The sequence below is a fragment of the Lactuca virosa genome, chromosome 5 (genome assembly GCF_052849685.1).
Source record: "Lactuca virosa cultivar CGN04683 chromosome 5, Lactuca_virosa_CGN04683_v6, whole genome shotgun sequence".
In the NCBI taxonomy this organism is placed as follows: domain Eukaryota; kingdom Viridiplantae; phylum Streptophyta; class Magnoliopsida; order Asterales; family Asteraceae; genus Lactuca; species Lactuca virosa.
The window spans coordinates 73535064-73607152 of record NC_136430.1 but is presented as its reverse complement, the minus strand read 5'-3'; positions in this window follow the sequence as shown (position 1 = coordinate 73607152).

The following is a 72089-nucleotide window of genomic DNA, read 5'->3' as shown; positions in this document are numbered from 1 at the left end:
CTTTTGGATTTTCTTAACTTATGATTTTAATTAAGGTTTTAAAAAAACTTTTAATGAAGAGACTCTTGGACATCCATAAGTTGAGGACAAGTTATGGAGTCCATAAAACTAATTATGATGAAAAGACTCTTCAACTTGTGTAACCTATGGTTTTTAATGGACTTTAAAAGAAAACCTTTTGGTAATCCATAACTTGAGGACAAATTATGGATTCCATTAAAACACATCAAGATCAAGAATTAACTAACCAACACTTTGCAAATATATCCTATGATCTAATAAAACTCATAAGTTCATGAACAACCATATCAACAATTTTAAGAATCATATGAACACATACAAAACTTAAAATTTTGATAATAGCCTTTGAAATTGGATTAGCATAATCATTACAATATCAAAAACAGGTTTGATAAGTCCAAAATAGTTTAGTGTAATGATTCTAGTCTAATTCCAACTTAAAAACTCGAAAAACTGCACTCTGGGCTGCCTACTCGTCAAGTGCATGAACCTACTCGACGAGTAAGATGAAGATATGCATGGACTCGTCAAGTCTCCCCATGGACTCGGCGATTCCAGTATCCAGACAACAATGTTTTTCGATTTTTCAACAGTTTGCATCAAGTATTCAAGAAAACAAGCCTAGGCTCTGATACCACTGATGAGTATTGAGTATTCTAACACTCCTATGGTGTACATGCAACCCTATGAACCTTGGATCTATGTTTTCTCTAAAATACATGCAAATAAGAATTTCCAAGGTTTACATCCTAACCAACATGGCATGGGGAACTTAAATCATAAAAGTACTAGTAGAATGACATACCTTTTAGTAGTGGTTGATTGCTTGAAGTTTGAGAGCCTAGCACCAATACTGTGGATGCCTCAAATGGAAATCACAAATCACCACAAACTTTGGAAAACTCTTGAGAGAATAATGCACACTCTTGAAATTGGCCACCACTCTTGTTCACACACCACTAGTGCCAAATGAAGTGACAAAGACTCCTTTATATAGTGGGGAGGATTAGGGTTACATCCATGTAAACCCTAATACCCATGACTCTTCCTTTCCAAGGATCCATGGGTTAAAAGCTCCATGGACTATCCATGGACACCCATGCATGCCAAGCCCATACTAAATAAGCATTAGCCCACACTATATAAATACAAGATGTGACATCCCCTAATTTCTCGGCCAGAAAAGACCGATTTAATTTATGCTTTTAAAATAAAGTCAAAGAAATCCTTTTAAAAGATGTTGCGGAATTGGTCCCCAAAACAAAACATGATAAAAGTTTATCAAATACTTCTTTAAAGAAATATATATTTTCATTTCATATCAAAAACTCGGGATGTCATGTTCCGATACAGATCAAAAGCATAAACAAGACATTATAAGCCTTTCAACAGTTATTTACAACTACTGGCCTATAATCTAAAAATCTCTCATCATCATCTGATTATGCTCGTGGTCCACTACATGTAATATAAAAAGCTGAGTGGGTCAGGCTTGGGAGCCTGGTGAGCATATAGGGTTTTCAACCCACAATAATAATAAACTTACTAAATTCATTAATCAACAATAACCCTGATTACCCATTCCCGTTATCCTCACTTTACGTAACTAAACACCTATCACAAGGGACCTAGCATCAGGATTATCATCAGGGTGGACACTACTGCTAAGGGGACTCCTCAGCCATACATGTCCTAAAGGCAACCATGAGGGGGATGGAGTACACCAATGAACATATAGTTCACCAACACCTACAGGTTGCGAACCTGCTAGCGTTCCACTGGACTGTCTAGAAAGGTCCGTGGTCGTCATCTATACTCCGCTAGACGACTACAACGACAACAACAACATCAAGGCCTCTCATCATTTTAACACACATCGACTATTTCGTCTACGCATGTTTTACCCAACATATTTGTGGATAAAATACATATACAGTTTAAAACTAGTATAAAACATCCATTCAACAGTCACCTCAAATAAACAATTAATATAATTACACATAGCACACATTTTATAGAAAATACTTCATATCTATGTGTAAGGTGAAAGTGACTACACACTCACATGATTTAATGATAATCGGGCAGCACTTCGTTTCCTAAAACAATCGTTTCTAATAAAACCGGGAGTTTTATTGAGAAACCGGGCTCTGCGAGGGTTAGGCTTCAAAACCGAAAAGATAAATTTTTCCGGGTCTTCGGGCACTTCGGGACGTATTTTGGGTGTTTGGTATAATACCGGGGCTTTGGGGGAAGTTGGAATGGAAGAAATATGGTTTTAGGGGTGTAAAATGGCAATTTTCCAAATTATCCCCGGGAGGTCTCGCACGCTTTCATTTAGAATTCGTTTAGAATTCGTCGACTTTTTTTCCAAACCGGGCTCTGCGAGGGTTAGGCTCCGGTTTGACGTTCTTTATATGCACGCGTTGGTAAAATTACGCTCTACAACTTTCATTTAGAATTCGTCGGCTAATTTTGACTTTAATTTTAATATTATTATTTTTAATGGACCGGGACAGGAAATCCGTTAAAAATTCATCACTTCTTCATCCGACGTCCATTTTCGTCAGTCTTTTTACCGTTGTACTACTATTGACGAGACCTTCGATTCTCGTTTAGGTTGTGTCGGCTAAAAATCACTCGATCTAAAATTCGAGTTTTTAGTTGTCTACTGTTAAGTTGAAACTTAGAAAAATCATAACTTCCTCATACGAAGTCAGATTTGGGCGTTATTTTTATACATACTCTTGGTTTAACGAACACTACGACTTTCATTTAGATCACCAAGGCTAAAAAGTATTTTATCAAAAACTCACTTTTTACGTCATTCGGCACCGTGCCGATTTTGTCGCGGAACTTCGACAGGTCATAACATGTTCGTTATAAGTCGGATTTCGGTATTCTTTATATATCCGGAATCCTTGTCACGATCACTACAATTTTCTTAATAGATATCAACTTTATCTAATATTTATTTTCGACGCTCATTTTCATTCTTAATTAATTAAATCCTAATAATTAAGCATAAAACACATAATTCACATAATAATCACATAATTCCTCTTCATTTCTTCAAAATGAGTTACAAAGGTTAACCTAGACTATTACCTCAATATTAAAGCCTAGCCTAGAAACACGGGCGTTACAATTCTCTCCCTCTTAGGATGATTTCGTCACCAGAATCACACATCAGCAAACAAATGCGGGTAGCGACTCATCATGTCACTGTCCGTTTCCCAGGTGAGATTTGGCCCATTCGTATGTTTCCATCGCACAAGCACTAAATCGACCATCTTGCGTCGCAACTTCTTAGTCTTACGGTCAACGATTGCCTCCGGTTCTTCAATTAACATGTTGTTTTCATCCAACCTTAATTTAGAAATTGGAATTATGTTGGGCACGTCTCCTGTGAACTTTCTCAAATAACACACATGAAAGGTATTATGAATACCCTCTAGTTCTTCTGGTAATTCTAGCTTGTAAGCTTGATTCCCGATCCTCTGAAGAACTTTAAACGGTCCAATAAACCTCGGACTCAATTTTCCCCTCTTACCAAATCTTATAAGTCCCATCCACGGCGAGACTTTAAGTAAAACCGAATCTCCAACTTCGAATGATATCGATTGTCTTCTCTTGTCAGCATAACTCTTTTGACGATCTTGAGCAGCTCACATCCTTTCCCTAATGAGTTTCAACTTTTGAGCTGTCTGATGGACTATTTCAGGCCCCATAAACTGCTTTTCCCCAGCTTTCAGCCAACATGACGGCATTCGGCACTTTTCTCCATACAAAGCTAGGTAAGGTGCCATCTTGATGCTTGAGTGGAAACTATTATTATAGGAAAATTCTACCAGAGGTAAATGTTCATCCCAGTTACCTTGGAATTCCAGGGTACATGCTCTCAGCATATCCTCCAACGTTTGAATTGTTCGTTCGCTCTGACCATCGGTTTGCAGATGGTAAGTTGTACTCAAACGCAACTTGGTACCCAATTCCTCTTGTAGACTCCTCCAAAACCTTGAGGTAAAACGGCTATCACGATCTGATACAATCATTAACGGAACACCATGAAGCCTCACAATTTCCTTCACGTAAGAATTCACAAGTTTATCCATAGACCATTTCTCGTTGCCTGCTATGAAATGCGCACTCTTAGTGAAGCGATCAACGACCACCCAAATCATGTCGTGACCGTTCCTTGTTCTGGGCAGTTTAGTCACAAAATCCATGGTGATGTGTTCCCATTTACCCATGGGTACAGGCAAAGGTTCTAAACTCCCATACGGTTTCTGATGTTGTGCCTTAACCCTAGCACATGTTACACACTCGACCACATACTTAGCAACATCGAGCTTCATCGTCGGCCACCAGTAATAGGGTTTTAGATCCCTATATATTTTTGTGCTGCCGGGATGAATCGAGTACATGGCCTTGTGAGCTTCTTCCATCAGAAGATCTCTTATTCCTCCTGTCTTAGGTACCCAAATCCTATCTTGGAATACCTTCAGTCCTTGACCGTTTGTATCAAACACTAACGTTTTTCCCAAACGTTCTTCCTTTCGGTCGTTTTTCTCTAAAGCTTCCTATTGATCTTTCTTTATACTTTCCACAATTCTCAAGACAACTTCAATTCTCAACGATCTTGGCCTTTTCTTTTTAAGGTTTACCTTCCGACTGAGAGCATCAGCAACAACATTTGCTTTACCAGGGTGGTAAAGTATCTCACAGTCGTAGTCCTTGAGTAACTTTAGCCATCGTCGTTGCCTCATGTTCAATTCCTTGTGATTAAAGAGATATTGAAGACTCTTATGATCAGTGAAAAGTTTGCATTTACTACCATAAGGCGAATACTACCGCTGCCAACTCCAGATCATGAGTGGGGTAGTTCTTTTCATGCTATTTCAATTGCCTCGATGCATACACTATCACTTTATCCCTTTGGGTCAGAACACAACCTAACCCAACTCCAGAGGCATTACTATAAACTGCGAAGTCATCAACTCCTTTAGGAAAAGAAAGAATCGGTGCTTCACACAGTTTCTTCTTTAACTTCTCAAAAGCTTCCTTATGCTTCTCATTCCAAGTATAAGTAGCTCCTTTGTGGGTCAAAGCTGTTAATGGAGTAGCAATCGAAGAAAAGCCTTGGATAAACCTTCGGTAATATCCAGCTAATCCTAAAAAGCTTCTAATCTCCGTAGCACTTTTTGGTTGCTCCCACTTCATCACAGCTTCAATCTTCGCTGGGTCAACCATTATCCCTTCTTGGTTAACCACATGACCCAAAAATTAGACTTCTTGAATACAAAACTCACATTTGGAGAACTTTACATACAGCTTCTACTTTCTCAGAACTTCTTGCACTTCACGCAGATGCTTGTCATGCTCCTTCTTGCTTTTTGAATAAATCAAAATATCATCTATGAACACTATCACGCTCCAAAACCGAAATGGCGGAAACGCTCTGGGGTGGACGACGTCATGTATAACATCACAACCAATGTATAATAGCAATTCATAGCAACACAACCATTACATTGAATATATATGAAAAATGTTTACATCAGTTTGAAACTTGTTTGAAATACATCCAAAGTATGTAAAATATAAACATAAGACTCTTATTGCTCCAGCTTCTCAAAAATCCAGCAGGTACCTGTCTACTGATTTCCTAAGAATACAAGCAGTTTGAGAAATATCAGCATAAAGCTGGTGAGTTCATAAGTGATATTTTGTAATGAAAACTTGTTGATGAGTTTGTACGAATGTTGGCATATTTCCAAGAAAATCCGATATTTTCTTTAGTGAGAGTGTAATATTACCATTTTTGTGTAAAACCATGGATGTTCATTTCTGAAAACTGTAGTGATATGTGAAAATACTACTTCATATGACTAGCCAATGCTAATCATGATATGTAGGTATTCCGTACGAAAAATCATGGTATATTCGATTCTGTTTGAAAACCCTGGCTTTAGCCATGTATACGTAGTGTGTTTTATTACTTAAACAAAACCATGTAGTGAAACCCATGGAATCCTCCAGTTGTAGTGTGTAGTAGTTCTATTTAGTAAAATAAAACTGTTGAAGAGTGATGCTTGTAAATCAAAGGTGATTTATACATATTGTGAGTCGTATAACCATACTTGATTTGACTAGAGACCTTTCCAACGTTTTTCAGGCATTGAGTTAAATGACATTTGTCACCCCAGGCATGCCCGCCTAACTATAGCTAGCAGTTCGGGTGCGGGATTGTCAGTCCCGAATAGATCTATTCACAAATCTCACGCTCTCCCTCCAGGAGACTCTTGTTATACTATGATAGGATTTAGCCCTGTACACCTAAGGGTACAGTTTTGAAATAGTGCCTCACGATATCGTACAATCTAATTTACATGTACTGTTGTAGTGTTATACCGTAGTGAAATCCGTATGTATACCGTATGTAGTGACAATTATAGTTATGAAATGCCATGTTCATGTAGTGATGTACACCATAAACTAAATCTGTCATAGTTTATATGTTTAGTAGTGAAAGTTTCTGTACATGTTACGCTTCGAAAATCCCAAACTATAGCTATTATAGTTTGCATGCATAGTGTGAATATCTAGTTCGAAAATCAATGCAATTTTAGTTATAAGTTGTATAACGCCCCTTATGCTCGACACCATACAAAAGAGGTTAAAGTATACGAATTGCATGATTTTTATACTTATTAAAAGCTCTTTGTATTAGTTCACAAAAACATTTATGTTTGGCTTGTATCCCCCCCCCCCTTAAAAACATTTTAAAAATCAGTAAAAGCGTAGGGGTATGAACTCACCTTGAGCGAGTGGTTTGTATGAAGATCGGTACGAGATGTTGAGTGTTAAGTGAAACCTCGAACTCAATTTGGTCCTAATAACATGTAATGACACACATATAGGAGTCAAACGAAGGTATTTCACTACTAGATATGATAGAGAACCACTCTAGGGACTTGGACCCACTTGCACTAAGTGTTAGAACCCTGCAGGATTGAGTGAGGGGAGTGTATGGCCACCTTAATGGTGTGTGCGGCCATGGGTTTGCATCCCAAAGGGGTGTGCGGCTGTACACCATGATGGAAGGTGTCATTGAAGTGTTTTTAAGGTCCTTACTTGCATCCATGAAGTGTTCTAAGTCTATACTCAATTGTAGTGCAAGTTATGGGTCCTAGAAGTGGGTTTGCGTCCCTATGATGAGTGTGTGGTCGCACACAAGGAGTGTGCTGCCGCACAAGGGAGTGTGCTACCTCACACATGAGTGTGCTGCCGCACAAAGGTGTGTGCGACCGTACACAGGGGTGTGTGGTCGTATACCCTACATGTTTGTGTCCAAAATGCCAATTCTAAGGTGTAGCAAGGCTAGGGTCATGTCCAACTCGAATATGGAAGTCAAACTCTCACTTTGGAGGGTATTTTAAGAGTGTGCAGCCACCTTATGGGGGTGTGCGGTCGCACTCACTTCCAACACGAAGAATATGACGAATTGCACATTTAGGCCTTAGCTAGAGTTATCTTTTATGGTTTGCAAGTTAGAGGATGAATTACTCACGTTCTTGAAGCTTTGGAGGGTTCACAGTTGGAGAAACTTGAGAGAATAGTATAGTGTGCTGCCAAGGAGTGAAAATGAATGAAAGGAAAGGGGTCTACCCTTTACATAAGGGTGAGAGTGCTGCCAAAAAGTGAGTGTGTTGCCAAGGGGGGGGGGGGGTTGGTGTGCGGCCGTACGCCCATGTGTACGGTCGTACACTCCTCCTAGAGGTGTGTATGGCCCGGTTTTCTCACCACGTGACTCGCTGACTCATTCCTAACCTCAACCTTGGTCATACTTTATGCTTAGAACACTTAAATGAACCCTTAAACAGTACAAGAAGTTAACAGAAATATAACATTGATTTAATTGACTAAGAGTACAAGGTAGAAATTCCAGGTTGTCACATCATCCCCCCGTTAGAGGGAATTTCGTCCCGAAATTAAAGAATAGAATACAAATCATGAACTCTGAAAGAGATGGGGGTACATCTGTTGCATTGCTTCCTCGCGCTCCCAAGTGAGTTCAGGTCCCCGCTGGGCATTCCAGCGGACCTTCACTATCGGGATGCGACTCTGCTTCGTACGTTTGACTTCCCGGTCCATGATTTCAACAGGTTCTTCCACGAAACGTAGACTTTCGTCTAGCTCGATCTCGTCGAGGGGAATCACAAGTGTCTCATCGGACAGACACTTCTTTAGGTTCGACACGTGGAAGACAGGATGGACGTTGCTGAGTTCTCGGGGTAACTGAAGTTTGTATGCTACGGGACCGATCCTAGCAAGGATCTCGAATGGTCCAATGTATCTTGGGTTTAGCTTTCCATGCTTCCCGAAGCGTATCATGCCTTTCCAGGGTGAGACCTTCAGAAGGACACGGTCACCAACCTGGAATTCCAAGGGTTTTTGTCTCTTATTGGCGTAACTCTTTTGTCTATCTCGTGAGGCTTTCAGTCGTTCCCGGATTTGTACGATCTTCTCGATTGTCTCCCGGATGATTTCAGGACCAGTGAGAGTGCTGTCGGGGACTTGACCCCTGGCTAGCTACGTGTCGCCCACCTCAGCCCAGCACAGAGGGGATCTGCACTTACGGCCATAGAGGGCTTCAAACGGCGCAAGTGTCTACGGAACCAAGTGCATAATATATACCGACCATAAGAGCCTACAACATATCTTCGATCAGAAAGAGCTAAACATGAGACAGAGGCAATGGATAGAGCTACTCAGTGACTACGAGTGTGAAATTCGCTACCATCCCGGCAAGGTCAATGTGGTAGCGGATGCCCTCAGTCGAAAGGAGTATTCAGTGCGTAAGGTGAAGGCACTAACAATGACCATTCATTCCCATTTATCCGTGCAAATCAGAGAGGCTCATCTGGAAGCCTTGAAACCAGAAAACATAGCAGATGAAGCGATGCGGGGAATGGATAAGAACTTAGAGGTCAAGGGAGACGAAGTTTACTATTTCATGAACCGGATCTGGACCCCAAAGTACGGAGGGTACAGGGAGGTTGTCATGAATGAGGCTCACAAGTCTAGATACTCCGTTCACCCAGGTTCAGATAAGATGTATCTGGATCTCAAAAAACTCTATTGGTGTCCAAGCATGAAAGCAGAATTGCTACCTTCGTGGGTAAGTGCTTGACTTGCGCCAAGGTGAAGGTAGAATATCAAAAGCCCTCAGGTTTACTTCAGCAGCCAGAGATACCTGAGTGGAAGTGGGAAAGGATAACAATGGATTTTATCACCAAGTTACCCAGATCTCCGAGTGGGCACGACGCCATCTGGGTAATTGTCGATCGGTTGACAAAATCCGCCCATTTTCTGCCAATCAAATAAAACTTCAAAATGGAGAGACTTACATGGATCTACATTCGAGAGATAGTTCGCCTTCATGGGGTACCTGTATCCATTATATCTGACCGAGATAGCAGGTTTACCTCGAGGTTTTGGCAATCACTACAGAAGGCTCTTGGAACTAAGTTGGATATGAGCACGGCTTATCATCCACAGACAGATGGACAGAGTAAGAGAACAATTCAAACATTGGAAGATATGTTGAAATCCTGTGTCATCGACTTCGGCACGTCATGGGACACTCATCTTCCTTTGGTCGAATTTTCCTACAACAACAGCTACCATACCAGATGAGTGTCCCATGACGTTCCGAAGTCGATGACACGCAGCTAGCCAGGGGTCAAGTCCTCTGGTAGCTGTTGTTGTAGGAAAATTCGAACGAAGGAAGATGAGTGTCCCATGACGTGCCGAAGTCGATGACACAGGCTTTCAACATATCTTCCAATGTTTGAATTGTTCTCTTACTCTATCCATCTGTCTGTGGATGATAAGTCGTTCTCATATCCAACTTAGTTCCATGAGCCTTCTGTAGTGATTGCCAAAACCTCGAGGTAAAGCTGCTATCTCGGTCAGAGATAATGGATACAGGTACCCCATGAAGGCGAACTATCTCTCAAATGTAGATCCGTGTAAGTCTCTCCATTTTGAAGTTTTATTTGATTGGCAAAAAATGGGCGGATTTTGTCAACCGATCGACAATTACCCAGATGGCGTCGTGCCCACTCGGAGATCTGGGTAACTTGGTGATAAAATCCATTGTTATCCTTTCCCACTTCCACTCAGGTATCTCTGGCTGCTGAAGTAAACTTGAGGGCTTTTGATATTCTACCTTCACCATGGCGCAAGTCAAGCACTTACCCACGAAGGTAGTAATTTCTGCTTTCATGCTTGGACACCAATAGTGTTTTTTGAGATCCAGATACATCTTATCTGAACCTGGGTGAACGGAGTATCTAGACTTGTGAGCCTCATTCATGACAACCTCCCTGTACCCGCCGTACTTTGGGGTCTAGATCTGGTTCATGAAATAGTAAACTCCGTCTCCCTTGACCTCTAAGTTCTTATCCATTCCCCGCATCGCTTCATCTGCTATGTTTTCTGGTTTCAAGGCTTCCAGATGAGCCTCTCTGATTTGCACGGATAAATGGAAATGAATGGTCATTGTTAGTGCCTTCACCTTACGCCCTGAATACTCCTTTCGACTGAGGGCATCTGCTACCACATTGACCTTGCCGGGATGGTAGCGAATTTCGCACTCGTAGTCACTGAGTAGCTCTATCCATCGCCTCTGTCTCATGTTTAGCTCTTTCTGATCGAAGATATGTTATAGCCTCTTATGGTCGGTATATACTGTGCACTTGGTTCCGTAGAGATAATGTCTCCAGATCTTTAACGCGAAGACCACTACTCCTAACTCTAGATCGTGAGCTGTATAATTGACTTCCTGTGTTTTCAACTGCCTTGAGGCATAGGAGATAACCTTTCCTTGTTGCATGAGCACACAACCTAGGCCCTGATTGGATGCATCACAATAGCCAACGAAGTCTTCCGTCCCTTCGGGCAGGGACAAGATAGGTGCGCTGCATAGAGCCTGCTTCAATGTTTAAAACGTAGTGTCATGCTTGACTCCCCAACTAAAGGTTACACCTTTCTGTGTCAAGGTAGTTAAAGGCTTAGCGATTCTGGAGAAGTTCTGGATAAAACTACGATAATAGCCCGCGAGACCCAAAAATTGCCGGATTTCTGTGGGTGTCTTTGGTGCAGACCAATTCTCGATCGCTTTGATTTTGGAAGGATCCACGTGTATGCCTTCCTCGCTGACCACATGACTGAGGAAAGTCACCTTCCTGATCCAGAACTCGCACTTTGAGAATTTTGAGTAAAGCTCCTCCGCCCTTAGCGTTTCCAGCACCTGCCTCAAGTGCTGTTTATGATCATTCTCGCTCCGAGATTAGACAAGTATATCATCAATGAACACGATCACAAACTTGTCCAGGAAGGGGCAGCACACCCGATTCATCAGGTCCATGAATACTACCGATGCGTTGGTCAGACCAAAGGGAATTACTACAAACTCGTACTGCCCATAGCGAGTTCGGAATGCTGTCTTGGGCACATCATTCTCGTGAACTCGCAACTGATGGTACCCTGATCTTAGATCTATCTTTGAGAAATAATTGGCTCCCTGAAGTTGGTAAAAGAGATTGTCAATTCTGGGTAAAGGATAACGGTTCTTCATGGTCAGCTTGTTCAGTTCTCGGTAGTCAATGCACATCCGAAAGGATCCATCTTTCTTCTTCACGAATAAGATCGGAGCTCCCCATGGTGAGGAACTCGGCCTTATGAATCCTTTGATGATCAGTTTGTTGAGCTGGGTGGATAACTCTTGCATTTCCGCCGGTGCTAAACGATAAGGAGACTTAGCTACAGGAGTAGCTCCAGGGATTAAGTCGATACGAAACTCGACTTGACGCTCAGGAGGAGTCCCTGGAAGATCTTCGGGGAAGACATCGGGAAAGTTGCAGACTTCGGGGATGCTCTCGAGGTCTTTAACCTTTTGCGTCTCATCAACCACATCAGCTAGAAATGCATGACACTCCTTCCGCAGATACTTCTGGGCTTGGATGCATGATATGATAGAAAGGTTCGAACTGGGTTTATCACCGTAAACCATGAGAGCTTCACCAGAGGGAAGATTGAGATGGATTGCTTTCTTGTAGCAAAGGATATCAGCATGATTGGGGCTCAGCCACTCCATGCCGATTATGACATCAAAGCTTTTTATGGAGACTGGCATAAGATCGATGGGGAAGGAATGGTTGTCTAGGGTAAGAGTACAACCAATGAATACGTCGTTTGTGCTCTCTTTCTTTCCGTTAGCCATCTCAACGGTGAATGTTTCGGTTAATAGTTGGGAATTACATTTAATTAGATGTTTGAATGCATGACTAACAAAACTCCTTTCCGCACCAGAATTGAAAAGAATGCATGCATAAGAGTTGTCAAGGAGGAACGTACCCGTAACAACGGTAGGATCAGCGATCGCTTCCTCCTGGCCCATCGCCAACACCCTTCCTGTATTGCCACCTGTTGTTGCCTTGGGGAAGTTTCTCCTGAAGTGCCCAGCCTCTCCACATCCATAGCAAGCTTGACCAACACCCGCTCCCGGAGCCTGGTGGGTTGGTTGGGCTGGTGCCTTGCAGTATCGAGCTATGTGTCCATTCTTTCCACAGCTGTTGCAATTCAAATCACAGCAGGGTCCGTGATGATGAAAGTTACACTTGTTGCATAGTGGTAGGTTTACAGCATAACCACCAGTAGGAGCTTGAGTGGGTGGAACAGCAGCTGGAGTAGCAGCAGGAGTAGTAGCAGCATGAACTGCCACTGTTTGTTGCTTGTTGGAGGGCTCCTGCGAAGATTGCCCCTTGCTTTTGTTCCAAAACTTCTTCTTCTTTTCTCCACTTTCCTGCTGTGGTTTAGGAGCAGCTGTCACCACATCAAGATCGGCTCCATGATCGATCAGAGTCTGCGCCAGATCCTTGCGCTTTCGAATGTAGTCGGCCTAGCAGCCAAGACATTTCCTTTGGTTGGTTGTGTCAGTCCCCAGATGTACCTCTCAATTTTCTTGCTTTCCGGGGTGGCTAATCCGGGACAGAGAAGAACCAGATCACATAATCTAGTGGTGTAGGCAGCGATGTCGGAACCCTTCATCTTCAAGTTCCAGAGTTCGTGCTCCAACTTTTGCACTTCTCCCCTCGGGCAGTTTTCCGCAAGCATGAGTTCCTTTATTCTTTCCCAACCCATGGAATTAACCGCTGGCAGGGTTTGGGATTTGACTTGACCATTCCGCCAGGTCAAAGCTCTGTCGATGAAGGTGCAGGTGGCGAACTTCACCTTGTTGGCTTCGGAACAGGCGCAAATTTCGAAGATGGATTCGATCTTCTCGAACCATCGAGTCAGAGCGATGACGACTCCATTTCCGTCGAACGACTTGGGTTTTGTGGTCATGAAGTCCATGTAGGAACACTTCTTTTGGTGTCCCTGACTTCCACCTTGTCGTTGAGGGTCGGTTCCACCTCCAGCCCCACCTGTGACAACCCGAAACTTTTATCCTATGCAATCGATCTTTATAGCAATATTAAACTCGATTGTATCATCTTTTAACGCCGTTTAAGAGTTAGTTTAAGTGTTCTAAGCTTGAGTACAGTTGGGAATGAGATTAGGGATGAGTCAACATGTCGTTTAGAAGCAAAATCGGGCCATACACCCTCATGAGAGGTGTGTACGGCCGCACACCCATCCTCCAGCCGCACACTCCCCCTTATATATATAAGGAGACCCCTTTCACTCATTTCTTTGCTTTGGCTGCACTCTATTTTCTCTCACTACATTCTCTCTCTAAAAACTTCATTCAAGAACACTCAAAAGGCCTTAAAAACGTGAACCACTTCATCATTCAGCTTGTTATGTTGGTAAGACACTTGAATCTAAGCCTAAAACTCATAGTGTTCTTCATGTTCTTCATCCTTTGAAGGTGTACGGCCGCACACCTTCATAAGGTGGCCGCACACACCTTAAAACTCTCCAAAGTGAAGAGTTTGGCCTTCCTTTTCTAGTAGGACTTGGTATTAGCACAAGAACACCTCGAAAACACCTCAAAACCGACATTTCGGACACAAACGAGGAGTGTACGGCCGCACACTCCTGTGTACGGCCGCACACACCCTCTGTACGGCCGCACACTCTTGTGTGCAACCGCACACACAGTCTGGCCGCACACCCTGGCCGCACACACATACTGATGGCCGCACACTTCCTTTATTCGATCACTTATGGCTCCGACACTTAGTTCCAAGTATTTCCAAGTCCCTAGGGTGGTTTCCCATCGTATTTTATCATGAAATGCCTTAACCTAATACGTATAATCATTATTATATGTTAATAGGATACACTCGTGTACAAAACATCAGTTGACACTCAGTGCTCGAAACCGATCGTACATCCGAATCCTACGTCAAACTGTGAGTTCATACCCCTATACTTTTCCGAGTTTTTCATGTTTTCAGGGGGGGGGGGGGAATACAAGCAAGAGTACATGGAAACTTGTGCTCAAATATATTATTTTGTTTAAAATAATTACATGTTCAGTATGCTTTCAAACACAGAAAACCGTTTTACCATCCGATTTAGAAATCAACTCGTAGAAACACTTTTCAAAACTAAAGCACGGAACTTATGAATCTTGTCATAAATTGTGATATTTTACAAAGGATTCATACCAACCATAAACAGGGTTTTATGTATTATTACTTGTAAATTTGTTAGTTGAAGGATTGGAGACACGTCCTTGGTAACACTCCACCGGATTCACGAGCGTAGGACTACCCTTATAACCAGAATCTCTTGGAGGGAGAGCGTGACTATTGTGTATAGATCTATACGGGACTGACTATCCCGCACCTCGCTGCTAGCTATAGTCGGACCGTTAGGTCTACGGGTGACAAAGTCATAAAATGATACTGGCCACCGTACGTGCCATATCCAGTTTAATGTATGGTTATGAAACTCGCAACCTAGATAACAAAGATTTACTTTGGTAATAATGAATCTAGTTAACTAACCTCAAAGTAATAACCGATTTGATTACTAGAGGGTATTGATAATACCCTTAGGATCTAGTTCACTACCTACTTATTAGTTCTATTTTTGTAATAAGACTAATACATCTCACGGAGAATAAACAGGGTCTTTCAAGGAAACTACATCTAACGACACAAGTATGGTAGATACTTGTACTTCTCTTTCAGAATCGATAACCAAACATCTTTCATAAGAAAATATGGGATTTTCTTGGGATAACTCAAACTTTCATAAACAGGTGGTTTATCATATAATTAATAGGAAATCAAACACCTTTCATAAGAAAATATGGGATTTTCTTGATAAATACTTTTCAAAGGATCAAAGAAACCTTTCTTTCACCAGAACTAAACATTTATGAACTCACCAGCTATATGCTGATATTTTAAAACTGTTTGTATTCTCAGGACATCAATAGACAGGTACTTTTGCCAACTTTTGGAGAAGATGGAACATCCTGAAGTCACATATTTTGCTTTTGCTATATATATACTGATATGTATAAACCATGTTTTTGAACAATGTAAATATTCTTATTATAATGTAATGGTTGTGTTTACTATGCTTACTATGATACAACTGTTGTGATACTACGCATGACGTCCTCCGCCCCGGAACGTTTCCGCCTTCGGTTTCGGGGTGTGACACCACCGGAATTCACTTGTGCCATCGATGCAGTTACGGCGGCGGTAACCGCTGCTTGTAACATGACAGGATCGAATTGTGGACGTGGCGGTGGCGGGGTGTCGTCGTTTCTTCTGATGGGTCTTCTTCGAGGAGGCATCTTGCTCTAGAAACAACCAGGAAGAAGAGGATGGTAAGTCCTCAAGATATATGAAAGAAAATATATCTCATCCTGATAATAAAAGTGTTCTACCAAGCGATAAGCACAGGAAATTTACTAATGCAAGTAATTATCGCTTAAGAAGAAAGTGGTAACAACACTTGGAATGAATCTATATACGGAATTTGGCTCTAGCTAAAATACTTCTATAGTATTTTATGTTGGATGTTTTTGTTCTTGGTAAGTTTTAGGCTTGCTGTAACACCATAGTCACTCCCAAGCACATGTTAGTCATGTCTCGACTGAATATAGTTGATCAGGCTATATTCAGCTCAGACATGATTACATAACTGCCCAGGTTTAACCGCGGCATCCCAACACCCAAATACTTTTGTGTTGTTCTTCCTATGACTCTGGTTCTGTTATGTTTGCATGCTCGTATAATTTTTACAAAATACTTATATTTTGAAAACATATTTTTAGTTTAGAGAACTTAGGCCCCTTAGTGCTTATAGTTGTATACCATATAAGGTTTGGTATACTTAGTTTGCTATAAACAAGGGCTCTGATACCAATCTGTCACACCCCAAAACCGGAATGGCGGAAACGCTCTGGGGTGGAGGACGTCATGTATAGCATCACAACCAATGTATAATAGCAATTCATAGCAACACAACCATTACATTGAATACATATATGAAAAATGTTTACATCAGTTTGAAACTTGTTTTAAATACATCCAAAGTATGTAAAATATAAACATAAGACTCTTATTGCTCCAGCTTCTCAAAAATCCAGCAGGTACCTGTCTACTGATTTCCTAAGAATACAAGCAGTTTGAGAAATATCAGCATAAAGCTGGTGACTTCATAAGTGATATTTTGTAATGAAAACTTGTTGATGAGTTTGTACGAATGTTGGTATGTTTCCAAGAAAATCCTATATTTTCTTTAGTGAGAGTGTAATGTTACGATTTTTGTGTAAAACCATGGATGTTCATTTCTGAAAACTGTAGTGATATGTGAAAATACTACTTCATATGACTAGCTAATGCTAATCATGATATGTACGTATTCCGTACGAAAAATCATGGTATATTTGATTCTATTTTAAAACCCTAGCTTTAGCCATGTATACGTAGTGTGTTTTATTACTTAAAATAAAACCATGTAGTGAAACCCATGGAATCCTCCAGTTGTAGTGTGTAGTAGTTCTATTTAGTAAAATAAAACTGTTGAAGAGTGATACTTGTAAATCAAAGGTGATTTATACATATTGTGAGTCGTATAACCATACTTGATAAGACTAGAGACCTTTCTAACGTTCTTCGGGTGTTGAGTTAAATGACATTTGTCACCCCAGGCATGCCTCCCTAACTGTAGCCAGCAGTTCGGGTGTGGGATTGTCAGTCCCGAATAGATCTATTCACAAATCTCACGCTCTCCCTCCAGGAGACTCTGGTTATAATATGATAGGATTTAGCCCTGTACACCTAAGGGTACATTTTTGAAGTAGTGCCTCACGATATCGTACAATCTAATTTACATGTAGTGTTGTAGTGTTATACCATAGTGAAATCCGTATGTATACCGTATGTAGTGACAATCATAGTTATGAAATGCAATGTTCATGTAGTGATGTACACCATAAACTAAATATGTCATAGTTTATATGTTTAGTAGTGAAAGTTTCTGTACATGTTACGCTTCGAAAATCCCAAACTATAGCTATTATAGTTTGCATGCATAGTGTGAATATCTAGTTCGGAAAACAATGCAATTTTAGTTATAAGTTGTATAACGCCCCTTATGCTCGACACCATACAAAAGAGGTTAAAGTATACGAATTGCATGATTTTTATACTTATTAAAAGCTCTTTGTATTAGTTCACAAAAACATTTATGTTTGGCTTGTATTCCCCCCCCCCCTGAAAACGTTTTAAAAATCAGTAAAAGCGTAGGGGTATGAACTCACCTTGAGCGAGTGGTTTGTATGAAGATCGGTACGAGATGTTGAGTGTTAAGTGAAACCTTGAACTCAATTTGGTCCTAATAACATGTAATGACACATATATAGGAGTCAAACGAAGGTATTTCACTACTAGATACGATTGATAACCACTTTAGGGACTTGGACCCACTTACACTATGTGTTAGAACCATGTAGTATTGAGTGAGGGGAGTGTATGGCCACCTTAATGGTATGTGCGGCCATGGGTGTGTGGCCCAAAGGGGTGTGCAGCCGTACACCATGATGGAAGGTGTCATTGAAGTGTTTTCAAGGTCCATACTTGCATCCATGAAGTGTTCTAAGTCTATACTCAATTGTAGTGCAAGTTAAGGGTCCTAGAAGTGGGTTTGCGGCCCTATGATGGGTGTGTGGTCGCACACAAGGAGTGTGCTGCTGTACAAGGGAGTGTGCTACCTCACACATGAGTGTGCTGCCGCTCAAAGGTGTGTACGACCGTACACAGGTGTGTGCGGTCGTACACCCTACATTCTTGTGTCCAAAATGCCAATTCTAAGGTGTAGCAAGGCTAGGGTCATGTCCAACTCGAATATGGAAGTCAAACTCTCACTTTGGAGGGTATTTTAAGAGTGTGTGGCCACCTTATGGGGGTGTGCGGCCGCACTCACTTCCAACACGAATAATATGACGAATTTTGCACACTTAGGGCTTAGCTAGAGTGGTCTTTTATGGTTTGCAAGTTAGAGGATGAATTAGTCACGTTCTTGAAGCTTTGGAGGGTTCACAGTTGGAGAAACTTGAGAGAATAGTGTAGTGTGTTGCCAAGGAGTGAAAAGGAATGAAAGGAAAGTGGTCTACCCTTTATATATGGGTGAGAGTGCTGCCAAAAAGTGAGTGTGATGCCAAGGGGGGGGGGTGGGTGTGCAGCCACACACCCATGTGTGCGGCCGTACACTCCTCCTAGAGGTGTGTATGGCCCGGTTTTCTCACCACGTGACTCGCTGACTCATTCCTAACCTCAACCTTGGTCATACTTTATGCTTAGAACACTTAAATGAACCCTTAAACAGTACAAGAAGTCAACATAAATAGTTTAACATTGATTTAATTGACTAGGAGTACAAGGTAGAAATTTCGGGTTGTCACACGAATTTATCAAGGTATGATTTACAAACCCTGTTCATCAAATCCATGAAAGCTGCTGGAGCATTGGTTAGTCCAGACGACATAACCAAGAACTCATAGTGTCCATATCTTGTTCTGAACGCAATCTTCTCAAAATCCTGCTCTCTTACCTTTAGCTGATGATATCCTAACCTAAGATCGATCTTCAAAAAATAGCTCGAACCTTGCAACTGATCGAACAGGTCATCAATTCCCGGCAACGGGTACTTGTTCTTTATTGTTGCTTTATTCAGCTCTTTGTAATCGATGCACATTCTCATGCTCTTGTCATTTTTCTTTACAAATAGGGTGATGAACTAGGTCGAATAAAACATTTGTCCAATAACTCCTGAAGTTGTGTCATAAGCTCTTTCATCTTTGTTGGTGCTAATCGATACGGTGCTTTTGCTATTGGCGTCGTTCCTGGTAACAAGTCGATACAGAATTCTACTTGTCGATCAAGGGGTAATTCGGGAAGATCTTCGGGAAAGACTTCCGGATAGTCACACACCACCGAAATATTCTACACCTCCTTCTTTTCCTTCTTAGCATTGATCGCGAACGCTAGATATGATGTACATCCCTTGGCCAAACACTTTCTGGCTTTCATTAGGGAAAGGATTCTAGAGTTTACTCTGCGTTTGTCTCCATACACCATAAATGACTCTTTCCCTGGCGGTTTTACTTTTACTATCTTCTTTCTACACAATATTTCGGCATCATTGGCGCTAAGCCAATCCATTCGTAGAACTATGTCGAAACCATTTAACTCGATAGGTAATAATTCCTCGTGGAACTTATTCCCATTCAAGTCAATGAAGATCTTTTTCATACGATAAACTTGCCACTAGCAACCTCGACTATTAAAGCATTAACTAGTCTATCAACAGGCAAAGCTAGTTTTCTACCAAATTCATGTGAAATAAAGGAGTAATTGGCTCCAGAATCAAACAAAATTTGGGCAGGCAATTCGTTTACGAGAAAGGTACCTGAAGCAACAGCAACTTCTTCTTTCGCAGCTTCAAGTGTCATCTGAAAGGCTCTCTCCTTCGGCTTTGGTGGAAGATTGGGCTTTGCTGTATCCTTCTTCTTCGGGCAATCCTTCAAAATATGCCCCTCTTCATTGCACCCAAAACAGACTTTGTTAACAAAGGTGCATTCATTGGCATATTGCCCAAGCTTTCTACATTTGTAACAAGTGACTTCCTCGCTGCATTTCCCAACATGTTTCTTTTTACACTTGTCACACCACTTGGGTTCGGCTCCTCCTCCGAATTTCCTCGAACCAGTCTTCGAGAATTTATTCTTTTTATTGGAGCCTGAAGTTCCTTCAAACTTTCTCTTTTCGCCAACTTCAACCTTGCTGGTGGCTCTCCCCTTAATCATATCTTCAACAGACTTGGCAGCCCAGATAGCTGCCTCCAAAGTAAGTGCCTGAAGTACTGGCACCACGTACTCCCATTGAAGTCCCTTTGCGTACCTGTCAATTTTTGTCAGCTCATCTGGGACGATACACAAAGCAAACTCCATTTTGTCTTTGAAGCTATTTGTGTATTCATTAACGGTCATACTTCCCTTCTTCAATGTCAGAAATTGGTTTTCTAGCCTAAGCACATTTTGGGCCGAGCAGTACTGGTGCTTGAATTGCAACAAGAACTCTGCTCAAGTCAGTTGCAGTGGCTCATTAGGGCTTAGGATTTTCCCGAGAGTGTTGCACCAACGAGCAACGCTACCTCTGAACTGACGCACTGCAAATGTGGTTTGTAACTTGCGTTGGCAACCACATGTCATGAAAGCCAATTCCATTTTCGAGATCCAATCCAATACTCCGACGGGATCTTCTTTTCCAGTGAAAGTTGATGGCTTGCAAGTCATAAACTCTTTATACTTGCACCTATCTCTCTCCACTCTATCTTCGTGGTTATTTCTCCCAGCCACAAGCGGTTCAGTATGACCAACAGATCTATTGTTGTTTCCTTCTTCAGACTGATCGTCATTTAATTCAGGTTGTTCAACAGGAATTGAAGGTTCACTCCTGTTGTTCAACAATATTTGCCTCAATTTCTCCCTTTGTTCAACCATTATTGTCTGAATCATGGCTCGTACTCCAGCCACGATGATGGGTTCTGGTGCAACTTCTGCTCTAGGCACCTGTTCCACAACTTGGGGTTAAGGTTGTTGGTTTCGGTTTGCATTTCCAGCTCCACTTCGAGTTCTTTCCATTATGATCTATACACCGAATAAGGCGAATTTAGATCTTTATCCTCAATAGATATTTAAATTCTCCTTATCACTCCGAAACGTTTACATGTTAGTTCTAGTATCGTAATCGTACGCTTAGAATCCTACACACATAAGGTTTCCAGATCCGGTCGGCAACAGACCATAGATCCGAACAAATAATATCATATATGGCAACCATATAGCATTTAACACAAAAAAGCATTTTAGGCATCTTTCCTAGATATTCTAGTGCTCGTGTCTAAAATATACTAGACACTCATCTCACAATCACCACTTAGCATTTTTATGTCTAGAAATCCTACAAATTCCTAGTTCGCTTAAACTATTGCTTTGATACCAACTGTGACATCCCCTAATTTCTTGGCCAGAAAAGACCGATTTAATTTATGCTTTTAAATTAAAGTCAGAGAAATCCGTTTAAAAGATGTTGCAGAATTCATCCCCAAAACAAAACATGATAAAAGTTTATCAAAACCTTCTTTAAAGAAATATATATTTTCATTTCATATCAAAACCTCGGGATGTCATGTTCCGATACAGGTCAAAAGCATAAACAAGACATTATAAGCCTTTCAACAGTTATTTACAACTACTGGCCTATAATCCAAAAATCTCCCATCATCACCCGACTATGCTCGGGGTCCACTACATGTAATATAAAAAGCTGAGTGGGTCAGGCATGGGAGCCTGGTGAGCATATAGGGTTTTCAACCCACAGTAATAATAAACTTATTAAATTCATTAATCAACAATAACCCTGATTACCCATTCCCGTTATCCTCACTTTACGTCCCTAAACACCTATCACAAGGGACCTAGCCTAAGGATTATCATCAGGGTGGACACTACTGCTAAGGGGACTCCTCAGCCATACATGTCCTAAAGGCAACCATGAGGGGGATGGAGTACACCAATAAACATATAGTTCACCAACACCTACAGGTTGCGAACCTGCTAGCGTTCCACTGGACTGTCTTGAAAGGTCCATGGTCGTCATCTATACTCCGCTAGACGACTACAACAACAACAACAACAACAAAAACATCAAGGCCTCTCATCATTTTAACACACATCGACTATTTCGTCTACCCATGTTTTACCCAACATATTTGTAGATAAAATACATATACAACTTAAAACTAGTATAAAACATTCATTCAATAGTCAGCTCAAATAAACAATTAATATAATTACACATAGCACATATTTTATAGAAAATACTTCATATCTATGTGTAAGGTGAAAGGGACTACACACTCACATGATTTAATGATAATCGGGCAGCACTTCGTTTCCTAAAACAATCGTTTCTAATAAAACCAAGAGTTTTATTGAGAAACCGGGCTCTGCGAGGGTTAGGCTTCAAAACCGAAAAGATAAACTTTTCTGGGACTACGGGCACTTCGGGAAGTATTTTGGGAGTTTGGTGTAATACCGGGGCTTTGGGGGAAGTTGGAATGGAAGAAATATGGGCTTAGGGGTGTAAAATGGCAATTTTCCAAATTATCCCCGGGAGGTCTCGCACCCTTTCATTTAGAATTCGTTTAGAATTCGTCGGCTAATTTTCCAAACCGGGCTCTGCGAGGGTTAGGCTCCGTTTTGACTTTCTTTATATGCACGCGTAGGTAAAATTACGCTCTACAACTTTCATTTAGAATTCGTCGGCTAATTTTGACTTTAATTTTAATATTATTATTTTTAACAGACCGGGACAGGAAATCCGTTAAAAATTCATAACTTCTTCATCCAACGTCCGTTTTCGTCTATCTTTTTACCGTTGTACTACTATTGACGAGAACTTTGATTCTCGTTTAGGTTGTGTCGGCTAAAAATCACTCGATCTAAAATTCGAGTTTTTAGCTGTCTACTACTAAGCTGAAACTTAGAAAAATCGTAACTTCCTCATACGAAGTCAGATTTGGGCGTTCTTTTTATACATACTCTCGGTTTAACGAACACTACGACTTTCATTTAGATCACCAAGGGTAAAAAGTATTTTATCAAAAACTCACTTTTTACGTCATTCGGCACCGTGCCGATTTTTTCGCGGAACTTCGACAGGTCATAACTTCTTCGTTATAACTGGGATTTCGGTATTCTTTATATATCCGGAATCCTTGTCACGATCACTACAATTTTCTTAATAGATATCGGCTTTATGTAATATTTATTTTCGACGCTCATTTTTATTCTTAATTATATAAATCCTAATAATTAAGCATAAAACACATAATTCACATAATAATCACATAATTCCTATTCATTTCTTCAAAATGAGTTACAAAGGTTAACCTAGACTATTACGTCAATATTAATGCCTAGTCAAGAAACACGGGCGTTACACAATAGCCCATATTTAATTAGTCACCTTATGATCATCAAATTAATTCTAAATTAATTTATGATCAATACTAATTAAAAAATATGATTTCATATTAATATATTATAACTTATAATATATTAACAAACCATAAACATACAATTATCAAAAGGTTATCCAAATCGTTTGGGTGAAGTGCAACCCAAATGGACCATGCCGGGTCGGGTCAAGTGCATCTCAAATATTGTTATGGACTTAGACACCTTATCCAACAAAAATATCATAAAATTTGTCTAACATATAAGAGTAAAAACATCCCAGGCAAAAAAATGGTGTGTGCACCGCAATCATCCCGAGCTCTTCCCCTTGCTACCGGAAGTACCTGAAACCAAAAGTGTAAACTGTAAGCACGAAGCTTAGTGAGTCTCCCCAAACTACCACATACCATACACATATCATGAAACTAGGAGATACGGGCCCTACCCACACTCAATGAGATACGGGCCCCGCCCACACTCAGCTACTATGAGATACGGGCCCTACCCACACTCAGCTACTATGAGATACGGGCCCCACCCACACTCAGCTATTACGAGATACGGGCCCTGCCCACACTCATCTACTATGAGATATGGGCCCCGCCCACACTCAGCTACTATGAGATACGGGCCCCGCCCACACTCGGCTAGTCACACAAATAACATACAAGTATCACACAGACAACAAGTATAACTAAGCATATAAATTTGTACTCTATATTACTATCTATGAGATACGGGCCCCGCCCACACTCGGCTACTGAACATATCACATATACGGGCCGACCTTGGTGTCGTAGACCCGTTCCTACTGAAGGAAACTCACCTCGTATGCTAGTTGTGAAATCTCACGTGAGGAATCTCTGACGGATGCTCCAACGACTCCTCGACTATCATTATCACAATAATCCTTTAGTCAAAAACTGATAATCCTTCTAAGGGTAAAATGACCATTTTATCCCTGGTCAAAGACAACATTCTGACTGGCTCAACTCGCCGAGTTGACCTACCAACTCGCCGAGTTCTATAACTCAAAATCCCTAGAATCACGATCCAAATCGCCGAGTCATCCCCCCTGACTCCTGAAGTTCTATCAGGTACTGAATTTGGACAACAGGATTTAACTCGTCGAGTTCCTCTACGGACTCGATGAGTTCTTCAGTCTGTTTGGCCATCTTAAGGGATTAAGCCCCTATTCTTCAGATCCATACTCCATACTTCATCCACATACTGGAAATACCCTCTTAAGGGTAAAGTTTCCAACTTTACCCACTATTAGTCCTTCTCAATGAGTTAAACTCAAACCCTAGCTCTCTAGAACATAGATCTTGGTCCAAAAGCCATAATACTCCAAACTAACCCATCCTAACATAGATCTAGGCCTTAGACACCACTTGAATACGTAAAGCTCCTAACTTTCCTTACATGCATGGCCTTTTGGGGCTTAAAAGGACATAACAACACCTTAAAGCTTGCATGGGGCTTCCATGGCCATAATGCTTGTGCCTTTATGTCGTGAAACCCCTTCTAGACCCCAGATCTGGAAGGTAGAACACTTGGGACGTCCATTTCCCAAGGACCAAGTTTCTTGAAACAAAAACCCCATAAAGTGATAAAAAAAGACATCTAACAAGCTACTAAGCAAGGTAGAGACTTGATTACCATAAAATGAGGAGGATGAGAAGTCGCTTCTGGATCTACTAGATTCCTTTTGAATCTCCAAACTTCTTCTCTTCTTCATAAGCTTCAAATGCACAAAGATCACTCAAGAATGGCTCACAAACTCACACAAAGGTCTAGGGTTTCGTGGATTAGGGTTTGGGACTTGGAGGCTAGAAGTGAGGCCACAAGGTGAGGAATAAGATGCTTAAATACGGTGAAAAACCCCGAAATTAGGTTTTCATGCTGGCCGACCTACTCACCGAGTCGAGGCTCTCAACTCGTCGAGTAGGTGGCTTCAGATCCCGCGTACAAATTAGTGTCTACTCGATGAGTCCGGGGCTCCTAATTCGTTGAGTAGCTCTTCAAAAATGAATAAATTATCATTAAATCCGTATCAGGAACTAGACATTACAATTCCCCCCACTTGTCTTAGACTTCGTCCTCGAACACTGTTGCGTCTGGAAACAACTCCGGGTAGTGCTCCCCCATCTCCTCCTTGGGCTCCCAAGTCCACTCAGAACCCTTATTGTGCTGCCACTGCACCTTCACCAGCTGAACAACCTTGTTCCTCAAGGTTTTTGTCTTGCGATCCAGAATCGCCACCGGCCTCTCAACGTAGTTCAGGCTGTCGTCAACCTGAATATCCTCTAAGGGCACAATCGCTTAATCATCCACTAAGTACTTCCGTAACTAGGAAACATGAAAAGTGATGTAGATTTGGCTGAGATCTGCTGGAAGATCCAATGGATACGTCACATTTCCCACCCAAGCTATAACCCTGAAAGGACCAATGTACCTAGGGCCCAACTTTCCCCGCTTCCAGAACCGGATGATACCTTTCCAAGGTGATACCTTCAGGAGAACCATGTCGCCCACATGGAACTCCAAGTCTGAATGCCGCTTGTCGGCATTGCTCTTCTGCCGACTCTGAGCAGTCTGGAGTCTGCTTCGGACCTGTTGGATCCTCTTAGTAGTCTTCAGTAGTACTTCAGTACTCCCCATGACTCTCTGACTGACCTCGCCCCAACAGATTGGGTTCCTACATTTCCTCCCGTAGAGCATCTTGAAAGGAGTGCAATCTATGCTATTGTGGTAGCTGATGTTATACGAAAATTACGCTAACGGAAGATACGTATCCCAATTGCCACTGAAATCCATCACACATGCGTGTAACATGTCCTCGAGAGTCTGTATCGTCCTCTCGCTCTGTCCATCCGTCTGAGGGTGGAAAACGGTGTTGAATTGGAGACGAGTACCCATCTCGTCGTGAAACCACTTCCAAAATCTAGAAGTGAAACGGACATCTCAGTCTGACACCACCGAGACAGGCACTCCATGACGTGCCACTATCTCACGCACATAGATCTCGGCCATCTTTGTGGCCGATATACTCTCCTCGATCGGGATAAAATGAGCACTCTTGGTAAACCTATCCACGATGACCCATATCGAATCTAGTCCACATGTGGTCCTGGGAAGCTTGGTGATGAAATCCATGGTGATATCTTCCCATTTACACACGGGAATGTCTAGCGGCTGTATCTTGCCATGTGGTCTCTGGTGCTCGGCCTTGACCTTCCTGCAGGTCAAGCATCACTCTACATACCATGCTATGTCCCACTTCATGAAGGGCCACCAGTAATCAGGGCGAAGATCCCGATACATCTTCGTCGCCCCGGGATGGATGGAAAACCTTGACTTTTGGGCCTCATCCATCAAAACCTATTGTACTCCGCCCGAGTACGGAAACAAACCCTACCATGCAGGGGTCAGCAACCCTCGGTTGTCATAGTCAAATGAGGCCATCGGGCCTACGATCCGTTTGCACTTCTGGCACTCTTCCTTCAGGCCCTCGACCTGCGCCTCCTGGATCTGCTCTAGCAACAGAGTAATCACTGTCATCCTCAGACATATATCTCGAATCAGAGCTACCAATGCCTTGCGGCTTAGAGCATCGAACACCACTTTGGCCTTGCCCGAGTGGTAGAGGATCTCACAGTCGTAATCCTTCACCACATATAACCACCGACGCTGCCTCATGTTTAAATTCGGCTGATCCATGAGGTACCTCAAACTCTTGTGGTTCGTGTAAATGGTACAACAAGTCCCATAGAGGTAATGCCGCCAAAACTTGAGGGCGAAAACCATAGCCCCCAACTCTAGATCATGTGTCGGATAGTTAGCCTTGTGAAGCTTGAGCTGCCTCGAAGCATAAGCTATCACGTGACCTCGCTCCATCAATACCGCATCCATGCCGGTGATCGAAACATGACAGTAAACCACGAAGTCATCAACTCCCTCTGGCAAAGTCAAAATTGGTGCCTCGCATAACCGTTGTCTAAGAGTCTCGAAGGCTGCCTGCTGCTCAGGCCCCTAGCGGAATGTCACCGACTTCTTGGCCAGTCGAGTCAAAGGAACAACGATCTTGGAGAAATCCTTGATGAATCTCCAGTAATAACCCACTAGACCAAGAAAACTCCGAATCTCAGATGGAGATGGTAGAACCTCCCACTACATCACGACCTCTATCTTGGCCGGATCGACCAGAATACCCTTCTGGTTGACAAGGTGCCCCAGAGACTGCACCTCGCGTAACAAGAACTCACACTTGGAGAACTTTGCGAAAAGTCTCTCCCTCCTCAGAGTCTCCAGAACCTCCCTCAGGTGCTCCTCATGTTGCGCCCGAGTCTTGGAATAAACCAAGATGTCATCAAGGAAAACTATCATAGACCGGTCTAGCATCGGTCTGCACACACGGTTCATGAGGTCCATGAACGCGGCTGGAGTATTGGTGAGCCCAAACGAAATCACCACAAACTCATAGTGACTATAGCGAGTCCTAAAAGATGTCTTCTGCACATCCTCGTCTCTGAATCGCATCTGGTGATAACCCGATCGCGGATCAATCTTGGAGAACCAAGATGCACCCTGTAGCTGGTCAAACAAATAATCAATCCTTGGGAGGGGATAACGGTTCTTCATCGTTACCTTATTCAGCTCTCGGTAGTCTATGCACATCCGATGTGACCCGTCCTTCTTCTTCACAAACAGGATCGGGGCTCCCTATGGCAAACTACTCGGCCTGATAAATCCGTTGTCTAGAAGCTCTTGCAGATGCGTAGACAACTCCTGCATCTCGGGAGGATCCAACCGATATGGTGCCGTGGCTATCGCAGTCGCACCAGGGACTAGGTCAATCCAGAACTCAACCTGTCTCTATGGAGGTATCCCAGGAAAATCCTCCGGGAATACGTCCGGGTACTCTCGCCTTGGCTATAGGAGCCGCACCCGGGTATCCATAATATAGTGCCTCGCCCTCGCTGCTGAACATAAAGTCGGTCCATGATGCGGCCTCTCACCCTGAATCACTAACCCTCCCCCACAAGGAGTATGAACTCTCACTATTTACTGCTCGCAGTCAATCACTGCCCTATTGGAGTCAACCAATCCATACCGACTATAACCTTGTTCCCTCGCAGGGGAATGGGGACCAAATCTACTAAAAGTTGCTCGTCGAACAACTGTAGTGTACACCCCCGATGAACTCTGGAAACCCGAAAGGTGCTATCGTCTGCTATCTCCATATCCAGTGGACAATCTAACTCCCCCGGAGCTCCAACAAATCGCTTTCTCAGTGCGAGCGATACAAAAGATCGGGTAGCCCCTGAATCAAACAATACAACAACAGATATATCGTTCACAAGGAACGATCCCGTAACGACATTAGGAGCTGCACGTGCCTCCTCTGCTTTCAACTAGAAGGCTCTGCTCTTCGCCACTGGCGCCTCTGTTCGGCCCTGTCGGCCGTCTATAATCCTAAATATGGTAGGAGCGGGTGCTGCCACCTTCCCTACTGCATCTAAACTTGGACACTGGGACCTCGTGTGGCCACTCTGATTGCACTGAAAGCAAATCAGATCAGATACTGTGGTGTTGGTGGTAGCAGTACAATCCTTACTCATATGTCCAATTTGGCCGCACTAGAAGTAGCCCGAACTGCCCGCCCTACACGTGCCCTCGTGCATCCGACCACACTTGCCGCAGCGGCCTCGGCCATGCTGACCCTTCCCTCGGGAATCTACCATGGGCTTTTTGCCCGAGCCCTCCATGCCAGACACAGCTTCTGGCTTCCTCTTTCTCTCCATCTCTAAATCGATCTCTCTCTCTCTCAGGAGCCCTAGCAATCATATCCTCCACCGTCTTGCAGCTGGATCGGCTCACAAACTGGCGGATATCACTCTACAACATTTAATGATATCGGGCCTTCTTCATCTCCACGTCCGCCACGTACTGCGGAACGAGAAGGGCCCTCTCCCTAAACTTGGGGGTGATCTCCACCAATGTCTCATTCGTCTGCTCGAGAAATCACTCTAGGTCATCGCATCTAGAACTGCATCATCTCCAATGGCTCGTCCCATCTCCTCCCACCAGTCACGTGCCCTGTCCTTCAGAAGACAGGACGCAAGTCGGAACTTGTCCCCCTCGGGACATCGGCTCGTACGGAACGCGTTGGCGACATCAGACAACCATATAGTGCTAGCAATGGGGTCCCGAGACCCATGGTAATCGGGATCTCCACAAGCTCTAAAATCCGTGAATGTCAGTGTGCGCGACCCCATCATGGCTGCCACCTCAGTGTGGAATGCACTCAGTCTCTCATCCAAAAGCTCTAAAATACCCTCCTTGATCGTACCGAAGATCACAAGAGTCTGATCCAGAATACTGCGCGTGCCCTCAGACGAAATGAATTCTCTTGTCTGCTCATCTAGCTGCCCGGCTCCACAGCCCAAGCCTGATCCCTCACCGACACCTGAACTGCCGACTGGCCTAGTACGTAGCGTCACCATACTGAAAATACACCATAACAAACATCAGAATACTCATCATAACTCGAGGGATCTCACACGCTACAACTTCCCTCGGTTCGTCTCATCCTACCTTGATTCGATTACGGATCCTCTGCTATTAGTAGTACGAGCCCATACTACCTTCCACATCTATCCGTACTTTCCTCAAGAACTGCCTTGACTCCAGCAAGTCCCTTCTACTGCTACTGCTACTAATCTCATCTGAGGCATGCCCTAGGGTAATCACCAACCCACTCTCCGCCATCAGCTGCATAAGAAGTCCCTGCTATCTCCCCCTAACTAGCTTGCGAATACCATTACATATCACTAAGACTAGATAATTCTTCAAATGAGAGATCCTACCCTACAACGGTTGGACTCAAACAAGAGCTGCGAAATAGAGCTAGACCTAACCTTCTAAAATTATTTAGTCCTCGCAATATGTAACTTAACATATTCGTTTACTAGTTAGTAATAGATAACTAAGACTCCTAAAAGCACAAAGCAAGCAACATTCGAGCATCGAGTAAACATAATCAAGCATATCCTAATCAGGGCATCATATCACTGACTAAACTGTACTAGCATGCATTTCATAAGCTTATACAAATATAACAGTCACATAAGGCATCCTTCCTAGATCCTTAGCCCTAATCTAGCATGCAGTTCTCATAAGCATATCATAACATAAACTTGTATGGGTAAATTGGTAGTACTTACTTGAGCTCGACTAATTGCATTCACCACATCCTTTTTCTCTTTTCAAATTCCATTTTATAAAAATATTTTTTTCATTTAAAAAATATTTATACCAAGTCCTTAGTTTGAGTTCAGACACACCCAAGAGTGTGCCCTAATCCCTCAAACCAAGGCTCTGATACCAACTTGAAACATCCCAAAAACACGGTCAAAAAATTCCATTTTTTAAATCATTAATAAAACCATATTTATCCAAACATCATATAAAAGCATACACCATGTATCTCAAATATCATAAAATATGTCTAACATATCAGAGTAAAAACATCCTAGGCTAAACAAATGGTGTGTGCACCGCAATCATCCCGAGCTCTTCCCCTTGCTACCAGAAGTACATGAAACTAAAATTGTAAACTGTAAGCACGAAGCTTAGTGAGTCTCCCGAAACTACCACATACCATACACATATCATGCAACTAGGAGATACGGGCCCCGCCCACACTCAGCCACTATGAGATACGGGCCCCGCCCACACTCACCTACTATGAGATACGAGACCGGCCCACACTCAGCTACTAGGAGATACGGGCCCCGCCCACACTCAGCTACTATGAGATACGGGCCCCGCCCACACTCAGCTACTATGAGATACGAGCCCCGCCCACACTCGACTACTGAACATATCACATATATGGGCCGACCTTGGTGCCGTAGACCCGTTCCTACTAAAGGAAACTCACCTCGTAAGCTAGTTGTGAAATCTCGCATGAGGAATCTCTGACGGCTGCTCCAACAACTCCCCAACTATCATTATCACAATAATCCTTTAGTCAAAAATTGATAATCCTTCTAAGGGTAAAATAACCATTTTACCCCTTGTCAAAGTTAACATTCTGACTGGATCTACTCGCCGAGTTGACCTACCAACTCGCCGAGTTCTATAACTCAAAAATCCAGGAATCACGATCCAACTCACCGAGTAATCCCCCTGAATCGTCGAGTTCTATCAGGTACATAATTGGGAAAACACGATTTAACTCGTCGAGTTACTCTATGCACTCGACGAGTTCTTCAGTCTGTTTGGGCCATGTTAAGGGATTAAGCCCCTACTCTTCAGATCCATTCTCCATACTTCATCACATACTGGAACTACCCTCTTAAGGGTAAAGTTTCCAACTTTACCCACTATTAGTCCTTCTCAATGAGTTAAACTCAAACCCTATCTTTCTAGAACATAGATCTTGGTCCAAAATCCATGATACTCCAAACTAAACCATCCTAACATAGATCTAGGCCTTAGAAACGACTTGAATACGTAAAGCTTCTAACTTTCCTTCCATACATGGACTTTTGGGGCTTAAAAGGCCATAACAACACCTTAAAGCATGAATGGGGCTTCTATGGCCATAAAGTTTACGCCTTTATGCCGTGAAACCCCTTCTAGACCCCAGATCTGGAAGGTAGAACACTTGGGACGTCCATTTCCCAAGGACCAAGTTTTAAATGCACAAAGATCACTCAAGAATGGCTCACAAACTCACACAAAGGTCTAGGGTTTCGTGGATTAGGGTTTGGGACTTGGAGGCTGGAAATGAGGCCACAAGGTGAGGATTAAGATGCTTAAATAGGGTGCAAAACCTCGAAATTAGGGTTTTATTATGGCAGACCTACTCGCCGAGTCGAGGCTCTCAACTTGTCGAGTAGGTGGCTTAAGATCCCGCGTCCAAACTCGTTTCTACTCGACGAGTCTGGGGCTCCCAAATCGTCGAGTAGCTCTTCAAAAATGAATAAATTATAATTAAATGCGTAGCAGGAATCAGGTGTTACACCCTATTTTTGATAACCAATGACTGGATATCAAAAATAAACAAATCATCTGGATGGAGAGTGTCGGATACCAAGAGCTTTTCATGCTCTCCCTAGATGTATGAAGGGTCTCGATAAAACACAAGAATGAGAGTAAAACAAATACTCTCCAGTCATATGTAGTCGGCTAATTGTGTCGCTGAAAACTGCTCGAACAAATACCAAATTAACAAATAATAACTCTACATTAAAAATCTCTGTTGTGCTGAAAAATACCAATCTACCCAAACTGCAGTGCCGGAACTCCTGGAGTGGTCTTCAAAAAATAAAGTCCACATCCTCAAGATCCATGGTTCGTCAACCGAAGATCTAGAGCGACAAGTCATACAAATCCTGTAGAGCGAAGGTTGCAAAACAATTTTGTTGATCAGACACAATTGCGGTATAATCCTCGCGAAGAAAAATATGATGTCCAACCGCGGTATGAAGTAATCCTCATGGAGAGAATAAAATTATTCCAATAAAATCAGCAAAAAGTAAGCCAATGTGACTATCATAGGTTGGGTTGTGGCAAAAATTGGTATTAAAAAGATAATTGGTTTTAATAAAATACGGAAATAAATTGGTTTTAATAAAAAAATGGTTTTAATAATAATAAAAAAAGGCTAAGATATTTTTTGGGTTTCAACAAAAAATTGGCTAAATAAAAAAAATTGACTGAAAAAAAGTGGTGTTAATTAAAAAATTAAGGCTTAGAGGTGTTAATTTTCAGGGGGGGGGGTCTGAAATGAGAGGGTAGGAGGAAGGTGGAGGAAGTAGGCTGAAGAGGAAGGGGTTGAGAAGAGTTATAGCTGATGAGGGAGGAGGTACTGAGGAGTAGGTGGTCTGCGTTATGAGAGGGTTGATGGCTAAGGAGTACCGAGGAGTGGTACTGAAGATGGTGGTCTGTGGGTGAGAGGGTCTGTAGTGGAAACATAAAGTAGAATGTAGAAGTGTGCTACCGAGGACTATGAAGTTGGGTAAGGGAGGTGAGATCTGCGGTAGGGTCTGCGGTCAAGGATTGGTTTGCGGTTGGGTAAGAAGTGGTTGGTCTACGGTAGGAGCTGAAGAATAAAGCGAAGAGGCGGAAGGGAAGATCTGCGGTAGGAGTTTGCTGTGCGAGGAGGCGAAAAAGCGAGGAGTATGCGGTATGCTGAAGGAACACGGAAAGAACACATCTTCAGGTTAGGTCTGCGGTATCTCGGATACGTGTTAGAGGTCTTCGGTGAACCGCAGAGGCTGCTCAGCAAACCTCGGTAGGGCAATTTCTTTGTCAGTTTTTTTTGGTCTTCGGTTCTGGGAACCGAGGAGGAGTATGTTGACAACGAAAAATGCCATTTTTTATGAAAAAATGATACCGTAGAGCCTATATCTTCGTATTTAACAAGGGGAATCTTTCCTAAGGCATGTGGGGATGAGGTGGAGTGTTGGGAAGGGTAAAATCTGGCAGAAAGTAGGAGAGAGAAAGGTAAGAGTTGAGGGGACAAGGCATAGGTCAAAGGAAAAAGGTTGAGTGTGCAGGGAATTTATGGGGGCAAAAGGTGATGGGATGGATCAAGTCACATGGTTTTTGTTTTAGGAGGGAAAATAAAGTTGGAGTAGTCTTTCTAAAAGGAGTAACAAGGACAAAGACCTTTTGCAAACACCTTATTAAGTCCAAATACTCTATACTAAAGATTCACCAGCAACAATTTAAAGATCAACAAGAGCTTCATACCTTTTAAGATGAACTCAAGAAAAAACTTGCTGGAACAAAATCTTCAAAGAGAAACTTCTCCACTTTCTTCAATAACACCCAAGATTTTGTGTTCCATAGCATAAATAAAATGCCTGGAGCAAATTCTTCAAATATTTTTTAGACTACAAAAATCATCTTCTCCCTTTTTTTTCTTCTTCTTCTTTAACAGCAACATAAACACTTTCCAAACCCGGATTTTCCAGCAGAAAATATGAACAAGATAGCAAGAACACTCAAATATAGAAAAACTCATCATACGAACATCCGGTTTTGAACCCGAAAATTCTTGCAAAAATCGAACAAATCATCAAGATAAGAACCGATTGGGAGTCGTTCCCTTGAAATAGTCGCTTGAAACTTCAAGGTACGGCTCTGATACCAAATGTTGTAACCCATTTTGAGGATCGGTTGATGCGGAATAATAAGAACATCTTGAGCTTTAATGATAAAATAGAAACAACATAAAAGAGATGAGTAATTCCATGATTTTACTAGAAAAGAGAGATTAAATATTACATGAAGAACATGAGTTTGGAGTGACAACTCTCCTTTGGTGGGAGAGATCCCACCACACTCTCTCTCACTATGAACTACGTTGTTCCCTCTTTTTTTTATAATACATGACCATCTCTCTCTCTATTTATAAGCAGAGAGAAACCAAACAATACAATAAAGGGAATATAATAACCTAACTAACACTCATAATTTGTAGAGCATTTCCATGCTCCAACAGGTATAAACGTTAGAAGAATAAATGATAATAGTCAGGATCCTAAAGTATTCTTGAGGATCCTGAGCTTCGAGGATCATATATGTAATTCCGAGATCCTGGCCCTAACAATTGCCCCCAAATTATTCTTGCAAAATATTTTGGAGTTAGTTTGCCAAAATTTAAAGGAATAATTATAAAAATAAAAAAGAAATAAAAATGATAAGGGATTTTAAATTTTAAACCCTAACGGATAGAATTTATCCGTTCAAAAACCGTCATGAACCGGTCAAATCGACTCTTCTCTTTCTTCTATTATCGGCATAAATGGGAGCAATCGATCAGAGCTATTGTTCCACGTGTCTTTTAGCTTTCATCTGAGGGTTTATCAGTCATCTTTGAAGGTATTCTTCTCACTTCTTTTTCTTAGTTTTCTTTTTACTGATCATGGGCAAGAAAATGACCATCTCTCATAATAACATTCTCGCCCCTCTTGAGGATGATTTTATTGATCAAAAGATCTGATCATACGACGAGATCTGTTCTTTCGATGATGGTGATATCGAATCATTGAAATCGGCCAGTGCTTTCCTTGATGATGTTGTTTTCAAACCCTTCAACCTGACGGATCAACCTGATTTTGTTTCCTCCTTTTGGGTCTGCTTTCCCGAGTACCCCTTTTCTCTGGGTTTGATGTATCCCTTTTTCTGGAATCATCTCCAAATTCTTCGAGGTTACTAAGATTTCCTTCATCCATGCCATGCCTATTGTTTGGAGGATCTTGTTCTGGATCGATAAGTTGAACCAGTCCAAAGGCCTAGACATAGGTTTGGCTGGGTTGGCTCATGTGTACGATCTCACTACCTTTTGAAGTTCCGGTTTTCTTCTCAGAATCAAATCTCACAAGTGCCCTCTCGTTCTGAAAACAAAACATAATGACGGAGCATGGAAATAAAAATACTTCTTTGTGAGACGTGATTCGATCCTTGGTGGGATTCCCTGCCGAAGACTTGGGTTAAAAAGGGTAGGAATAATTCATTCTTTTACCGAGGATCCTGGAATTCACTTTTCATTATTTTGTTTGTTTTTTGCAGCTTTCAAGTTTAAAGAGCTCATTCCCGTTGCTGACGATACCAAAGAGAAGATAAAGAAGTTCCTTGTTGTTTCCGCAGCTGATAGGTCTTTTAAATTTGATTGTTCTAGTCTCCAAGAAGGTTCCTCCACCACTACGCCCATGGCTACTGGTAAGAGTTCTTCTTTTGCGTACAATAGTTTAGAATTAGCAGGGACTCTAGCTATTGAGGATCTTGTGCGATGTGTAGGATCCAAGGTCACTCGCTCCAATGCTCGATTTAGTTTTTCTGATCTCGAGGACGATATGTCTCGCGGCCTGATCGTAGTCAGAAAGGAAAAAATTGCATTTCCTCTTCCTCCTAAGAAATCTCACATTGACCTCACTATGAAGACCCCATGCTCTCAAAAGAGGAAGATCTTGCTGCTGAGGTGGAGGACGTGATTATGGAAGTGAAGTCCAGTGCTGCCATAGCTGTTTGGGAAACCAAGATCAAGTTAGCTGAGGATGTCGCCAATGCAGAATATTAGGATCTCATGGGGTGGTGTGAAGCTTTGGCCAAGTTAACTGGTAAGCTTGTGAATAGCAGTTAGGATCCTGAAGGGCAGTCGTCAAAGGTGGACGAGGTGGAGAAGGTCACTAGTGATGATAACCAGTTAACGGTTTAGGCCCACAAAAATTTGGTTTTAAGTAGTTTATGGTCTTCTTGGTGATGTAAGAAAATATTACTGTTTCCTCATTTTTTTGTGGGGTTGGTGGGCAACCCCTTAATGCAATCGTTGTTTTAACATTTCTTTGCATGCTTGATTGTGTTGTTGTAGTAGTAGGATTTTCAAGGATTTTTACAATGAGGATCCTAATAACCTAAAAACATCTAGTAGCCCATTTAGGATCCCAAAATATTTGAGATCTACTTAGGATAAATCTTCGATAAGAAATACTAGTAAGAATAAGGATAGATAGAACCTGATTATCTTTGGACTTTGTGACCTTTGGGACCCACTTTCAGGAGAAGCGTAAAGTTACAATTCTTTTCGCTCTACAGGATCCTAGGGTTCATTCATGGAAGGATCCTTAGCCGTCAAGGAGGATCCTTGATTGTTTTTAATTTAGTGAACTTTAAGGAGTCGCCTAGTAATGAATCTAACTTGGAAAATGACTGGAAGGACTTTTACAACATTATAATGCTACAAATTTTACATATTTTCTGGGGAGTATCCCATCTCCAAGGAATACGTTGGTATCGTAACTCTTGAAAAACCATGGGAAAAATCCAAACTGAGTAAATTTCTGGGGAGGATCCCAAATCATATGATAACATAAAAATGTTATAAATTTTATTTATTTTATGGGGAAGATCCCAACATGAAAATGTTATGGACCTCGTGTGTTTTCTAGGGGAAATCCCAACTTGAGATAACATGAAATGTTATAAACCTTGTGTATTATTTGGGCAGGATCCCAACTTGAGATAACATGAAAATGTTATAAATCTTGTCTATTATCTTGGGAGGATCCCAACTTGAGATAACATGAAAATGTTATAAACCTAGTGTTTCAACTTTAGGATCTTAACTTACGTTTAGAAATAAGAGGCTTGCCAAGTCACTGTAGCATGAAATGATCCCCTTATTCACATCCCATAGTTAGATAATGTGACATCCCCTATTTTCATGGCAGAAAAGCCCGATTTTTTTATGCTTTATTTTCAAAATCGGAATAATCCTTTTAACAAAAAGTGTTGCGGAATTTGTTCCCATAAAAATATAGATAACAGCATTTCCGAAGATATGTATTTTCATTGCATTACAAAACTCTAGATTTCGTCATCATTACAGATCAAAAGCATAAACCAAAAACAACATAGGCCTTACAACATTTCTATTTATTTCTACTGGCCTATAATCCATGAACTCTCAACTGGTCATCACAACTATGCTCTTGTGCCACTACCTGTAAACAAGAAACTGAATGGGTCGGGCTTGGGAGCCTGGTGAGATCATAGGGTTTTCAACCCATAATAAATAAGTTGTTTAATTTCATCATACCAAACAACTCGATTACCCATTTCCGTTATCCTCACTTTACGTCCCTAAAACACCTATCATAAGGGACCTAGCCTAAGGATCATCATTGGGATGGACACTACTGCTAAGGGGATTCCTCAGCCATATATGTCCCCAAGGCAACCATGTGGGGGATGGAGTACACCAGTGAGCACGTCGTTCACAAACACCTACAGGTTGCGAGCCTGCTAGCGTTTCACTGGACTTCCTAGAAAAGTTTGTGGTCGTCATCCATACACTGCTAGATGACTGGATCAACGTTAACATCAAGGCCTGTTATCATTTTATTTCATCACACATCAACTATTTCATCTACCTATATTTTACCCCAACATATTTCTAGATATAAAAATACATATATACAGTTTAGATCATTTAAAACATGTATAAAAACGTTCATCCAACATAGATATCAGGTAAACAGATAATATGCACACATATCATGTATCATGTAATTTATATAAAATACTTCATATCTATGTGTAAGATGAAAGTGATATGCACTCACTTGTAGCGTGCTTTACAAGAATCTATCTAGAAACGGTCAGTAGTTAGTGATCGTCGGGCTCGGGAAGCGGAAACGGCCTTCGGAAACGAGAGAGAATGAAAGTAGAAAGTGTAATGAGCCTTGGGGTCAAAATGGCTATTTATAGGCTAATTTTTGGTCTCTCACGTCATGAGAATCAATGCTCACGTCGTGAGCCATGGTTGTATCACCTCGTAGCTTCGCCATGTGTCCCTAGCTTCAAATGGTGTCCGTTTGACTCCTCACGTCATGAGAAATCATGCTCACGCCGTGAGTTTTGAACGTAGACTTGTCATCTGCATTCTAGCCTTGAAAAGTGGCTTTTTGACTCCTCATGTCGTGAATTTCTATGCTCACATCGTGAGCTCGGTCAACTTAGGGTTTTTGACACGTGTCATGCTCTCACACAACTGCATATTCAGAAGGTCATAAGTTTTGCATATCAGCTCCGTTTTTGACGTTCTATGTATCTACATGAAGTTGGAGACGTACTATATAAATTTAGTTTAGAATTATAGGGCTAAAAATTACTCTATCGTAAAATCACTTTTTATGATTCTCGGTGTCGTGCCGGTTTTGTCGCAAAACCTTGACATGTCATAACTTCTTCGTTATAACTCGGATTTCGGCGTTCTTTATATCTCCGGAATCCTTGTCACGACCACTACAACTTTATTCATAGATATCGGGTTTATATAACATTTTATTTTTGACGCTTATTTTCATTCTTAATTATTATATCATCATAATTAAGTATAAAGCACACAAATTCACATAAATCACATAACACTCAAATAATTCATCTTTATTACTTCAAAATGAGTTACAATGGTTGACCTAGACTATTACATCATCATTAATGCTTAGCCCAGAAACACGGGCGTTACAATTCTCTCCCCGTGAGGATGATTCTGTCCCGGAATCATGCATCACCAAACAAATGCGGATAGCGACTCATCATGTCACTCTCCGTTTCCCAAGTAAGGTTTGTCCCATTCATATGTTTCTATTGTACAAGCACTAAGTCGACCATCTTGCGTCGCAACTTCTAAGTCTTATGGTTAACAATCGCCTCCGACTCTTCGATTAGCCTCTTATTTTCATCCATCCTTAACTCTGAAATTAAAATTATGTCGGGAACTTTGTTAGGTGCATTTTGTGCACCTTTTAGTCCCATTTCATGCATCTATTTAGCATAATTGTTCTACCTTTTTCTTGCATTTCATCATATTCATGTTGGTCTCTAGAACAACCTTATTTGCACATTTTCATGTCTTTTTCAGGTAAACCAGAGCTTGGAATGCGCTTTGGGAGGTGCCGGGAAGCATTGGTGAAGATTTCGGGATGATCGGGCGAAGAACGAAAAAGTTGGAAAAATTAAGTTTGGATTCGGAGTTAGAGGGGTACACGGGCCGTGTTGGATTTACACTGCAAAATCAACACGGATCGTGTTGACCAAAATGGGAGCTGTTGACCATGCTGAACACGGGTCGTGTCAGTTTAGTGCAAATCAACACGGGCCGTGTTGGCTGCTGAACACGGGCCGTGTCAGTTTAGCCTATTTTAACACGGGCCGTGTTCGACCCAAAAACCAACTTTTGACAGTTTTTCCTATCTTTCATATTACAGGTTGAGGGCCATTTTGAGACACAGAGAACATATCAGAGCACATTTTGAGAGGGGATTTCGAAGGTTATTGCAAGGAATTGATCAGTAATCATTTGGAAACATTATTTCTAGTATTTGTAAGTTGTAATTGCACATTATTTCCATATTTTATTCTTGTGATCTTGTTCTAGCCATGTGTGGCTAGAACCCTAGTTTCTCCAATTTCATGTTTTGACTTCTTGGTAGTGACATTAATCATATGACCTGATGTTTGTTCTTAATTTCTATCTACTGAATTTGATTTAGCTTTAATCGAATGTTTGATTCTAATTGTGATTCTTATTGGCCATTTGAATTAGGGTTAGGTCATTCAAGTTATCTCTTTTACAAAATCCGTAATTGTTTTTTGAAATTGAACAAGTAACAAGAACTAATCTGATTTCCATTGAATGAATTTAGTGTAAATCTTATTCATACACTCTTACGCTCCCGAGCGTGTGAGGAGTATTGGGTGTTGTTGGGAACATTCACATAAAGTTTAATGTAATCTTTCAATCTAATTCTAAGAGCGTGTTTAGATTAGGTTAGTAAGGTTAGGGTTAATCAAAGAGCTTGTTTTGGTTAATTAATGTGGTGAATGGGGTTAGAACTTGTTAACACTTTCAAGTACCAACTTAGATAGAATTAAGCAAATATCATGTTATCTTGGAATCACATTTCTAAGTTTTCATACATGAGGTTGGAGTCCTTACCATATCTGAATTTAATTCACTCTTTTAGTTGATTACTTGTGTTTTTAATTGTTTGTTTTAATTATTTCATTCTAAACCCCCCTCTTTACTGTTGGTGACCATAGTATCTTGCACAGAGAGGTATAGACTAATTATCCCGTGTCTCTGTGGATCGACCCTGCTTGCCTTGTACTACCTTTTAGTGCAATATAGTGGGATTCTTTTGGAGTATATCGTACCCCTTTATTTGTTGGGTTTGACACGCCTAACAAATTGGTGTCGTTGCTGGGGACACGGTGTTACTAATTGTCTATGTCAAGATTTTTGTGAGGAGGTACATCTCTATCAAAAAAAAAAACACAAAAAAAAATGTGGCTCGGAAATGAACACTCCTTTCATTAAAGACCAACTTTCTGAGCTAGCCCAAATAGTTATGATGATTGGAAATGACCAAAGTGTGCAGCCCACACCTATTCCTTATGCTTTTTGATCTCAAAATGGATATCATACCAACATATGTCCATATTCACAAGGGGAATGGGAGGAAGTGCGGGAAAAGGGAAGCTACTACTGTCCAAACCAATGGAGTTATGATCAAACTCAAGATGATCAATGGTGGGAAAACAACCAAGCTTGGGGAAACAACCAATGCCAAAACCCATACCAAGCTTGGGGAAATGACCAACACCAACCAACTCCACAGTTCCAACAACTATATCCTCCACCTACCCAACAAACTGAAAATTCGAGCATGTCCTTGGAAGACATTGTCAAAAGCATTGCCACTACTACACAAATCTTCTAGGAAACAACCAAAGCTAGCCTCAAAAGCTTAGAGGAACAAATTGCACAACTTACTTAATTTGTGAGTATAATGGAAGCTCAAGGCAAATTACCATTGCAAACCGAAGAGGACCCAAGGCATATCGTTTCTACCGTTACCTTGAACGATAGGAAATTTTTTGATGATCCAAGATTGCAATTTGAAGACGAGGAAGAAGTAGAAGAAGTAGAAGTGGAGAAGGATGTCAAGGAAGCTATAGAGGAGGTGTTGGAGGTTGACAAAAAAGAGGCTGAGCCACCCGCTACCAATGATAAACTCCTTTCACAGGTAGAGCAACCATAAGAGCCGGAAATGAAAAATCTGTCAAACCCTTCAAAGGATATGTATGCCGAGAAGGAAGACACCCAACCGGTCATCAACTCGACCACCCTATCAAATAAGGAAGGTTTGATCCCCTTACTGGACAAGTACAAGAAAGGGGTCGGTTGGACGATTGTTGTCATTAAGGGTCTAAGTCCAACATGGTTCCCACGAAAAAAGAAAGTCAAGTACAAGATAAGTGTTCCATTGAAGGAGGTGGCGAAAAGTTTACTAAGTTGGAGAGCCCCACATACTTAGATTGAAGCATATTTCGGGGCCAAGTCGAGCCAACGACTTAAAACAAGGGCGGCTAACCGGGAGGCAACCCGGGGGTATTTTTGTCTTTTCCTTCAAAACACTTTCGTTTCTTTGAATTTTGTAGTTTTTAATGTTCCAAATGTGTTGGAACATGTTTTTATACCTGGAAAATGAATCTCGGGCTCCAAAAATATTTCACGGATAGCTTGGGGAAGATGAAGAGGAGGTTCTCACCATAATTGCAAGGCTCCAAGAACGATTTGGTAAATTCTTCCATACCTTTAATCGTTCATATTTTGCTTAAAAATCCAATTGGTGTGCATTTGTGACTATTTTTGACTCTTACCCGACCCAACTACCATCCCCCACCACCTTCCGGTGATTAGGTTGTTCCACCCTCTCCGGGCATCGGGGACGATGCTTAACTTTAAGCTTGGGGAGGGGTAGAGTTGTACATTAGGTTTATCCATGCATTTCATGTTCATATTCATGCATAAAAAAAACTCAAAAAGATTTTAGCATTCTTATTTTCTTTTTCTTGCATTCTGCATTTTAAAATCTATAAAACCCAAAAATATTTTCTAGTTTTTGCATCCCATTTTCATTCATTGTTTCCAAAAAAAAAATTAATACGAGATGAATACAATCTTTACATACGATAGCTCCATGAAGTGGGAAAACAAGAAATCAAATGAAAAACAAAATACCCAAGGCGACCAGATAGTTACTGGAAGTGTAGAATCAGTTGTCATAACTAGGGAACCCAAACATCGTAATTCGGGACCCCAGCCTTAGATAATAATAAAAATGACATACTGAAACATTTTTGTGGGCGGTAATAACAGCTTTAGGATGATTTGCTTATGAATGTTTAAAAAGAATCTTTATCGGCAACTCTGGACCCATAGAACACGGACATATTTGTTGACACGCGTTACCCTCGCGGTAACAGAGAGCTTAAGTATCAGATCCACACAGTCAAGAAGGAAGAAAGGGCACAACTGTCATATTCAGTACCCAAATCAGAATTTCACGTACTCAAACGAATAAATTTTCAGAAATTCAAAAGCTGATTGAAGAACTCAAGCTCAAAACGAAGATACAAATCCAAGTTCAATCAAAAATCAAAAGCCATCTCAAAGTCATATCTGGCGAATGAAGAACTGTGTGATATGATACTTGTGGCTCTCGAAAAAGTGAAAGCATAGGAGCTGGGCCCCTTCGGGTGGGCTCACTGTTTCAGCGAAAGCTGATTCGCCGTGACGGGTTCTTAAGGATGCGTCGATTCTGATTCTTGGCCATCAAGTCTTAAGGACATGAGATCCAGACTGTGTTATTTTAGCCCATAAAGCTAATTAAGGTATGAAGTTTAAATAAAACTATGGTTGGATTATTGGGTTACACCGTTTCGGGTTTTCCTCACTTTGGGAGTCTGTGATATGTGGAAGGAAGTAGGATGGTTGCCTAGGTATCAATGGTTGGAGCCACATTGATGTAAAGTCTGATCGAACTTACATAGATAAATTACTTGTGTTCTTAAATTTCTCTTTGGTTTATTTTGTGTCTTTAGTGCTTTTGTACATATTTTTCTTTTTCATGGTTTTCATTGCATGCATTCATTCCTAGCCTTTAGGATATTTCTTTCCCTTTTTCTCTATGTTTCTTTTTGCCATCTAGAAATCATCATGTTTGTTCGGTTCTTGTTCTTTCTTGAGGACGAGAAAGGTCTAAGCTTGGGTAGATTTGTTAGCTGCATTTTGTGCACCTTTTTGCACACCTTTTAGTCCCATTTCATGCATCTATTTAGCATAATTGTTCTTCCTTTTTCTTGCATTTGATTATATTCATGTTAGTCTCTAGAACAACCTTATTTGCACACTTTCATGTCTTTTTCAGGTAAACCGGAGCTTGGAATGCACTTTGGGGGGTGCCAGGAAGCATTGGTGAAGATTTCGGGATGATCGGGCGAAGAACGAAAAAGTTGCAAAAATCAAGTTTGGATTCGGAGTCAAAGGGATACACGGGCCGTGTTGGATTTACACTGCAAAATCAACACGGGCCGTGTTGACCAAAATGGGAGCTGTTGACCATGTTGAACACGGGCTGAGTCAGTTTAGTGTAAATCAACATGGGCCGTGTTGGCTGCTGAACACTGGCCGTGTCAGTTTAGCCTATTTTAACATGGGCCGTGTTCGACCAAAAAACCAACTTTTGACAGTTTTTCCTATCTTTCATATTACAGGTTGAGGGCCATTTTGAGACACAGAGAACATATCAGAGCACATTTTGAGAGGGGATTTCGAAGGTTATTGCAAGGGATTGATCAGTAATCATTTGGAAACATTATTTCTAGTATTTGTAAGTTGTAATTGCACATTATTTGCATCTTTTATTCTTGTGATCTTGTTCTAGCCATGTGTGGCTAGAACCCTAGTTTCTCCAATTTCATGTTTTGACTTCTTGGTAGTGACTTCAATCATATGACCTGATGTTTGTTCTTAATTTCTATCTAGTGAATTTGATTTAGCTTTAATCGAATGTTTGATTCTAATTGTGATTCTTATTGGCCATTTGAATTAGGGTTAGGTCATTCAAGTTATCTCTTTTACAAAATCCGTAATTGTTTTGTGAAATTGAACAAGTAACAAGCACTAAACTGATTTCCATTGAATGAATTTAGTGTAAATCTTATTCACACACTCTTACTCTCCCAAGCTTGTGAGGAGTATTGGGTGTTGTTGGGAACATTCACGAAAAGTTTAATGCAATCTTTCAATCTAATTCTAAGAGCGTGTTTAGATTAGGTTAGTAAGGTTAGGGTTAATCAAAGAGCTTGTTTTGGTTAATGAATGTGGTGAATGGGAAGTGTTAGAGCTTGTTAACACTTTCAAGTACCAACTTAGATAGAATTGAGCAAATATCATGTTATCTTGGAATCACATTGCTAAGTTTTCATACATGAGGTTGGAGTCCTTACCATTTCTAAATTTAATTTACTCTTTTAGTTGATTACTTCAATTTTTAATTGTTTGTTTTAATTATTTCATTCTAAACCCCCCTCTTTACTGTTGGTGACCATAGTACCTTGCGCAAATAGGTATAGACTAATTATCTCGTGTCTCTGTGGATCGACCCTGCTTGCCTTGTACCACCTTTTAGTGCAATATAGTGGGATTCTTTTGGAGTATATCGTACCCCTTTATTTGTTGGGTTTGACACGCCTAACAAACTTCTCCCGTGAACTTCCTCAAATAACATACATGGAAAGTTTTATGAATTGTTGGGTTTTGAGCATTCTAACACTCCTATGGTGTACATACAACCCTATAAACCTTGGATCTATGTTTTCTCTATTATACATGCAAATATTAACTATTCCAAGGTTTCATCCTAACTAGCATATTATGAAGCACCTATACTACAAAGTTCTAGTTAGATGACATACCTTTTGATGTAGCTTGATGTCTTCAAGCTTTAAGAGCTTAGCCCCAATAGTGTGGAAGCCTCAAATGGAATCACAAATCACCAAAACACCTTGGAAGAACTTGAGAGAATATGTATGCACACTAAAATCGTCACACTCTTATTTTCACACACTTGTGCCAATTTTGTGAGCCAAGGACCCCTTTATATATTATGGAGGATTAGGGTTACATCCATGTAAACCCTAATACCCATGACCTTTCATTTACATAGGATCCATGGGTTAAAAGCTGCATGGACCATCCATGAAAGCTTAGCCCAACCTAAATGAACTTGGCCCATTCCATATATATAAGAGTCCATATTTAATTAGTTCTTTTTGATCACTTAATTAATTCTAAATTAATTCTTGATCAATGCTAATTAAATAATATGATTCCATATTAATATATTAGAACTTATAATATATTAATATAAATCATAAATATACTATTCTCAAAAGACTATCCATATAAATTATGTCGGTGAAGTGCAACCCAAATGGACCATGCCGGGTCGGGTCAAGTACATACCAAATATAGTTATGGACTTAGACATTAATCCAACAGTCTCCCACTTGGATAAGTCTAAAACTATTATGGAGTATGACTTCAAAACCTAACTAGCAATCGTAGCTATTAAAGCCGCTGTCGAACTCTGACCTTGTCAATGACTTGTCCCTTAGATAAGGGATCATATATTCCTCCATTCTAGATATCATATGGACTGAGACATGGATTATAATCATTCTCTTTGTCCATTTGTTGTTTCCTGATTTTCGATTTATGATGACTGACTGATTGAACAAATCAAATCAGTCCTGGCTTGGCCAAGCACTCACATGTGTCATCGCTAAATCATCGAGGGGCCCACAGATATCGCTTTTATCCCGAAGGTAAAAGGAATGGATAAACTTCGACTCATATGGCTTGTTCTACTACTTGTTGAATCATACATAAAGGCACGTTTTATAACATCGAGTTACCAATGCGTTTTCGTGCAATCAATGTATAACCAACTCATAGTAACAACTCATATCTCTAGGTTTTAAGAATATAAGATATTATCGTCTCATGATCACTCGTGATAAAATCCATGAAGTGATTCAAATGAGCGTGGGTTGAATCCAATACTCAGAACTTATGAGCACTCATGAGTGTTGTAGTACCACTTTGTCCACTAACTTGGACCTCTACAAACCAACCCATGATAGTCTTGATTCATATCTACTTCCAACATATGACCGACTGTGGATGGTTTGAATAACTTAATCATTCAGGAAGAGCGAATTAGTTATTCTGGAAGTCAAAACATGCAAAGTGAAACACAAGAAGAATAAATGAATCAAATATGGTATCAAACCCTATGAATATAAATAAACACTTTTATTTATCACCATACTGATTACTCATTATTCATTGTTTCGGTTTTATCAACTTTATACTTGAATTAAAAACACTAGTTGTCCCATGCTCCAAGCATGTACACTATGTTTTTCTTAAACAATAGCTTTGCCATACACCAAGTATGCACTCTATCTTTGTCTATGATCCTTACGTTGTGAAATAAACCAATTGAACATAATTTCAATGATTCTAATTTCACACTCCCAAATCCTTATCGAAAAATGTGAGAATTTCAAATTCCTATCATTTATCGAAATCTGTTTAGATTTTAAACTTATATACACTGACCCTCCTGTAATGAATATGTACAAAGTCACAAAGACTTGTCAACAATCATTATAAGGTATTCCAATGGAGATCAACTCCATGGAAACTAAGTCTCATATTCAAAGTACATTGCTTTGGACATGCTTCTTGCATTAAGTTTTCTAATCTTACACAGATAACTTCCACCTATGGAGACAACTCCCTATTCTCATTTTAACTATCACTTCTGAATAAGAGATGCCTCTTTTCAAAATGTATCAATATGGTCCTTCCAAAATTAGCACTATACTTCCAACTATCCCTTAGCAACCAATCTTTGGTAAACCTTAGATTGTCCTCGACAATTGCTTAATCATTTTAGTCATATCCAATTCTAGACCTTTTCCCTTCTTAATGCCTCTGGGCATTTGGAAAAATTTAGAAATGACAAATTTTATAGCACATGCAATCGATCCTGTACCCAAAGCAAATGGTACACGATTCATGATGTATCACATAAAGACATGATTCTAGACCAGTCTTTTGCTACAATATTTTTATTTACCATGTTTTCAAAATTTGACTATGAAGAGTGATGCCGTAATCATAATCGAATTTTGAGAACACAATATATAGAATTTCCTTAAGTTAAACCAATCCAACATGAAATTCATATATATATTCTTGAGTAAATATGATTAAGGTCTCAATCTAAGCCTTTAGAACTGAAATGAAGTATATCCTCTCCCTTAATTATAGCAAAACAACTTTTTCAATCCCTGCAGCCTCACGAATTGAAACTTTTGTTTTCTATAATTAACATTGCTAACTTGCAACACTAACAATAATTATCATGCTCCCACTAACATGATGATGATTAGCATAACACTTATGCTCCCACTAGCTTTGACATGTACTCAGAAATCAGCTGGACTTCTAGAAATCAATACTTTATTGACTTTCTTACCAAAGTTCAGATTTCTGATACGAGATGCTTTGATAAAACTTTATCAAAATCATACACCTTTCCTTAGATAGCATGCATGTGTGTCTAAACAATTTCAGAACTATGAAAAGGGATGATGTAATCATAGTCTCAATTGTTTAGACCTTTTGCCATCTGCTTCAAATCTACTTGGTGGAAGTGTTTCCTCACAATCATTTTCATGAATCAGAGAGAAACCTTATGACCCTTAGATTTTATGGTGTATGTGTTCTTATCCATGTGAATCGTCAAAACCATAGTCACAAGACAAGGATAATGACAAATCCAAACTCATATGGACTGAACTTATGCAATCTTAACTTGTTGCCACCTGGCAGTACAGGGCCTGCCATTGCTTCCAAGTTGTTATGAAACCAATTGAGAACTTTCAGAACTCCTATGCAAAGCCAACTTTAAATGGAATGGGCATAGAATATGTCAACACGATAGGTTATAAACCTCAAGTCGTGTGCTAGTGAAGAACCTCAGGTTTTATTCTTGATTAGTTCTTGAAATTCTTTTTAGGATCTTTAAGACTCCCACTATCCTCTTGACATATAAGACTATCTTGCCAAATATTCAAGAGATAGTGCGGATTCTTTATAAAGACAAACACTTCACACAATTGGCCTTAGTTGGTCTTTGTTTTATCCAAAACATCACAACTTACCAATTTCAAATGTACAAGAGTAGGACACTTTTACTCTTACATTTGACAAGTGTTTTAAACCTTTCTTTAAGATATGTGACTCAAGTTACAATCTTGGAGTATGACTCTAAGAATTGTTTTGGAACGAAGTATGACTCATCTTCCTGATCTAACCATTTCAACAATTAATGACTCCTCTTCTTAGTCATAAGAATGCACTAAGATGACCTTTAGAGGACTAATTGTGATACGATTTCTAAATCATTAAGATGATCACAAACATGATACTAAAGTACTCTCCCATCTTTTCAGATTTGAGAAACTTTTATCTTTCTGCCTAATTTGATTCTACCCATTCGTTCTCCATACATTGAGACTTTTCCAATGTTTCATAATTATACTTAAACATGTAAGTATAACCATATTTACTAAACTTTAGTAAATCATGACGAATAGTCTTATCGATCTTTTGTGGTGGACTTGATCAATGCACAAGAATGTGTACTCGATCCCTTAGTCCATTGCTTGACTCACATATACATGTGAACAAAGAGTTAGTCTTAGTTTTCCAAAGCTGAAAGTTCTCATTCATCATACTATACAACTTGCATGATTTCCAAGTTTCTATCCAACTGAAACCTTGGGTGATGAGAATCATTCCTTATTTGGTAAATTATGACACTACCACCAACGTAAGAATCAAGTTCATTTTTCCAATATTGCTATCAATGGAATCATATAAACAACCATTTTTCACAAATGCCACGGTAAGGATATTTAAAATAAATATAAAATTAAAACCTTTTATTGTATTTCAAAACTTTGCGGAAAAAACTTATCCTTACAGTGCAAATGCATATGAAAAACTTGTTGTTATCTATTCCTAAGCAATTTATCATAACTCCTTAGTAACAACTTCAAAAATTCTGACCACCAAACCATGTGATCGAAATCCATCTTCGTGATCAAAATCAGCATGTACTTCCTTTAAGTTTCTTCACTTTTCTTTGATTCTTAAAACATCAATATGTGACTCAGTCACATCATGTAATGAGAATCTCATAATAGAAACTTAACAGAGTTAGATAGTGGACTTTTACCTGAAGAAGAGTCAAACTTCTTGACTTGATCACCCTTATGATCTTTTAGGCAAATAGGCAGCTTCGCAATCAATGCCCCTTTCTTTGGCAAGATAAACATATGGACTGTTTGGTAATGGGACTATCTCAGACTTAGCCTTTCTCTTTACCATTTGGTCAACCTAGTTGACTATGGTCAAACCCTTTCTTTGGGATGAGAAGGCTTTTCTAGATATCCGATGTTACCATTGTCAATGTACATTGGGAAGTTGATCTCCTAATCAAATTGCTTTACTAGTCCTCAAATCATTGTTAACCAAGCTAATAGATAAGATCATTAAGGTTCATGTCATGGTCTGTTTCATAGTAGTCCCAAAGGAACTCACTAAGTGACTTAGAAAGTGATTGAACATCCAACCTTCTTAAGACTTTGACACCCAACTCTCCTGGCTTGTCAATATGTGACTTCATCTCCAAGATGCGATCACACATAGACCTTGCTTGCCAATAGGGATTGAGTGACTTTAAACTTTTCAAGAACTTGTGGGTTAGGGAGAATAACTGGAGGAGATGAAAGAAGTAAAGTTCCAAGAGATTTGGGAAGATCATAGATGTCTGAACTTAGACATCTTTTGGGAGATATTCAAGATAGTTGATCTAAAGTCCTTAATATGACACCCAATATGAAATATTAAGGCTAGGACCCAACAAACTATTTTATAACTTAGAAGAGGGATGCCGTAATCCAAGCTATAAAATATTTGAAGGTAGGTGAATGACGATTCACCAATTTCCACCAAGATAAACGAAATGTATTATTAGGTTTTAATTGGATTTGAAACTCCTAGATCTTTTGAGATTCATTGAACTTTTCAATGGCATGTTTCAATCTCGAGTGTGCCCTTCAGGTTTTGTGACTGGGATGCCGAGGATCACAAAACAAGGTGTGAAGTAACCATGCAAATATACTTGGTACCCTTAATATTTACCCCTCAATCGATGTGCCGGTTAACCATACACGCTCCAACGATACTATGATAAACATTAAGTTACCCTTTGCCTACCTTGTTAAGTCCAAGTTAGTGTGTCGGTTAACCACACACGCTCCACTAACAGCTTAAACAAAGTGCAAAGTGTAATTTCATGGATTAGCACCTTATTCACATTTTCCTAAGTAACTACGATTGGGAATTTATAAGTGTTTAGTTACTTAGTATTTATCATTATACTTATAATGAAGGGAGAATTATAGTCCTTGTCCTACCTGTTCGGCTAACGACCCTCCACCGGTCAAGGAAGCGGTGAGTGAGAGTGGACACCCATTAAACTGCCATTTTAAAGGCAGTAACCTTATACCCCCCTTATAGACCGGCTTCGTGAATGAGGCCTACTAATGGTAAGACGACTTGCTCTTATACATATAATATATTAAACTTTTAATATTATAATAGTATAAGGGTGTATTTTAGACATTTAAAATACTTGGTGGTTTAATCTATTAATTAAACTAGATTTTTAATTTAATTAAACTCAAACCATATATTTACGGATTAATAATACTCTTTTAATTAAACGCTTTAATTAACTATTAATAAAGTCCATAAGAGTTAATTTGAACTATTCAACAAAACATCATAATTCCAATTATTAAACTCAAAATTAAAACCATTTAATTAATTGTTTAAGTTATGAACACAAGAGTTTTAGAATTCAATTCTTTTTTTCATAAAAAACTTTTCTCAAATTCCAAAACTTGAGGGCAAGTTTTGTAATTCTTGGAAACCTTTGGATTCCATAACTTATGGAATTAATGGTGTTTTATGATGAAACTTTCCATGTTCCATAACTTAAGAACAAGTTATGGAATTCTTTAAAACATTAACACCAAATTTTGTAACTCCATAAAAACTTTGAATCAATTTTTTTTTTTTTTAAAAAAACTTTCATATCCATAACTTATGGAAGTTTCAAAAACCCTTAAGATCACAACTTTAAAAAAAAAACTTTTGAGCTCCAAAATTTTATGACAAAATATGTAACTCCTTAAAACATTTAGATCAAACATTTAAAACTAATAAAATAATCATATCATTTTATCTTTTACTAAATTTGACCTAATTCAACTCATATAACAAATGATTCAAATTTTACAAATAATTCGTTTTTCACAAAACTAGTAATTATCTTAAAATTTGACAAACGTCATGTTTTTTTTTCTTTTTTTTTTCAACTTGAAAATAATATATTTGCATCAATATAACAGAAAACAACCCATGGCTCTGATACCACTGTTGGGTTTTGAGCATTCTAACACTCCTATGGTGTACATGCAACCCTATAAACCTTGGATCTATGTTTTCTCTATTATACATGCAAATATTAACTATTCCAAGGTTTCATCCTAACTAGCATATTATGAAGCACCTATACTACAAAGTTCTAGTTAGATGACATACCTTTTGATGTAGCTTGATGTCTTCAAGCTTTAAGAGCTTAGCCCCAATAGTGTGGAAGCCTCAAATGGAATCACAAATCACCAAAACACCTTGGAAGAACTTGAGAGAATATGTATGCACACTAAAATCGTCCCACTCTTATTTTCACACACTTGTGCCAATTTTGTGAGCCAAGGACCCCTTTATATATTATGGAGGATTAGGGTTACATCCATGTAAACCCTAATACCCATGACCTTTCATTTACATAGGATCAATGGGTTAAAAGATCCATGGACCATCCATGAAAGCTTAGCCCAACCTAAATGAACTTGGCCCATTCCATATATATAAGAGTCCATATTTAATTAGTTCTTTTTGATCACTTAATTAATTCTAAATTAATTCTTGATCAATACTAATTAAATAATATGATTCCATATTAATATATTAGAACTTATAATATATTAATATAAATCATAAATATACTATTCTCAAAAGACTATCCATATAAATTGTGCCGGTGAAGTGCAACCCAAATGGACCATGCCGGGTCGGGTCAAGTACATACCAAATATAGTTATGGACTTAGACATTAATCCAACATGAATACCATCTAGTTCTTCTGGTAGTTCTAGCTTGTAATTGGTTCCCAATCATCTGAAAAACTTTGAACAGTCCAATGAACATTGGACTCAACTTTCCTCTTTTTCAGAATCTCATAAGTCCCTTCCACTGTGAGACTTTAAGCAAAACCGAATCTCCAACTTCGAATGTCATCGGTCCTTGCTTTTTGTCAGCATAGCTCTTTTTATGATCCTAAGCTGCTAACATCCTTTCCCTAACTACCTACAACTTTTCAAGAGTCTGATGGACTATTTCGGGGCCCATAAACTGCTTTTCTCCAGCTTCAAGCCAACATGACGACATACGAAACTTTTGTCCATACAAAGCTTGATAAGGTTTCATCTTGATGCTCGAGTGGAAACTATTATTGTAGGAAAATTCTACCAAAGGTAAGTGTTCCTCCCAGTTACCTTGGATTTACAGGGTACATGTTCTTAGCATATATTCAAGTGTTTGAATCGTTCTTTCGCTCTGACCGTCAGTCTTCAGATGGTAAGCTGTACTTCAACACAACTTCGTACCCAATTCCTCTTATAGACTCCTCCAAAACCTTGACGTGAAACGACTATCACGATATGATACAATCGTTAGAGGAACACCGTGAAGTCTTACAACTTCCTTCACGTAAGCATTTGCAAGCTTATCCATAGACCACTTCTCATTGGCTGCTATGAAGTGTGCACTCTTAGTGAATCGATCCACGACCACCCAAATCATGTCGTGACCGTTCTTCGTTTGGGGCAGTTTAATGACAAAATCCATGGTAATGTCTTCCCATTTACCCATGGGTACATGTAAAGGTTCTAAACTCCCATATGGTTTTTGATGTTGTGCCTTAACCCTCACACATGTTACACACTCAGCCACATACTTTGCAATATCGAGCTTCATCGTCTGCCACCAGTAGTAGGGTTTTAGATCCCTATACATTTTTGTGCTGCCAGGATGAATGGGAGAACATGGTCTTGTGAGCTTCTTCCATCATAAGATCTCTTATTCCTCTCGTCTTAAGTACCCAAATCCTATCCTGGAATACCTTCAACCCTTGATTGTTTGTACCGAATACTAACGTTTTGCCCAAACGTTCTTCCTTTCGGTCATTTTTCTCTGAAGCATCTTCTTGAGCTTTCTTGATGCTTTCCATAATCGTTGAATTCTTAACGCTCTTGGCCTATTCCTTTCGAGGCTCATTTTCCGACTTAGAGCATCAGCCACAACATTTGCTTTACCAGGGTGGTAAAGTATCTCACAGTAGTAATCCTTGAGCAACTCTAGCTAGCGTCATTGTCTCATGTTCAATTCCTTCTGATTCAAGAGATACTGAAGACTCTTATGATCAGTGAAAAGTTTGCACTTTGTGTCGTAAAGATAATGCCTCCATATCTTTAGGGAAAATACTACCACTGCCAACTCCAGATCATGAGTGGGGTAGTTCTTTTCGTGTTCTTTCAGTTGTCGGGATGAATAGGCTATCACTTTATCTCGTCGGGTCAGAACACAACCTAACCCAACTCCTGATGCATCGCTATAGACTGGAAAGTCTTCAACTTCGTCCGACAAAGAAAGAATTTGTGCTTCACACAACTTCTTCTTTAACTTTTCAAATGCTTCTTCGTGTTTCTCACTCCAAGTATATGTAGCTCCTTCAACTCCGTCCGACAAGGAAAAGCCTTGGATAAACCTTCGGTAATATCCGGCTAATCCCATAAAGCTTTGAATTTCTGTGGGGTTTTTTGGTCGTTCCCACTTCATCACAGCTTCAATATTCGCTGGATCAACCATTATCCCTTCTTGGTTAACCACATGACCCAAGAATTGGAATTCTCAAATCCAGAAATCACATTTGGAGAACTTTGCATACAACTTCTCCTTCTTTAGAACTTCTAACACTTCTCGTAGGTGCTTTCCACGTTCATGCTGGCTCTTTGAGTAAACCAGAATGTCATCTATGAACACAATCACGGATTTATCAAGGAATGGTTTACAAACCCTGTGCATCAAATCCATGAACGCTGCTGGAGCATTGGTTGGTCCAAGTGACATAACCAAGAACTCATAGTGTCCATATCTTATTTTGAATGCGGTTTTCTCAATATCCTACTCTCTCACCTTCAGTTGATGATACCCTTTTTGGGTTTTGAGCATTCTAACACTCCTAAGTGTACATGCAACCCAAAATACCTTGGATCTATGTTTTCTCTATTATACATGCAAATATGATTATCCAAGGTATTATCCTAACTAGCATACCAAAACATTGATACTAGGATAATAAAATAGATAGAATACATACCTTGTTGTTGTTGCTTGACTCCATGAAGCTTGAGAGCCTAGTGCCCCAAGTGTGACACCTCAAATGGTTCACACAACATCATGAACTCTTGGAATAACCATGAGAAGAAGACATACATGTTCAAATTGGCTAGCCCTCAAAATATGTATCACTAGTGCCAATTTCTTGAACTAAAAGGGTTCTTATATAGTGTGGCTATTAGGGTTACACCATGTAACTCATGACTTTACCCATTCCTTATGCTCCATGGGTTTTAACCTCGATGGAGTATCCATGGATCACCACATGGGTTAAACCCAATATAAGGAATCTTGGATCATAAGCCCACATACATAAGAATGAAGGATTTACACAATCAATCCCCATATATTTAATTAGTCTCTTTTTGATCACTAAATTAAGTCGAAATTAATTCTTGATCAATACTAATTAAATAACATGATTTCATATTAATATATTAGAACTTATAATATATTAATATGTCACAAAATGTCTTTTCCTCATAAACGGTCTATCCAAATGTTCCGATGCCATGCAACCCAAATGGACCATGCCGAGTCGGGTCAAGTACATACCAATTATAGTTATGGACTTAGACACTAATCCAACAGTCTCCCACTTGGATAAGTCTAAAACTATTATTGCGTATGACTTCAGGAACCAACTGGCAATCATAGCTCTCAAAAGCCGCTGTCGAACTCTGACCTTGTAGATGAACTCTGACCTTTGTCAATGACTTGTCCATTAGATAAGGGATCATATATTCCTCCATTCTAGATATCATATGGACTGAGACATGGATTATAATCATTCTCTCTGTCCATTTGTTGTTTCCCGATTTCTGATTTATGACGACTGACTAATTGAACAAATCAAATCAGTCCAGGCCCGGCCGAGCACTTACATTTGTCATCACCAAATCATCGAGGGGCCCACAGATATCGCTTTTATCCCAAAGGTAAAAGGAATGGATAAACTTCGACTCATATGGCTTGTTCTACTACTTGTTGAATCATACACAAAGGCACGTTTTATAACACCGAGTTACCGAATGCGTTTTCGTGCAATCAATGTACAACCAACTCATAGTAACAACTCATATCTCTAGGTTTGAAGAATATAAGATAATATCGTCTCATGATAACTCGTGATAAAATCCATGAAGTGATTCCAATGAGCGTGGGTTGAATCCAATACTCAGAACTTATGAGCACTCATGAGTGTTGTAGCCCCTTGTCTAACATCTTAGACCTCTACAAGCCAACCCATGACAGTCTTGATTCATATCTACTTCCAACATATCACCGACTGTGGATAGTTTGAATAACTTAGTCAATCAGGAAGAACGACCTAGTTATTCTGGAAGCCAAAACATGCAAAATGAAACACAATAATAATAGAATCTAATATGGTATCAAAACCTATGAACATAACTAAAACACCTTTTATTTATCACCATATGATTACACATTATTCATTGTATACTGTTTCAGCTATCAACTTTATTCTTGAATTTAAAACAATAGTTGTCCCATGCTCCAAGCATGTACACTATGTTTTCTAAACACTAGTCATGCCATACACCAAGTATGCATACTATGTTTGTCTATGATCTTCACTTTGTGAATTAGATCAATTGAACATAACTCCAATGATCCTCTTTCACAGTCCCATATCCTTACTGCAAATGCAAGAATTCCAAATTCATGCCATTTACTGAAATCTGTTAGATTCTAAACTTATATGCATTGATCCTCCTGTAATGATTATGCACAGAGTCACAAGGACTTGATAACAAACATTACAGAGCATTCCAAGGAGATCAACTCCTTGGAAACATCCTTCTTGCATTAAGTTTCCTAATCTTACACAAATTGAATAATTTCCAACTTTGAAACATTTCCATATTCCATTTTGACTATCACTTCTGAACAAGAGTTGCCTCCTTACAGATTATGTCAATATGGTCCTTCCAGAATTAACACTATACTTCCAACTGTCCTTGAGCAACCAATCTTTGGTAAACCTTAGATTGTCCTCGACAATTGTTTAATCCTTTTAGTCATATCCAGTTCTAGACCTTTTCCCTTCTTAATGCCCCAGGCATTTGGAAAATTTTAGAAATGATGAATATAGCACATGAAATCGATCCTATATCCGAAGCATATGGGACTCGAGTCATGATGTCTCACATGAAGACTAAACCAGTCTTTTGCTATAACATTTCCATTTCTATTTGCCAAGTTCTAATAATTCAGATTATGAAAAGGGATGCCGTAATCATAATCGAATTTTAGAACGCAAATAATGGACCCATATATAGAATTTCCTTATGTTGAGCCATTCCAACATGAAATTCATATATATATCCTTGACTAAATACGATTAAAATCTCAATCTAAGCTTTTAGAATTGAAATGAAGTATAATTTTCTCTCCCTTAATTATAGCAAAACAACTTTTTCAACCCCTGCAGCCTCACGAATTGAAACTTTTGTTTTCTATAATTAACATTGCTAACTTGCAACCTTTATCATAATTATCATGCTCCCACTAACATGATGATTATTAGCATAACACTTATGCTCCCACTAGCTTTGACATGTAATCAGAAATCAACTGGACTTCTAGAAATCAATACTTTATTGACTTTCTTACCAAAGTTCAGATTTCTGATACTAGATTGCTTTGATAAAACTTTATCAATATCATACACCTTATCTTAGATAGCTCACATGTGTGTCTAAACAATTTTAAGAACTATGAAAAGGGATGTCGTAATCATAGTCTCGATTGTTTAGACCTTTACCACTTCTCACAAGTCCATGTTAGTGTGTCGGTTAACCACACACGCTCCACTAACGACTTTGAGAATGCAAATATCATAATTGCTATCTAGCTAAAATCTACTTAGTGAAAGTGTTTCCTCACCATCATTTTCATGAATCGGAGAGAAACCTTATGACACTTAGATTTTATGGTGTATGAGTTCCTATCCATGTGAATTGTCAAAACCATAGTCACAAGACAAGGATAATGACAAATTCAAACTCATATGGACTGAACTCAAATTTTAATTTCTTGTCATGTGGCAGCTCAAGGGTCTGCCATTGCTTCCAAGTTGTTGTGCAACCAATTGAGAACTCTAAGAACTCATATGCAAAGCCAACTATAATTGGAATGGACACAGAAATAGTCAACACGATAGGTTATAAACCTCAAGTCGTGTCCTAGTGAAGAACTTCAGGTTTTACTCTTGATTAGTTCTTGAGACTTTCAAGACCTTTTAAGACTCCCACTGTCCTCTTGACATATAAGACTTGCTTGTCAGATATTCAAGAGATAGTGTGGATTCTAATCAAGACAAACACTTCACACAATTGGCCTTAGTTGGTCTTTGTTTTATCCAAAACATCACAACTTACCAATTTCAAATGTACAAGAGTAGAAAACTTTTACTCTTACATTTGACAAGTGTTTTAAACCTTCTTTAAGACATGTCACTCAAGTTACAATCTTAGAGTATAACTCTAAGAATTGTTTTTGGAACGAAGTATAAATCATCTTCTTGATTTAACCACTTCGACAATTCATAGCTCCTCTTCTTAGCTACCAGAATGCACTTAGAGGATGAATTGTGATAAGGTCTCTTAATCATTAAGATGATTATATAACATGATACTAAAGTACTCTCCCATCTTTTCAGATTTGTGAAACTTTTATCTTTCTACCAAAGTTGATTCTTCTTATTCGCTCTGCCATACATTGGAACCTTTTCCAATGTCTCAGAATTACACTTAGGCTTGTAAGTATAACCATATTTACTGAGCTATAGTAAATTATGACGAATAGTCTTATCGATCTTTTGTGGTGGACTCTAACCAGTGCACAAGAATGTGTACTCGATCCTTTACTTGACTCACACATCCATGTGAACAAGTAGTTAGTCTTAATTTTTCCAATGCTTGAAAGTTCTTATTCATCATGCTATACAACTTGCATGATTCCAAGTTTCTATCCAACTGAAACTTAGGTGATGAGAATCTTTCCTTATTTGGTAAATTTAGACACTACCACAAATGAAAGAATCAAATTCATATTTCCACTCTTGCTATTAATGGAATCTTATAAGCAACAATTCTTTCCTCAAATGCCATTTGTAAGGATATTTTAAAATAAATAAATAAAATCATCATTTTTCCTTTTATTTTAAAAAAAACTTTGCGGAAAAACTATCCTTACAATGCAAAAGCACATGAAAACTTTGTTGTTATTTATTCCTAAGCAATATATCATAACTCTTAAGAAGTAGCTCAAGAATCCGATCTTCAAACTATGCGATAGAAATCCATCTATGCCATCAGATTCAACATATTCTTTCTTTAAGTTGCTTTACCTTTTCTTTGATTCTTAAAACATCAACATGTGACCCAGTCACATCATGTATCAAGAATCTCAGAATAGAAACTTAGCAGAGTTAGATAGTGGACTTTACCCGACGTAGAGTCAAACTTATTGACTTTAATATCCTTAGGTAAATTTGGCAGCTTCGCAACCAATGCCCCTTTCTTTGGCAATGGACCATTGATAATGGGACTATCTCAGACTTAGCCTCTCTCTTTACCATTTGGTCAACCAAGTTGACTATGGCCGATCCCTTAGGAAGAGAGAGCTTTACTGGATATCCAATGTCATCATTGTCAATGTCCATAAAGTTTTAGGAAGTTGATCTTAGCAAATAGATAAGATCATTAAGGGTCTTGTCATAGTCTGTTTCATAGGAGTCCCAAAGGAACTCACTATGTGACATAGAAAATAGTTGAGTCACCAACTTTCTCAAGACTTTGACACCCAACTCTCCCGGCTTGTCAATATGTGACTACATCTCCAAGATGTGATCACACATAGACCTTTGCTTGCCAATAGGGCTTGAGTGACCTTAAACTTTTCAGGAACTTGTGGGTTAGGGAGAATAATTGGAGGAGGTGAAAGAAGTATGATTTCCATGGGACATCATCTTCATTTTGGAAAGCTTGTTTCAAGAGATTTGGGAAGATCATCTTTTGGGAGATATTCAAGAGAGTTGATTTAAAGTCCTTAATATAACACCCAATATGAAATATTAAGGCTAGGACCCAACAACCTATTTATAACTGGAAGAGGGATGCCGTAATCCAAGTTATAAAATAGTTGAAGGTAGGTAAATGACGATTTACCAATTTCCACCATGAAAAACGAAATATAATTAAGTTTTAACTGGATTTGAAACTCCTAGATCTTTTGAGATACATTGAACTTTCAATGGCATGTTTGAATCTCGATTGTGCCCTCTCAAGTTTGTGACTGGGATGCCGAGGATCACAAACAAGGTGTGAATAACCATACAAATTGACTTGGTACCCTCAACAATATTACCTAATCGATGTGCCGGTTAACCACACACGCTCCACCGATCTATAATAAAGTCAAGTTACCCTTTGCCACTCTTACTAGTCCATGTTAGTGTGCCGGTTAACCACACACGCTCCACTAACGACTTGGTAAGGTACAAAGTGTAATTTTATGGGCTAGCACCAATTTCACATTTTTCCTAAGTAACTAATATTGGGAATTTATAAGCGTTTAGTTACATAGTATTTATCATTAATACTTTTAATGAAGGGAGAATTATAGTCCTTTCCTACCCGTTCGGCTAACGACCCTCCACCAGTCAAGGAAGCGGTGGGTGAGAGTGGACACCCATTAAACTGCCATTTTATTGGCAGTAACCTTATACCCCCCTTATAGACCGGCTTCGTGAATGAGGCCTACTAACGGTAAGATTGACTTTATCTTATACATATCTATATAATTAAAATTATAATAATAGTATAAGGGTTTGAATTTTAACTTTTAAAATTCTAAGGGCCAACTTGGAATTAAAGTATTCATAAGAGAAAACTTTTCAAATTCCAAAACTTGAGGGCAAGTTTTGAAACTATTCAAAACTAATTAATTCCATAACTTATGTGTTTAAATTAGTTTTAATTAAAAAACTCTTCAAGTTCCATAACTTGAGGACAAGTTATGGAAGACTTTAAACTAATAAAAGAATGTAACTTTTCTTTATTTTGTAATTTATGGAATTAACTAAGGTTACACATTTTATTACTTAATGAAGTGACTCTTGAACCTCCATAACTTGAGGACAAGACTCTTCATTTTGTAACCATTGCCAACTTTTATGAGTTTTATGAAACTTAAATGTGACTTTTCATATAACTTGAGGACAAGTTACAAAAACACATTTTAGAATCAACTCTTAGATTAAAATGGATTGAAAACACATAATCAATTAACTTTTCTATTAATCTAAGCAACTCATAAGAACAAGATAATTCAAATCAATTTTTTTCATGTAATTAGCCTAATCACTAAACTAATACAAAACATGTATCTATTGACAATTATCTTTGAAATTGGATTAGCATGAACATTACCACATCAAAAACAAGTTTATAAGTCCAAAAACAGCTTAGGGTAATGTTCCTAGTCCATTTCTAGCCAAAAACCTTGAAAATATGCTGTCTGGGGCTCCTACTCGTCGAGTGTATCAACCTACTCGCCGAGTAGGATGATTTTCTTCATGGACTCGGCGAGTTCATCAGTGGACTCAGCGAGTCCAGTGCCCAGAATGCCCGAAATTCGACTTTTTCAGCATTTTTCAGCAATTTGCATCAAGTATAATTGAAAACAAGCCTAGGCTCTGATACCACTGTTGGGTTTTGAGCATTCTAACACTCCTAAGTGTACATGCAACCCTAAATACCTTGGATCTATGTTTTCTCTATTATACATGCAAATATGATTATCCAAGGTATTATCCTAACTAGCATACCAAAACATTGATACTAGGATAATAAAATAGATAGAATACATACCTTGTTGTTGTTGCTTGACTCCATGAAGCTTGAGAGCCTAGTGCCCCAAGTGTGACACCTCAAATGGTTCACACAACATCATGAACTCTTGGAATAACCATGAGAAGAAGACATACATGTTCAAATTGGCTAGCCCTCAAAATATGTATCACTAGTGCCAATTTCTTGAACTAAAAGGGTTCTTATATAGTGTGGCTATTAGGGTTACACCATGTAACTCATGACTTTACCCATTCCTTATGCTCCATGGGTTTTAACCTCGATGGAGTATCCATGGATCACCACATCGGTTAAACCCAATATAAGGAATCTTGGATCATAAGCCCACATATATAAGAATGAATGATTTACACAATCAATCCCCATATATTTAATTAGTCTCTTTTTTATCACTAAATTAAGTCCAAATTAATTCTTGATCAATACTAATTAAATAACATGATTTCATATTAATATATTAGAACTTATAATATATTAATATGTCACAAAATGTCTTTTCCTCATAAACGGTCTATCCAAATGTTCCGATGCCATGCAACCCAAATGGACCATGCCGAGTCGGGTCAAGTACATACCAATTATAGTTATGGACTTAGACACTAATCCAACAACCCTGACCTAAGATCAATCTTCGAAAAGTAGATTTCACCTTAAAGTTGATCGAATAGGTCATCAATCCTTGGAAATGGGTATTTATTCTTTATCGTTGATTTGTTCAACTCTCTGTAATCTATTCACATCCTCATACTCCCGTCCTTCTTCTTTACGAATAACACCGAAGCTCCCCAGGGTGATGACCCAGGTCTAATGAAACCATTGTCCAACAACTCCTGAAGTTGCACCATAAGCTCATTCATCTCCGTCGGTGCTAATCGGTATGGTGCTTTTTCTATTGGTGTCATTCCTGGTAACAAGTCTATTCGAAATTCTACTTGTCTATCAGGGGGTAATCTAGGAAGATCTTCGGGAAAGACTTCCGGATAGTCACAGACCACTGTTTGACCCTGCATTTCTTTTTTCTCCTTGTTAGCATCCATCACAAATGCTAAGTATGATGTGCATCCTTTAGATAAGTATTTTACAACTCTCATTAGGGAAATGATTCCAGAATTTACTCTGCGTTTGTCCCCGTACACCATAAATGATTCTTTTCCAGGTGGGTTTACCCTCACTATCTGCTTCTTGCACAGTATCTCGGCATCATTGGCGCTAAGCCAATCCATTCCAAGTACGATGTCGAAACCATTCAACTCAATGGGTAACAGCTCCTAGTGGAATTCGTTTACGTTCAAGTCGATGGCGATATTCTTAATGCAATTGCTAACAGGTATGAATTTTCCACTGGAAACTTCTACAAATAGAGCATTATCATGTTTTTCCATAGGCAATGTTAGTCTTCCACCAAATTTATGCGATATAAAGGAGTAGTTTGCTCACGAATCAAACAATATATTGGTGGGTAATCCATTTACAAGAAAGGTACCAGAAGCGACATCCAATGCATCCTTCGCGGCTTCCAGTGTCATCTGAAAGCTCTGGGTTTTGGTTTTGGTGGAACATTAGGCCTTGCCGCATCCTTCTTCTTCAGGCAGTCCCTAAAGATGTGCCCTTCTTCATTGCACCCATAACAGACATTCTTGTTGAAGGTGCACTCATTGGCATAGTGCCCATGCTTTCCACATTTAAAACAAGTGACCTCTCCGTCACATTTCCCAGAGTGCTTCTTTTTGCACTTTTCACACCATTTTGCTTCGTCTCCTCCTCCTCTCGAACCAGACTTCGAGAATTTACTTTTCTTGTTGGATCTCGAATATCCATCGAACTTCATTTTGTCACCAACCTCAGTTTCACCAGACCCCTTTCCTTTAACCGGGTCTCAACATTCTTGGCTGCTCTAACGGCTGCCTTCAACATGCTTGCCATTTTGACTGTTGGGCCAAAGTCTGATGGCAATGCATTAGCAAATTTCTCTACCTTAGTGAGTTCAGTCGGCACTAGGTATGGAAATAACTTCATCTTCTCGGTGAACGCAATAGCATAGTCATCAATGCTCATTTTCGCCTTATTCAAGTTCTCGAACTCATTGTTTAGATCTATCAGATCTATTTCGGAACAATGCTGCATTTTCAACTGCTCTACGAATGCTTCCCAAGACATTTTCAAAGCTTCTCCTCGCGGCATCGTATCCGCTAATAGCTTCCACCAGCTTAAAACTCCGGTCTTCAGTTTTTTGACCGCAAAGACAGTTTTTTCTTCTTGTCACTACAGTTACAACTTTCAAATACCATCTCCATTTCGGAGATCCAATCCATATATACTACAGGCTTTGGGCTTCCGGAAAGACTTGATGGTTTGGCGCCCAACAAGTTCTTATACATACGTCCATATCTGTTGATTCTCCCCTCTGGGTCATTCCTTTCTGCCACTAGGGGTCCCGCTTGACTGACAGTCCTACTATCGTCCCATTCTTCTGACTGTCCGTCATTCAGTTCAGGTTGTTCAACAGGCATTGAGGGTTCATCCCTATTATTTAGCAACAGTTGTTTCATCTATTCCCTTTGTTCCGCCATCATAGCCTGAATCATGGCTTGTACTCCAGCCATAGTGATTGGCTCTGGTGCAGCATCGACTATCAACACCTGCTCAATCACTTCGGGTTGAGGTCGCTGATTTCTGTTTTCATTTGTGTTTCCAGCTCTGCTTCGAGTTCTTGCCGTTTTGATCTATACACCAAATTAGGCGAATTTAGATCTTTATTCACGATAGACGTTAAATCCTCCTTATCACTTCGAAACATTACATGCTAGTTCTAATATTGTAATTAAACGCTTAGAATCCTGAACACATAAGGTTTCCAAATCCGGTCGGCAACAAACCATAGATCCGAACAAATAATAGCATATCAGGCATCTTTATAGCTATAACATAAATCATTTAACATATAAAAGCATTTTAGGCATCTTTCCTAAAATAATAGCATTTTAGGCATCTTTCCTAAAATATAATAGACACCCATCTCACAATCATCACTTAGCATTCTAAGTGTAAGTCTAGAAATCCTACAAATTCCTAGTTCGCTTAATTTAATGCTCTGATACCAACTGTGACATCCCCTATTTTCACGGCCAGAAAAGCCCGATTTGTTTATGCTTTATTTTCAAAATCAGAGTAATCCTTTTAACAAAAAGTGTTGCGGAATTTGTTCCCATAAAAATATAGATAAAATCATTTCTAAATAAATGTATTTTCCTTGCATTACAAAACTCGGAATGTCATCGTCATTACAGATCAAAAGCATAAACCAAAAACAACACATGCCTTACAACATTTCTATTTATTTCTGCTGCCCTATAATCCATGAACTCTCAACTGGTCATCTCTACTATGCTCTTGCGCCACTACCTATAAACAAGAAACTGAGTGGGTCGGGCTTGGGAGCCTGGTGAGAACATAGGGTTTTCAACCCATAATAAATAACTTTATTAATTTCATCAATCCAAACAACCCGGTTACCCGTTCCCGTTATCCTCACTTTACATCCCTAAAACACCTATTATAAGGGACCTAGCCAAAGGATCATCATCCGGATGGACACTACTGCTAAGGGGATTCCTCATCCATATATGTCGTCAAGGCAACCATGTGGGGGATGGAGTGCACCGGTGAACACGTCGTTCACAAACACCTACAGGTTGCTAGCCTGCTAGCGTTCCACTGGACTTCCTAGAAAAGTCCGTAGTCGTCATCCATACTCCGCTAGATGACTGGATCAATGTCAACATCGAGGCCTCTCATCATTTTATTTCATTACACATCAACTATTTCATCTACCCATGTATCACCCCAACATATCTGTAGATATAAAAATACATATACAGTTTAAATCATTTAAAACATGTATAAAAAACGTTCATCCAACATAGATATCAGGTAAACAGATAATATGCACACATATCATGTAGCATGTAATTTATATAAAATACTTCATATCTATGTGTAAGATGAAAGTGATATGCACTCACTTGTAGCGCGATTTATAGAATCTATCTAGAAACGGTCATCGGTTCGTGATCGTCGGGCTCGGGAAGCGGAAACGACCTTCGGAAACGAGAGAGAATGAAAGTAGAAAGTGTAATGAGCCTTGGGGTCGAAATGGATATTTATAGGCTGATTTTTGGTCTCTCACGTCATGAGAATCAATGCTCACTTCGTGACCCATGGCTGTATCACTTCGTAGCTTCGTCATGTGTCCCTAGCTTCGAATGGTGTCCGTTTGACTCCTCACGTCGTGAGAAATCATGCTCATGTCGTGATTTTTGAACATAGACTTTCCATCTGCAGTCTAGCCTTAAAATTTGGCGTTTTGACTCCTCACATCGTGAATTTATATGCTCACGTCATGAGCTCAGTCAAGTTAGTGTTTCTGACACGTGTCATGCTCTCAGACAGCTGCATCTTCTGAAGGTCATAACTTTTGCATATGAGCTCCGTTTTTGACGTTCTTTATATCCACGCAAAGGTGGAGACGTACTCTATAACTTTCATTTAGAATCCTAGGGATAAAATGTGACAACCGTCAAAATTCGAGTCGGTTCTAGATTTGATAAACTTAGTTGTACATATAGGCACAACACATACTAGACTTAGTAACTAGAAGCTAAGTTATAACCTACTAGAAACTTGGAAACAAGTAGAATCGAAGGATAGTGTACTTAGAGTTCACATTGATATGTGAATTCTACAACTAGTTAACTATAGAGACTATCCATATTTGGGTCACTATTTGACTCAAACACATTTTCATGAATCATATACACACGCCATGCACTTGACTTAAAAGTAGAAATTAGGTCAAAGTCTTATAGAAACTTAAGTCAAAGTTGAAGACTAGGACTAGTATACTCGATTCCTCAATTTCGCTTGAATCTCGAAACCACTACATAGAATGCCAATAAATAAATAAAAATAAATTACAAACATTATTTCTAATTTGAATAAGAGTTATGCAACTCTAAAATAGTTTGAAGTCTTAAAATTTGATTAATTGTGAAATCCAAAGACTTACAAACTCTCAAAAACCCTAAATGCCATAAAAACTCACATTTATAAACTTTAGCCTTAAAAATTCTATAAAAATAATTATGAAGCTTCTAATATTATCTTATAATAATTAAAATTATGAAAATGCATTTAAGTAAATAAAATTTAACTCATTAACAATTACTCTTAATTTATAAATCAAAAATCAACACTTTTATGCATAAAAACTTGGTTAAGTTGCATCTTTTATAAATATTTGATATTTTTATAAAATATTTAAAATTTATATAGACAAATGAAAGAGAGAGGGATATTATACCCTCAAAAGTCGGCCCCCTCTCTCCAATACATCATTTCCCAAAACCATTATTCATTTTTCACTTTCCCATACTCCATCTTCTCTCTCACTCTTCTCTCATGTCTCTCATTTCTCTCTCACACACACCACCACATTTTCTCTCACCCTCACCCTAACTCACGAAATTTCTCCAGAAAATAAGTCCAAGAACACTCAAGATACTCAACTCCTCATCATCTAGTGGTGTTTATTAAGGTTTAACACGATTTTCCTTCATCTTTCTTCAAGTTTTACATGTTTTCTTGCATTTTCTCCATCTTCTACTCCATTCTAATGAAAGATCATGAACACATAAACATACACACACACACTCACGGTTTTTATAATGATGGTGGTAGGATTTCATCCAAAAATGACATGCATGTTGTAAATGGTGAAATCCAAGGACCTAAACCTAAGTTAAGATCATGAAAATGCACTTTTCTACAAGTTTTGGTGGAAAATCACCACATGCACTCTAAGTTTTCTTTCAAAAATGATTTTTGAACATTTCAAACACATGATTGGTGTTCAAACCAACATGCATGTGATGATCTTCAAGCTTAGATGCTTGATGATCAAAGTTTGTTGTTAAAAAGCTTTCAAATATGTTCATAAAAGATTTATTCCCAAATAAATACCTAAAACTTCTTTTCTGTTCAAATGATATTTTTCCCAGAATCCAACCTACCATATAAGATGATCTACAAATGTTCAGAAAATAATTAACTTTTCTCGAATTATTATAATTGATGCAAAAAAATAGGGCAATAAATCATATAAAATAGTTTCTGAGGTCTATAAATCCTAGGTAAATTCGTGGATGACCCCTATGCTAAATAATGACCCCTCATTAAATTTCATCGATTTTTGTTACTGTTTAGTATGGTTTTGATTTTGATTTTTGTTTCGCTCCAATAAATCATAAAACCACTTTAGAAAATGTGAAATGGCTACGTAATAATTTTCGAAGCTTATATTCTATGTGGAAGACTTAGAAAAATATTTTCAGAATTTTTCATATTGCATTCCTATTTTTCCCTGATTTTTGTATTTATAATGGCCTAAAAAAAGAAAATATAGTTCTGCTCATCCAAAGTTCATGAAAATTTACCATAACACCTTGTAATACATTAGGATGCTACATAAAAAATTTTGATGATTTTTCTCTTCTGTATACTATTTTTCATCTATTTTCCCAAGATTAAATACACTTAAACCCAATTTTTATTAGAATAAATGCACAAAAATCATAAAATTGGGTTAAACAATTTAGAAATCCATTCTTATATTTTTCCCAGCTTAATAATGTTTAATAACAGTAATACAAAAAGTTTGGGTAGTTTTGGAAACTGTTTTCTATTTATTTCAATTTTTATTAGAATAAATACACAAAAATCATAAAATTGGGTTAAACAGTTTAGAAATCCATTCTTATATTTGTCCCAGCTTAATAATGTTTAATAACAGTAATAAAAAAGTTTGGGTAATTTTGGAAACTGTTTTCTATTTATTTCAATTTTTGTTAGAATAAATGCACAAAAATCATAAAATTGGGTTAAACAGTTTAGAAATCCATTTTTATATTTTTACCAGCTTAATAATGTTTAATACCAGTAATACACAAAGTTTGGGTAATGTTGGAAACTGTTTGCTATTTATTTCAATTTTTATTAGAATAAATGCACAAAAATCATAAAATTGGGTTAAGCAATTTAGAAGACCATTTTTATATTTTTCCGAGCTCAATTATGTCTAATGGCAGTATTATAAAAAGCTTGGGAATTTTTATCCTTTGAATGCTATTTATCATGAATTTATATTGTTATGAAGGCTTAAAATTTTGGAAAAATAGTTAATCACATCAAAAATTCAGGGGAAAGTTTATGGAAAACCTTTGCTGTATTTAGAATGAAAATCCAAAGTTTGACAATTTTTGGAAACTTTTTTATAATATTTTAGATTTTTAGGAGTTTAAAACACCTTAAATGTGTTGAAATACCATCAATTAATATTACAAAAACCTGGAAATTAATATCCAAAATTGTTTTAATTGATGGGTTTTGAGCATTCTAACACTCCTATGGTGTACATGCAACCCTAGAAACCTTGGATCTATGTTTGACTAAGATACATGCAAATAATTATTTTTCCAAGGTTCTTATTGATGGGTTTTTAAGCATTCTAACACTTCCTAAGTGTACATGCAACACTAATAACCTTGAATCTATGTTTTCTCTATATACATGCAAATTTCATTTCCAAGGTTATTTCCTAACTAGCATGGCATGGGGATTACACAAAACATAAAACTAGTAGAAATACATACCTTGTTGTTGCTTGGATTCCTTCAAGACTTTGTGAGCCTAGCACCCCAAATGTTGTGCCTCAAATGCTTCACACAACACCACAAGACTTGGAATAACTTGAGAGAATGTCACTTAGCCTCAAAATCGGTTATGCCCTCTCTAGTAACACTAGGTCCACTAGGTCCACTAGGTCACCATTTTGCTAGCCATATGGTTCCTTTTATAGTGTTGTCACAATTAGGGTTTACACATGAATGCCCTTAATTGTCATGACTCTTGATTTCCCATGACCCATGGATTTGTAACTCCCATGGACTATCCATGGAGCTCCATTTGGTTACATCCATAACCCATAAACCATGGATCATTAATCCACCATAAAAGAATTGATGATTGTCATAATCAACCCTATATATTTAATTAGTCTCACTTTGATCACCAAATTAATCCTAGATCAATACTTGATCAATACTAATTAAATAATACTATTATTAATATATTAGAACTTATAATATATTAATAATCCTAAGTGCCTTATTCTCTCATTTAGTCTATCCAAGTATTGCAATGCCATGCAACCCAAATGGACCATGCCGGGTCGGGTCAAGTACATACCAAATAAAGTTATGGACTTAGACACTATATCCAACAGTCTCCCACTTGGATAAGTCTAATAACTATATTTGCGAATATGACTTTAAAATCCGACTAGCAATCGTAGCTCTTTCAAATTCTCTCGGAACTGAGATGATGATGATACGCCATTTAAGATAAGTGATCATATAATCCTCTGTTCTCATGATATCAGCCGGACAAACACATGGAACATGGTCTTACTTATTGTCCAACATTTATTTCTCGATCTCTGATTTGTTTCGACATAGGACTAAATTGAACACATCAATTAGGTTCTGACCGGGCCCGGTACATAGGTCAAAACCAAATCATCGAGGGGCCCAGATATCGCTTCTATTTGTAGAAGGAACAGATAAACTTCGACTGATATGCTTGTACTAACTACTTGTTGAATTATTCACAAAGGCACGTTTTATGACATCGAGTTACCAATGCGTTTTCGTACAATCAATGAATAACCAACTCATAGTCAACAACTCATATCTCTAGGTTTGAAGATTTATATGATATTACCGTCTCACGATCACTCGAGATAAATTCCATGAAGTGATGCAAGTGAGCGTGGGTTGGATCCAATACTCAGCCCTTATGAGTACTCATGAATGTTGTAGCAACCATTGCATTGTCCAAAGCACTTTTAGGCAAATCATACAAGCCAAATTCATGACAGTCTTAAATCAATACTTACTTCCAAAGTTTGACTGTGGATGGTTTGAATAATAACATAATTATTTTGGAAGTAAAAACATGCAAAATTAAAACATAGTAAACAATCAACACAAGATAGTAACACCTTACTCATAAATAAATAACAACTTTTATTTATCATCAAATCTCAATTACATTTTACAAGTTTCAGGAATCTAATTATTGAAACTAATATCATCCCTCAGCCCAATGCGCCTCGCATGCTGTAAATGCTTAAGCCTGCTCAGTCCCTTCGTGAGGGGATCTACCGGGTTCTCATTTGATGATACCCTCTTAGCCACGAGGAGTCCTTCTTCTATTCGATGTCTGATGAAATGGTATTTTCTGTCAATGTGCCTAGATCTCCCGTGATCTCTCGGTTCATTAGCCAAAACAACCGCACTTTCACTGTCACAGAAAATTTCCATTGGCTCCTTTATAGCTGGTACAACTCGAAGGTCTCCGATGAAGTTCTTTAGCCATATCG